This window comes from Cynocephalus volans, chromosome 1, assembly GCF_027409185.1.
Source record: "Cynocephalus volans isolate mCynVol1 chromosome 1, mCynVol1.pri, whole genome shotgun sequence".
Taxonomy (NCBI): Eukaryota; Metazoa; Chordata; class Mammalia; order Dermoptera; family Cynocephalidae; genus Cynocephalus; species Cynocephalus volans.
This window is the reverse complement of record NC_084460.1, coordinates 52,395,951-52,466,679: the sequence shown is the minus strand read 5'-3', so window position 1 is coordinate 52,466,679 and position 70,729 is coordinate 52,395,951. Positions and strand designations below refer to the sequence as shown.

The following is a 70,729-nucleotide window of genomic DNA, read 5'->3' as shown; positions in this document are numbered from 1 at the left end:
GGAGGAGCCAGACCACCTCGGTGACCTCTGCCTCCTCTGGGTGTCTAAGAAGGAAGCTGGCGAGAGCTGGTGAGAGCTGCCCATCGCAACTCCATTAAGCAAGCTAATGACTCGTGAAGGCTCCTGGACCCTCCAGCGCAGCCGCGCCTCTCTCTGCTCAGAAGCCTGCTGTCTCCTGCTCGTTTGGCCACTGCCTACGATCACTGTTACTCCGTTGGGCAACAGTGTCTGACAGCACCAGGCCTTGGAGCTGGTTCCTGCCTTTTCAGGCACAGCTAGAGGTGTGTACACAGCAGGCAGTTAATAAACATTTGCTTGGGATCAAGTTCAAGTCCAGAAAGAGTCGCCTTGATTTCCAGGGCTGTGGAGGGACGCAGAGTCTGGGGACCTTGGAGTGAGGGTGTCAGTGGGCTCAGGGGCAGCCTGGGGACGAATGTCCTACAGCCCTGCAGCCGAGTTCTCGCTGCTCAGCGCCCAGCAGAAGAGGTGTGGGCAGCTGCCTCCTCGCCCTCATCTCTTCCTCTGGGCCCCAGGCAGCCGCACTGCGGTGGAAGACAAGAGTGTGGGTGGCGGGGACTTTGTCTCTGTGTGCCCTGCACTGCCACCCACACTTCTGGGAAGCTGACTCCCAGGTGCTGTGCGGCCTGCCTCATCTGCTTGACCTGAGGCCCAGGTGTGTGTGAGGGATCTCCCTGAATCCTGGCCAGGCTCCTGGGAAATCAGAATTGGTTTCTGGGTACTGCCTTTCATCACCTAGGATGGTGCCCAGGGGGCTTCAGTGCTGAGGAGACACACTTGATGGTGTACAAGATACGCCCTGGGATGTGCTGGGGGTCAGAACAGCCTTCCCTGCAGACTGCAAGATTGTAGGAGAGGCCAGGAAGCCCAGGAGTCTCCACCTGGAGTCTGTGCACCCTCAGAAAACTGCACTGGCAGGCTGTGCAGGCCTGGACTCAAGGGCCCCCATCTTTCTTCCCCAGGCCCCAGGGCCCTTGTCCACAAAGTGAGGTTAACCAGCAGGATCCTAAAGCAGGACCCGGTTTGTTTCTAAAACAGAGGAACGGGAGAAAGAACGAGACATCGCAAAATTGTGGTGTGGCTGTATTTAATTCAACCTCTGAGGGTTGGAGCATGACTCCTCTTGCTCAGTCAAATTGGGTCCCGTGGCTGGTCATCTCCATGTGTCAAAGCAGTGGGCAGGCTGGATGTGCTGGTGGCCCCACTGGAGCAAGAGCCTGGGCTCTCTGCAGCACAGGTGCCATCTGCAGGACCCGGGGCCAGAGAGTGGTGCGTAGGCACCTGCCACCGCACTGGTGGGGGCAGGAGGTCCCAGGGACAAGGTGGCGCCAGAGGTCAGGGGCAGCACGGTCTGCAGAAGCTGGCAAGCGAGGCCTGCAGGTAGCTCAGGCAGAAACAAACCCGACGTTCTGTGGCCCATTCCTGGTGGCCGCACCAATGCCTCAGCTGTCTTCCAAGGCATGGGAACGAGCTGTTTCCATCACCACCACAGTTACGAACAAAAAACAAACCCAAACTCACTTAAGGTATAATCTTTCAATTGTTTAAAATTAATCAGTGCAAAGTGAGGTATAAGAGCCTGCGTAGTGGGCTGAGGCAGGGGCCACGCCCTCACACGAGCCTGCGTCTCTTGGAGTCCCTTCCCACGTCGCCCTCCTGTGTGTCTGCCTCACAGCCCAGCGGGGACACCAGGTTCAGCAGAGGGTCCTCAGAGGCACGGCCAAAGAGCGCCAGCAGGAGCGCCACGCCGAAGCCCGTGGCTCGCTCACCCTGCGGGCAGAGGGCGGGCAGAGACCTGGGCTTGCGGAGGCCCTTCTACCCACCAGACCTCTGCAGCAAGGGGCTTCCTGCGTGTCCCCTGCCCTTCTCTGTACAGAGGTCCTGGGCCACAGCTGGAGTCTTGCGCCATCCTGCTGCAGTTCTGACACACTCAGGCCAGCAGATGGGGCAGGCAATGGGCACAGCCCTGTATGCTCGGGCCCAGCCCCCAGATCTCCTTGGGTGGGGAAGGGTGATCCCCAGGGCTCTGGGCCTCCTGCTGAGGGTGGGCTGGCTGGGGAAGGAATACACAGCACCCACTCCAATCCCAGGGAAGATGAGACCAGAGGTCGGGGGAACCACAGCTGGCCAGAGGCTGGGCCTCGGACAACGTGACCCACAACTCAGAACATTGCTAATAAGTTCCACTGACAGCTCCAGAGCCAGGCAGGGGCTTTGTATGGAGGGGAAGGTGGTACCAGCCCAGCCAGTGGTGGGGATGGTGGGAGGAACACTGCGTGGGAGAGGCAGCTGCATCGGGCAGCCTTGGCAGCCCTAACACTCACGGCATGCACAGGGGCAGCGATGTCCAGGTGGACCCAGACCCCGGGCCAGTCGAAGCCGATATGTGAGGCAATGAAGAGGCCAGCGCAGGAGCTGGGGCTGTTGTCTCGGTCCTGAGGGGAGCCGGGGGGACAGTGTCTGTCTCTGCCCAGGACGAGGGGAAAGCCCACAGAGGGCATGAGGGGGGTGACCGAGTCAGACCCAGGAGTGGGGAATAAAGGCCCCAGCTGTGTGGCAGGGGGATCAGGGGAGGGACAGCCCCCTCGGACACTCCTCCTGCATGCCCTCTTCCGGGACAGGATCTGAACCCTGACCTGCCCCTGTGGGCCTGGTTGACGCTGCTGCTGCTGCTTGGGGCACTCTGTCCCCTGGATGCCTAGCTCCCTGAGGGCAGGGCTCTGCTTATCCTGCCCCACCCGTGCAGGCTTCAAACCTACCGCCACTGAGTTCTTCATGTCAGCCACGGCCGAGGTGAACTCGCTGAAGTGCAGCTCAGGACAGTACACCAGCGGGTGCACCAGGTCCCCGCACTTCCTGCCGGCTGTCACGCAGGCCGCTTCCCACTGGGCGCTGTTGGTGAGCACTGCAGCATGGTGCTTCCCCGTGGCGATGCCCTGGGAGGGTGGGCATGCAGGAAGCACCCAGGACGGAGAAGGCAGGAAACACAAAAGACAAGAGAGGGACCGAGAGGCAGACAGAAAAATGGAGAAGCCAAAAGAGAGGCAGTGAAAAACCAGAAAGAAGGAAGAAAGCAAGAAAAAGTGAGACCCATCAACGTTAAGCACCTCGGTTCCAGGAGCTCACGTGGGCAGTGCCCTCGCTGACCCACCAAACAATCTCCTCCCACCTCCTCAGCCTGGTTATAAAAATCTAGTGACTGCAGACCCCACCCTGAGGTCGAGGCAGGGTTCAGGCCCCTGGGGCTGCAGTGCCACCCACCTGCGCCCCCGTCAGCGTGGCCATGTCCAGGATGATGTCAGCACTCAGGTCCTTGCAGGCATAGGACACACCGTCCGCCAGCACCAGTCTGCCCTCAGCATCCGTGTTGTTGATTTCCACAGTTCTGGGTGTAGCAGAGACACCAGCTCAGGTGTGGGACTCTCTGAGTCCCCTTGGAACTGGGAGAGGCCCACTTAGAGCTGCTTGTCCTTATAGAGAAGGCAGGGACACCCCATCCCCACAGCAATGCCCTATCCTGCTGCTCTTAGCTGTGAACCAGGGGCAAGCTGCTTAGCTCCCCTGTGCCTCAGTTTCCTTATCTGTCAGGCGGGTGGTATGAAGTGGGTTGGGCCAGCATTTGGCATACTGTGCCTGGTACTGGGTAAATGAGGGGGAGGACACAGGTGACAGCTGTGAGGTGCTACTCAACACCAGCATTTGGGGGTGGGGTGGGAGGACTCTCCTGCTCTGAATCCTGGGGCCACCTGCTCCCTGGCTCTGACTTTCAAGTATGTCCTTCTGTAGCTGAGAAGGAGCAGTCCAAGGGCTGATCTCGAGGGGCGATGCAGGGAGAGTCCTCATGCAGGGAATCTGGGGGGCAGGGCTTCAGACACCCAAAGAATGTCAAGGCTAAAGGTTGGAAAGGTTCATCCTACTCACACAGGGTGGACCCTAAGTTCCTGGGCCAGGCACCCTGAAGGAGCCCAGCCTCTCATCCAGGTGCCACAGGCCACTCACATGAGATCCCCCTGCTACCAAAGCTCCCAGGCATTTCTAGGGGCCAGCCACCTGCTGCCAAGGCACCCAACAGGCCTAGAGTGAGCAGGGCGCTGGAGGCAGGTCGCAGTGTGGGATCTATTCCCACCCTGGGCTTGGCTTGGGGCTGACCCAGCCTGGCCCTGGGTAGGAGGAGGCAATGAGTTTGAATAGGGACAGCCTGCCAAGGGGTTGGGAGGCACGGGCTGGTGATCTGGGTGAGGGAGGGGAGAGGACTTACTTCCCTGAGTACAGCAGGTGGATGTCATCAGGCCTTGTCGCATTGGGCCCCACCGAGTTCTCGGCCAAGCAGAACACGGCATGGAGGTTGTCTTTGAAGCCCTGGAGGGAAAAGGAGCAGAGGCTTCCGTTACAGGCTGGAGGCTGGGGTAGGGGACCTGCAGACAGCAGGGGACAGACAGACAGACACACAGACAGCCCCAAGGTGCAGAGAGCAGAGTTCAGCCCTCCCGGCCACCTCAGGTGCCATCCTGGCAACTTTTGGGGCTCATGCGCCCTCCCTAGGGGGTTTCTGAGCCTGGCCCAGCAACGCCCACGTGGTGCAGTGGGATGGGACCAAGTAGGGGACGGCGGGTTTGAGTCCTGACTCTGCCACTCACAAGCTGCTTGAGCTGGCCACCACCTCTGCCTCCTCATCCATAGATGTGGCCAGCGATCAGCATCCCTCAATGTACACACATACGCACGGGGGTCAGGGAGAGTGCAGCCTCACAGAGATTTAAGTGTGAAGTGACAGTTATCTGATGCTGAGAAATGGGATACAGGGACCATCAACAACCCTGTTCCTAGGGCCCTCCCAGCCAGTCCCAGGACAGCTTCTCAAAGCCCCATCTCCCAGCCACCATGGGTAACAGAAAAAGCCCAGGGCTCAGAAGAGCTGGAGAGGGGCCCAGGAGTTGTCACTGTCACACACTCCCAGGGCATGCCTGGGTACATGTGGGAGCCATCAGCTGAACAGAGAGGGGGGCCAAAGATGGAGTTGGATGGCCTTGGAGACAGCTGGGAGGTCTCTGCCACGCTGGGGTGTGGGCATGGTCCCACCAGCAGCCAGGGTGTTATCAAAATGAAGCAGTGTTCTTGGAGGGGCATTGATGCCCTGAACCCAGTGCCTCCCTGCTCCCGGTGTCTTTCACATCTTTGGATGGCATAGCCTGTCTTTTTAAGAACATCTTAAACATTTCACTGTGAAATAACATTAAATTTACCAAAACATTTGCCAAAAAAAAAAAAAAAAATAGCACAAACAATTTGGGGACTCCCTTCACCCAGACACCACCCACATCAGCATCTCCTGCGATCACAGTGCAGTGGGTGGCATCGGGTTGTCGAAGACGCGATCCTGTTATCTCTGGGCATTGCCCTGATTTCCTTTGCTGCACTGATGTCAACCCAATCCCACTACACCCTGGTCTCTTTCATCTGGACACTTGTGCCATCTGGCTTTGTCTTTTGTGACCTTGGCACTTTTGATGCTGGGTTTGTTGACTGTTCCCTTGTGACCACATTCGGGTTATGTAATTTTGGCAGTAGTTCCCAGAAGGGCTGTGCCATTCCTGTGCATTGCATCAGGAGGTTCATTGTGCGGTCCTGGGATGTGCCCTGGGACATGTGCCCTGGGACACATTCCACTGTAATAAACAGTTCTCCCCCACCGCATCTACTTATTCATTCAATAGTTTATTCCTACCTCAATGGATGCATGGATTCTTATTTTATTCACTACCATTATTTTTCTTTTTGTGGCTCAAATTGAGGCACATTCGTTTTTAAGAGACCAACAAAGAGACGTCAAGGCCAAGTGGAGCCTCCAATCTAGGGGTCCTGTGGGAGGGGGATCTTTGTCCTAAGCACCCCTCAAATCTCAGGCTGTAGCAGCCTTGGAGGTGGAGGAGTCCTGAGACCACTCAGGCTGCCAGCAGATAATCAGCGCTAATTGCTGAGTGGCCTCCCGTGAAAGGGAATGCAACCCCGAGTCTCCCTGCTGGGGCACTTCCCAGTCACCCTGTCCCAGATGAAGGATGGACCCTCTGCTCCAGCAGTAGCTGGGGCCGAATGGAGAGACAAGCCACAGAGCACCGCCACGTGACCCTCCAAAGCCATTGCCCACTGTGCTGCTGACGGCGGTGGCCGCTCCCTTCTGAGGGAGCCACCACGAGCGCCTGCAGCTGGGCCTGTCCCCAGCATCCTCTGATGAGCTCATCTGCCAGGCTGGCTGGAGGGAGTGGGGACCTGCGGTATGGTGCCAGCCAAGTGCCTCACTGGTATGGCCCTTGCTCGTCTCCAGCCAGCAAGGGCATGAGAGTGCAGGCAGCATGTGCTCCCTGTCCAACCTCCCCCTACGGGGCGCTGCAGGGGATGGGCCATGGCAGGTGCTCACGGAAGCCCACCTGGGCTCTGCCCAAGAAGCTCTAGCTGCGAACCCCAGTTAGACCCTTTCTACATGAGGTGCTGTGCGGGCACAAGCAAGAGCTGACCCAGCTGCTGGGCCTGGCTCTGGGATGTGCCAGCCCCCAGCTCTTGCCCAAGTTACCCCCTCACCCCTCCCATGTCCCAAGCCCACTGAACAGTCTGTGGTGGCCCAGGAACCAGGTTCCACAGATGGAGCCCCTCCCTCCTCCGAGATTTCTGCTCCCCCACACAGCAGGAAACAGGTGGACCCCTGACTGGCCTGAAAGAGAAACCACGGGCCAAGGCCTTTTGCTTTTGCTTTTCAATCTCAAGTTTGCCCAAGGACCCAGATTTCACGTGTTACGCCTCTGAGAAAGAACATCTTGCATTTAGTGGTACATGTGCCCCGCCTCTCTGAGGCTGGCTGGGAAAGCCCCGCCGAGGAGGCAGACGTTGGTGTGTCGTGGGCGGCGCACACTCTTCATCTGTCTCATAAGCACTTTTTATGGCACTGGGGACCTTGGGAATCCAAAGGATGTCACCCAAGCTCCAAGTGGTCAGGGATGCTTGGCAAAGATGAGCTCTGGGCATCTGCCAAGGCAAGGGAGGAAGGAGGCCGAGGGTGGGAGAACAGAGGTCTGGCCTGGGGGGCCACTTCCTAGAGGCAGCTGTGACATAAGGAAGGCTGAGGGCTGTGCTCAGATAACATGTGCGCTTCTGCCTGCCCCGTGTGCATGAGACCAGGCCAGGCTTCTTCACTGAATGAGCCAGGCCTCAATCGCTGGGAATGGAGGGACCTCGCCCTCAGGATGACACACTCAGGTGGACACACACGCCTGTGCAGAGCAGCCTGATAGAAGGCAGGAAGCTCTAGGGGCCTGGGAAGGGCCCAAGGGCAGAGGAGGGATAGGGCTTGGTGGGGCCGCACCCAGCTGGGAGGAGGAGAGCCCTCAGGAGAAGGCCTGGGAGAGCCACTGCAGAGGACGGGCCTCACTCACCTGCTTGATGGCGGCTCTGAAGGCCCCCAGGATGGCTGCGGCACCTCCGCAGTCTCGCTTCATCCCCGGCATGGTGGTCTGCAGGTGGCACAGAGGGACCAGGAGAAGGTGAGCCACGTGGATGTGGGGCCCGGCCAGCAGCAGCCCTGCCCCCACCCACCATGGGCTCCCCCAGGTCTGCACCGACCTCACACCAGGCCACCCGAGCACCCACAGAACTCATGAAACACCCACTGGTCAAATGGGGTGTTCCCCGGGAGCAACAGGAAGTCATGGCCAAAGACGGTGGGGACCTGGGGTCCGCCTGAGCCCAAGTCTGTGCCCTCTTCCCATTCTGCCCAGAGACTGCCCTTTGCCACTCTACCAATGGTGCTTCTTTCACATCACCTATCCGGCCCCCACTGACCACCACCACTGGTGAGGACCCGCTGTCACCCCCAAGCCACTGCCAGCTCTCCCACCAGAAGGGGCCGTCTCCACCCTCTACTCTCACATCACGTTGTGGGTTAAGACAGGTCTAAGAACGGGCGGCCAGAAATACCCTCCTGCCACAGATGTAAATGTTATTTTCTATAAACGAGTTGAGAGTGCTTACACGTTTCTACATTTTATAGGCTCCCGACTCCGATTGACAAGTTCCTATTTTAAATTAACAACAGGTCCTCAGATGTAACAATTTGGATTTGAAATTTACAAGTGACTTTTGAATCCTTATCATATTACACAAGTCTTGAATTTTAGTGGAAAGTATTTTTAGACATAAACAGAGCTGCTTTTATAATTAAGTCGAGTGAAAATGATCCATCCACTATTGAAAATAAGCCATTTCTTCTGACCTAATCTGGGAGAAAGCTCAGGATTATTTAAATGGAAAAACAGGGCCTCAGGTCTGGAATCAAACTATTTGCAAAATGGGCCACACAGAAAATGCCTGGAGATGGCTGTTCACTGAGCCCCGGGTCTCCGTGTCACAGGTGCCACCTGCTAACCACAGGTAGGACAAACATCAAACTTACAAACGTAGCTCAATTGACTGTATAAAGTCCTGCCAACCCCACACGTCATCTCCACTTTATAAAGAAAACGATGTTCCTGGTGCCACTAAGATGTTATTTGCCTTTTCCATCGGGTCGACCCTTGCACCAGGGGTGCAGAGGCCATGGTGGGCAAAGTGTGGGGGCCTCAGCACGACGGAGGCCAGCCACCAAGTGAGTCAGGAGTCACGAACTCACTGCCAGGCCCTCCAAGGAAATAAAGCAATGCCAAGTCCACTAAAGACTTCCTTGCCAAAGCAGTGAAATTAATTTTTAAAAATCTCACCCCTTAAGTACAAGACACTTTCAGGGCTCTGTGTGATGAAATGGAAGGGGGTCACAGAGCACCCTTGGGTCTCCGGCGGGCAACAGCTGGCCACAGCGGTACCTCAGGCGCAGCCCTTTGATTATGGGCTCAATGATCCACTTTGGTCATGGACACTACTGTTACTTGAAAGAACAAGTGACAGACAAATGAGGGCTACTCAGACTTAGGTATCTGGCAGATATTTCTAGAAATGAACAAAGTTAGCCTCTCACTTCCAGAAAACAGCTGACGTTATTTATTGCTAATGGTAACATTTGAGCTTTCAAGCAAAAAATCAGAATTTTGGAAAATGTGTATCCACGACCACCATGACAGCTTCCTCTACTCAAGAGCTTTTCTGATAAGACAGATAGTGATATTAACGAATGTGATTTTTTTTATGTTACATAATAAAATGTGTCAAAATTTGGAGGTTCTGCATAACTCTGTGAACCAATATATTCCAAATGGCTCGTGCATATAACAAAATTGTACATTCAAAGTTCAAGATAGACCAGTGTATTTTCCCATAACAGAGCAACAGAAGTTCACTGATACAGCTTCAGATTCCAAATTTTAACCAACCTTTAAGAAATCACCACTTGTCGAGTTTTGGTGTAATAGCAAAGAATGCCTACAGTTGTATGAAAAGGGTACTAAAATACTCCTCCCTTTTGCAACTACAAAATGCATGAGGCAGATTTTCTTGATATAGTCCTGCTAAAACAACGTATCACAGCAGACTAAATGCAGAGGCAGATGTAAGAGCTCAGCTGTCTCCTGTTAGGCCAGACACTAAAGAGACTTGCAAAAATTTACAACAGTGCTATTCTGTTCACTACTGTTTCTTCATTTTAGAAAATGTAGTTATTTTCATAGAATTATATTATTTATGTTAACATACAATGGATTTACATTGTTATTTTGAAATGTATTATAAATATCTCTTAAATTTCTCAGTTTTAATTTCTATAATAGTAAATATCAATAGATATCACCCTCATCAGCAGAAGCTCTTTGGGATCGGTGACTTGTTAAGAGTATAAAGGTGTCCCAGGAAATGCGTTTGGGATCCTCTAGCCCACACTGATCCAGATTTGCTTTTAAATCTTTGGAAACGAAGCTGTGATTGTTCTTGCAGAACCAAGAGCTTTGCAGGCACCATCTCGCTTGCTCTTTGAGAAGTGACAATTTCCACACCACCTTTTCTCAAGGCAGCCATTTGAGAGAATGCTTGCTGTGTTTCATGGCCCCTGGGGGAGACTGTGAGTGCCTCCAGGTCAGGACTGGGATCTGTCAATCACTGGAGCCTTAGTGCCCAGCCCAGTGCCAAGCACACAGTCACAGCTCAGGCAAAGCCTGGTTGTTCACTCCAAATTGATGTAGAACAGTTCCAAGGGTGGGGGGCAGGTGGGCTGGTTTAAATGGAAAGCTGTGTACTGTTTCCCTGGTGCCATTCTGTATATCGCAGAGTCTGCAAGACCCTAGGAGGAGGCCGTGGCTATTATCTCATTTTTGGAAGATGACCTGGAGCCATAGAAAATTCCTTGCACTCTGGCAGCGCGTCCAGCTGTCCCTAGACCACAGCCTCCCGGGAGGCCGTGCAGCTGTGGCTCCTGGGGAAGGTCTGTGTGGGCAGGTTCTTCCGATGTGGACTGACATGTCTGGCCAGGGGCTGATGTAGGCACACGTATCCCCAAGGCCAAATGAGGCAAGGTCAGGTACAACAGTTTTTCTTCTAAGTAACTGGAGTTAGTGCCACAGCAAGAGGACTGATTCCCAGGAAGCCCTGCTTCTCACGCTGGCCCTCCAACAAGCCAGCATCAAAGACAAGCATCTGATCCGAAGAGAAAAGAGCCCACAGTTCTACCAGCCAGAACTCAGCCGCCTCCAGGGCAACAGCACGGCTCAAGGTTGGGATGGTGGGGCAGCCAGTGCCAGGTGCAGGCAACAGGGGCACACTGCGGAGAAGTTAACAAAGATTAACCAACTAAAAGTTAGTTTGCTTGTTATTGTCTCCATGTGCTGGCATATCTCTACACAATGTCAGTCATAAAATATTCCTCCCCCCAAAAATCTGTTGTTGGTTGAGGTTTAAACAATTGCTGTGGCTACTGCTGCGTTTTAATCACATAAATAAAAGCGTCAAATTCACCTGTCCTTGTTCCTTACCCTTTAAGCAACATCATCTACACAGATATTAATAACAGCCAGTTACACAGTTGGTCCCAACACACACAGACCCAGCTACCATGTTCGTGCAAAGGATGGTTCTGAGAGCTGGGAATTGTGTGGGCCGGCTTTGGGCAGCAGTGCACCCGAAACACGACTGCATGGTGACAGTAAAAATGAAGACACAGAACTCGAGTCCCTCCAGTTCTCTTGTTCTGTGTGAACCTCTGGAGCTATTGTGTTTAAAATGTGTTTACTCTAGACATTTGAAAGCCTCTGGACTTGATCCCAAAGAACTGAGCACACCGTCAGTACTGCCATTTCTGGGATATATTGTGAAATGGGATTTCTTAGGACTCTCTGCCAAATGATCCCATGTTAAAGATGTTTCCTGAATATCTGTGTATCAGTTGTTGCATGTGATGAAATCTCTTCAAAATTAAAATTAATAGTGTTCTTGGCTCAACTCTGAGTAAAGACCAGCTGACAGATCTGGCTCTTCTGTGTACCGAACATAAACATGTGACGATCAGTTGATAAAGTCACTGTCAAATCTGTAGAAGCTGAGACCCCAAAACGGAAACTTTAATGCTACAATCCATTACCACAACAGATCAATATGGAGGCATGAGCTCTTTTCTATTAAAAAAAAATACATTAACGCTGCTTAAAAGTGTTAATCTATTATTGTTTTCTTTATTTGTACTATAATATCTATTTCCTTTAAATTTTTTTACTGGCATAAAACTATCTATAATAGTCAATAAAAGTGAATATTCACCAGTTTTTTTAAAAAAATCTTTATTAGTTTCATTTCCTTGTGAGTTCTGAAAATAATTTTGTTGTTTAGAGAAGAAGGGATGTTAAAAATGATGCCCACTCTGGTATTAAATACACTAGGTACACTGGAAGTGCAGAAAACAAGCAGCACGATCCCCGCCTTACATAGCAACTGACACTGGAGATCAATGTCAGGGAGGCAACAAGGGGTGGTGGGGGCTGTGGCAAGGTGGAGCATGTGGGCTACCCCCACAGGGAGCCGCCACTCAGCTCCATCAAAATGCAGCCAGGTGAGAATGTAGGGCCAGAGCTGTCAGATATTCTGAGTCTATAAAAGTCCAGAAATCCAGTCTTCTATGAGAATTCTTCTGGTTTTTAAATGTTGGTAACTAATTCACATTTTAAAAAAACCTTTTGGGCCAACAGGACACATCTGTGAGCTACACGGGCACCCAGTCTTCACTGTCTGCTCTGGACGGGCTTAGCTTGCCCCAGCCTTCCAAAGCTTTCTATCATTCTAGAGTCTCTTCTTCCAGATCTTCTGGGGCATACATTTCACAGTTGGCTCCTTCCCAGGATTCCTAGTTCTTCCCAGTCTTTGCCCCTGGGAGCCCAGCCGGACCTGTGCACCACAGCTGCTCAACACAGCACACGGGACGAATAGCAGTATGGAGGACAGCAGGCCGTGCAGGGTGACAGACATGATCACCACCAATGCCCCTCAAATGCTCGTCCTCTTGGGATAGCTGACTGAGAGCCACAGTCCAGGAGAGACTTCCAGGGCCACCTCTCAGCGACATTACTAGGTGACTTGCTTTCGTGCAGAGTCCAATTCCCCTTGCTCTCACAGGGTCGTCTGCTTCCTGAGGGGTCTTGTGCAGACTACTGCTAAGTGTCCTCTTCGTAGAAATCCCAGACACTTGACTTGGGGATGTGGGCACGAAAGACTTGGGGATGTGGCCTTGTGAGGCCAAGAAAGGCCTCACCCTTTTCTTCTTTAGACAAAACCACTCCAGTGCCTGCACCCTGCCTCCCTGGGCTCTGTTTTCCACCTGCTTAATCATGTTTGCGGTTTTTCTCTGACCCCTGTCCAGTTTTTGTTTCCAGACTCCTGTTTGAAATGTGGGCACGAAATCCAGGCATCCCACATGAAATCACCTCCCTCTCAGAATGGGAATTGGCCTCGTTGGTGCTGTCCCTGAACCCACCCCAGGGCAGAACTCCAAGCACCCTCACTGCTTCCAGACCCCACTGCAAAGGCTGGTGGCCCCACCTGGCCACACCCCACCCCATCCCCAGCCCCTATCCTCCACGCTGCCCCCACCTCACCTTCCCCTTGATGCTGAGGCCGCCGGTGTCATACACAATGCCCTTGCCCACCCAGGCGATGGTCTGTGTGGCTCCCTCTGGGGTGTGGCTGAGAACGGCCAGTGCTGGGGGGTGGATGGCAGCTTTGCCAACACCATAGATTCCTATGGAAAGCGCAGGGAAAGCTTGGTTAGTCTCAGGCTAAGCTGAGCAGAGAACTCCCAGAGGACCCTAGAAACACCAGCCCTCAGTGCTGGGCAGCCAATACTTCTCCTGAAGCTCCCTGTCCCCCTCCCACCCCCTGGCCAGCAGGGGATCAGGGAATGAAAATTAGTTCCAATGTCTGGGACTGAAAATGAATTCTATTTCTATGCAAAGTATTGTTAGGCAAGAAAACCCACTGAGAAAAAAAAATATTGTATCATTTCCAGAAAGAAAAGAACAGCACTGCAAAATGAGATGATTTTTGGACCGCGCTTCAAGGCTGCTCCAGCCCGCGTTCATCCCCCTCCCGAGCCCTGGCAGCACTCGGGATGGCACCGCCCTTTCCAGCTCACTCCCGTGTTCTTTGCACCACGGCCTCCCTCTTTGGTTACACACCGTCTTCTCAACAAAACTTGCTCTGCTTGTGGGCAGAGCCCATGACCTGAGGCCCACCCGATAACTGAGCTGCACAACCATAGCAACTGTGACGAGAGCTAATGACAGCCACCTGGCAAACTCCTACCCATCCTGCAGGGCCTGCTATGCATGTCGCTCCTCAGGGAAGCTTTCCCTGACATGGGGGCCTCTCCTTCCTCTTGCAATTGGTTTGCGTGTCTGCGGTAGGCACCGCTAACATGGCCTTCAGTGATCCCTGTTTCTGGACATTCATGTCCCTGTGCAGTCTCCTCCCCCTAAGTGTGGCAGGTGCTAGTGTCTCACCTCTAACCAAAATAATACAGCAGAAGCAATGACATGACCCTGCTGAGATTAGGTCACAGGAAGATGGGAGTTCCCATGCTGCCTGCTCACTCCTGCTCACTCTCTGTCACCCAAAAATCTCGTTCTGAGGGTGGCCAGGTGCCATGCTGGGGGCAGCACTATGTGGGGGTCCACACAGCAAGGAACTGCAGTATACAGCCAACAGCCTGTGAGGTCTTGAGGCTGGCTCCTGGCTGTGGGTCGCCAGCCCCAGGCGAGCCTTCAGATGGCCACAGCCCCACCCAATAGCCTGAAGGCAGCTGGGAGAGACCCTGAGCCAGCAGAGGCCTCCCCACCCACCGAACTGAGGGATGATACACGTGTGCTGCCTGCAGCAACTGTCTTCTGGGTGATAGTTTTGCAGCCATAGAAAACTAAGACAGCGATCCTCCCCTAGCCAGTCTGAAAGACCTTGAAGCAGCCAAGTCATAGCCATCTGTACCTCTAGTTCCTGGGCACCTGGGGAAGATGGACCTGGGAATCAGGGAGGTCCTCTCAGAGGAGGTGGTGTCTCAGTTGAGACTTGCAGAACATGATGGCCCCCACCATGAGAATATCTTGGGGGAAGGCATTCCAGATAGACAGCCATCCCTACAAAGGCCCTGACATGGACATGAACTCATGTATTCGAGGAACAGAAAGGCCCTGCTGGGCTGGCCCTGGGAGTGAGAGCCTGCAGCACGTGAGGAGGCTGGAGGAGGCAGGCAGGGGAAGGACTTGGATCTGGCAGCTTCCAGAATCTGAGTCAGACTCTGGATTGCTATCCCCTTTCTCCTCCAGAGACAATCTGCTTCTCAGGGTCTGGCCTTGGGCTTGGACACGGGCTGATTCCTTGCAGGCACAAGCAAGAGAAGTTTGGGACAATGCTCCCTGTGGCCTGCTATACCTCTGCCATCCAAGTGCCCTGACCCCCCACCCCGAGGCCAGACCTGCAGAGCTGCAGCCCCCACCCACCTCCAAATCCTCTTGTCCTCAGCTCCTCATCCCGGATGATGGTTGGGGCGATCCCCAGCTCTTTTCCAACTTTGCTAATCTCCTGGACAAGTTTGTGGAAAAAACAACACAGAGACACGTGAAGATGGCTTAAATCAAGGCGAGGCTGCGTGGTGGGAGCGGAACCAGCCCTGGGAGCCAGCGGCTGCAACTCTCGCAGCTTCAGGCGTGATTAAACCCAGGAGAGAAGGCTCACCCTCCAAACTCTCCAATTTCCTGCAGCTCCTGGCTGCAGTCCTGCTCAGGGGCCCTGACGGGGAGGCTCTGTCCTCTCCACGCCCTGAGCTCAGGCCTGCTGGCCTCTTGGAGCTGGGTGGATGGCAGAACTCCATCGAAGTAGCCCGGGGGTTTCCCAGGCCAGGTCAGAGTGTGGACAGCCCCCAGGCTTCCTCTGCCTTTCATTGGGGTCTATGACACCCACCCCAGCCTGGCCCTGGCCCTGGCATGATAGGGCCCGAACCTCAAGGAAGGTGTCTGTGTTCATCTCACTGCAAGGTGTGTCCACGATGCGGGCTGCCAGCCGCACACCTTCTGTGGCATTCGTCAAGCACTAGGAAGAAACAGAAGAATGTCACTGGGACCCTGGGACCGAGTAGAGGGGGATGTCCCCTTCTCGTTCACTCCCCCAGGAACCCAAAGCCATCAGAGGCTTGTGACGTGGGGAGGAGGCTGCAGGACTGCTGACAGTGCAGTGAGGGGCAGTGAGAGGGCGAAGCAAGACTCATGCCGCCCATTCCCCCTCCCCAGAAGCCAGGATCCCCCCACCACCTGCAGAGTTAGCTGACACCCTGTGCCTCTAGAACCACCAGGAACCCTGCTTCTGGGAGCCCTGACCTCAGGGGCTTGGGGTCTTTTCCAAGCCTCATGTCCTGTTCCTTCCCTCATCCCGGCTCCATTTGAAATAGGTGGCCCTCGTGCCTGCCCCGAGTGCGCACTGGGCATTCCCACCTCTGGCCTCTGCAGATCCCGTACACTTTTCCTCCCACCAAGGTTCCAGCCAGCCTTCAATACACTTCTCAAAGGCCATCTCCTCCAGCAGCTCTTCCAGACCGTCCCAAGCGAGCAGAAGCAGCCCGCATCCTGAACCCTGTTACCGCCAGCCCTCCCGGACACCCTCCCTCTGCTTGTCTCATGAGCGTCCCATGTGTGTCTGTGGTAGACTCCACGAAGGCAGAGGGAGTCTGGCTGCCGCTGTTCTCCTTGTCATTGATGCCACACTGCTCTGAGCACAGAGGTAGGCACATGGAGATAGGTCCTGCCTCAGGAGCTTCCGTGTCCACCACCACCCAGGAGGGGCAGGAACCTGAAACCATGGCCCACGCCAGCCACACGGGGTTGCAGAGCCACCCCCTGCAAAGGTAGCCAGAGGGGGCACAGGTACAAATGGGTATGGCCCACCGTCCCTGAAGTGGCTGCCCACCAGGCGTGTGCCGGGAGTGGCAGCGCTCCCTGCTTCAACCCAGCCTGCAGCTCTCTGCCTTCTCCTCTTCCTCGCATCTGCCCGCGGTGCCTTGCTCAACCTGCCCCACCTCATCCCTACCGCCTGCCCCCAGCCTCCAAGCTCCAGACAGCCGGGGGCCTACGGGCCTTCCCAGCTCACTGGAAAGAGACGATGTTGAAAGAGAAAAGCAGCACTGGTTTGAGGGGCCGCAGGACAGCCTCGAGTTTCTCATCGCCTCCTCCAGCCTCATCATGTCAGGGAGGGCAGGCACCAGGACAATGCCGCTAGCCTGGCCACCTCCCTCGCCCTCTGCCTGTCCCCAGGTAACGAAATCCCAAAGCTCAGATGGAGAGACCCGGGGCTTGACAGCTCATATATGAGATGTGCTGTGCAGTCCCTGCTGCCTGCCAGTGGGCCTCCTCCTGCCTACCAGCACCCTGGGGACCTGGTGAGAGCCATGGAGACCTGTGGCTGCCTGGGAATTGTATCACCGCTATTAAGGCTGATCTCGAAGGAATCCAGGAGTCACCACAAAGACCCCAGATCCTGGCAAGCTCTGAGCTCTGATGCAAAGCAAGAGGTGGGAGCACAAAGAGTGCAGGTGTGGGGGCAGGAGACGGCTCCGGGTGCCCCTCCCCACCACAGAGCCACCTGGCACTGGGTTAGAGGGGTCACCTCACCACACGTCAGATTCCTCAGCAGGAGAGGGGGATCGTTCATTTATTTGTTCCATGTTATGTGAGCACCACGGGGTGCCAGGCACATGCTAGACTCTGAGAATCCAGAGATGCTCAAGGGACTCAAGCCCAGCAGGGAATTAAAACACACCATTCCATTAAATGCACAGAAGAAGAGGTGAGAGGCCATGGGACCCGAGGGGACCAGGGCCCTGGGTGGGGGCTTGAGGAGAGTCCCCAGGCAAGGAAAATGGAGAGAGTCTGAATAAAGCGCACACGGGAGTCAGACCCCGGTGTGCTCAGTATACAAGACAACTGGGGGAAAAGGGCTGACAGACACAGCTGCGGTTTAAAGCCCAGCTCTACCCCTTGCTGGCGGAACCCAGGTGAGTCACTTAATGTCTCTGGGTCTCGCTTGACTGTAAGATGGGAATGGTAGGTCGCGTCTCATGGGGCGGTAGTGAAAACTAAGGAAGTCAACACACAGGTGCAGGCATGCTCGGCGCAGTGTCTGACACCTGATCACACTCAGAACTGCTGGCTTTCATGTGACTGCGCACACCTTTGTGAGGCGCTAGGAAGGAGCAACTGGAGGGAGGGCATCTGGGGGCAGGAAGACCAGTTAGGAGGTGGCTGCAAGGCCAGGAGAGCTGTGGGGATGGGGTAGGGGTGCCCCAAGGCATGATGGCACGGGCTGACCAAAGGCAAGAGACAAGACACACTGCAGAGTTGGGACCACTAGGATTGGGGACCACAGGGACTCACTGACCCACTGGTGCCATCACCAGATATGGGGTGGGGGCTGGGGTTATTATGCACAGGACCAGGTCCCTGCCCTCGGGGTTCCAGGCTGGCATCTGGTGGAAGGTGGGCCTGGAACTCAGCAGGAATTCCCTAGAGACAGAGGGGAGGAGTGGACACTGGGGTGCAATGTGGAACGGGGCCCAGAGGCGGCTGGAACCACCAGAGAGGAGCAGGTGAGGCTGCTGTGCCCGCCAGGCTACACAGGGAGTGCCAGGAGGTGGGCAGGTGGGGAGAAGCAGGAGAGAGGGTCGGCTCTGGAGGGTGCACTGCACTTCAAGGAAGGATGAGAAATAGCCAGCAGACAGGGGCCCGGAAAACGACGGCAGGAAGGGAGTGAAAACTAGGTTTCGGCATGCTGGGGGAAGCGGAATTAAGAACAGCAAAGTGATCAGACGCTGCTGTTTTCAAGCATGAAGATGAAGAACAAGGGGCTGTTTCAAGACTGTAGGGACAGAAGAATAGTCGCCCCTTCCAAGGCAGGGGCCAGGTGGGGGCAGAGGGCACAGGCCGTTGGGAGGAGACCACGGGTGAGCTGGGTGTGGGCCAAGCCCCCGCGTGGGGGCTGACGGTGACAGCCTTCCTGAGTCAGACGTGAAGGGTGGGCTTTGAAGCAGGAGAAAGGACACCCTGGCTCGGGCTGTGGGGACAGGGGCTGGAGGTGGGCAGGCGAGGCCACGAGTCGGCATCCGGCACTGCCGCTGTGGGCAAAGGGGCCCGGAGTCAGGCGCACGGCGACTTCGAGGCTGGGAATCACTCCCAGCCCTGCCTGACTCCAGAGGGTTGTTCTTAGATCAAGAGAAGGAGCATGTGAGGGTGCTGGCTAGAGGCTGGCGAGACATGCATGCCAATGGCATTGTTAGTACTAGAACATGGAGTCTCCTGGCCCTGGTCAGGTGCTCAACAAACAGTGGCTGAACAGAACAGACCCTGAAAACGAAGACCAGCCTGAGGAAGGGGGCCCACTGCTGGACTGCCCAGGAGCAGCCCTCCCCGCCTCCCCCGGGGAAGGGGAGAGAGAGCTCTCCAGACACCCCTTCTGGCTGCCCGAGCTGGTGGGGGCCCAGGGACACGGTCCGGACTTCCAGACACCCACTTGCAACGTGGACACTTCCACCGGTCCGTTGTCTTGTCCCACCAGGAAGAACTCCACGGTGACTGTCTTCTTCTCTGAGCGCCGGGACGCCCCTGAGCGGTGGGTGAAGAGCGGGAAGGCCCGGGCCAGGGCACAGGCGGAGGCGAAGACGTCAGGCTGCTCACAAACCATCTGCGGCACAGGGAGAGAGGCACAGTGCTGGCGGAGGATGACAGGGGGCTACGACCAGGAAGGGCCAGGTGGACACAGTCTAGACAGAGGTGCCCCACAGAGCCATCATCCCATCCCTCGGGTACCTTCCCCAGAACCACGGAATGACCCAAAGCACTGTCTTGCTACGTGAGAAAGAGCACACTGTACACCAGACAGGAGAGCAGGGCACAGAGGGACGGACACTGGACTTGGTCTCAGAAAATCTAGGTTTGAGTCTTAGATTTGCCACAAAAACTGATGTAGGGTAAATCACTTTGTCTCTGTGGACCTGCTTTCCTGTCTGCAGAGCAGGGGTGACAGTGTCTGAGGTGTGCCGGATGAGGTCCTGTGGGCCAGAGCACTCTGCAGCAGGTGGCAGCCGTGCCTTCCCTGGGCACACACAGGCCAGCAGGGCCCTCTTCTCTTGGGAGCACTCACCAGGATGCACCGCTGGGCTCCGGGCGGCAGGCAGGTCCGCACAAGCCTGGTGATGAAGTGGGCGGCCGACGGGCTGTTGTGCCGGCTCACCCTGGAGGGCAGGGCCGCCACAGTGGCGTAGTTCAGGTAGAGGGGACAGCTGTCCGTGGGGTTGGGGTTGAGTGTGCTCAGAGCGGCCTGCCAGAGCTAGATCAGAAGGAAGAGACAACAGACAGACAGGAGACCTCAGCAGCCCGCCTGTGCTGCACCTGCCCTTCTAAAGGGCACCCACCCGATGGCTGATGCCAATGAGTGAGTGTGTCTCTGCTGCCCCTCATCCACCCTGTGGGGCTGAAAGGCCAGCTGGGGGGCCACTTTGCTTCAGACACTTGAGAACCCCCACTCGGACAGGACTTGGCCAGTCTCCACGGAAGAGAGGGACGGGGGCGCACGCCCCCGAGGACAGGCGGCTCGGAAACTGCCGCAGCAACTTCTGGAAGGCAGGGCCACAGTCTCCGGCGACAGGGCGCAGCCCCGCAGGTGTCGAGGCCCGGGCGCGGCTGTGAGGACGACTTTGCCGCCGGGCCTGGGCCGGACGGGGCCTGCCGGCTGCCCCCGCACGGAAGCGGCCGCCCGAGGGCCCAGGCTGCGAGGGGGAGGCCGGCGGGCGCGGCGGGCGGCGAGGCGGGGCCTGCGCTGCACGGGCCGCCCGGCCTGGGCCTCGCCCCGCCGCGCCGGGCCTGGCTTCCGTAGAGGCCCGCTCACCTCCTCGGTGACCCGGGGCTGCAGCTTCCCGCGGACGTGGCTCCAGGGCACGCGGTGCAGGTGGGGCAGCTGCCCCAGCAGCAGCAGGGGCCGGCTCTGCGGGTCCGCGTCCCCGGCGCTCGCCTGGAACTGCAGCCCCACATTCGCCATCTTCCGCCCGTCCGTGCCCCCTTGCCCGGCCCGGCCCGGCCCAGCCCCGCCGCTCGGCCCCGCTCGCCCCGCTCCGGCCTGGGCTCGGCGCCGCCCCGGCCCTGCCCGGCCGCCCGCGGGCCCCGCCTCCCCCGCCGCTGCGGGCCGCTCGCGAGACGTGCAGGGCCCGCCCGGGGCGCGAGGGGGCGCCGACCCGGCCGGGCGGGAGGGCGCGGGCGGCCCGAGCAGGCCCCGAACAGGCCCGGCCTCCGAGACGGGGAAGGAGGCTCGCCGGACGGCCCTTCCGGGGACGCCCTGACCTCCGAGCGATCTCGGGCAGACCGGGCCCAACCTCGAGCCAGACCCTAGGCCGGCCGGCCACGAGCAGGCCCCCAGGGGGTCCCCGGGTGCCCCACGCCTGGCCCCCATCAGTGAGGCTGGCATCAGCCTGGCGATTCTGGGATTGGGGCCAACCCCGAGTTCCATTAAGGCCCCGCTGCCTGGCGCAGCGGGCACAGTGTCAATAGCCACTTCCTCCACACTTGACAATAGGTTCCTCGACATTCATCAGACTCCCACTCTTCGCCAGGCACTGTCCTGGGGTATGAGAGAGTGACAGGGATGTGGGTTTCCATTCAGGTCTTTGCTTCTGGGATGGCTGATTACAAATGCAGCCAACACCTTGTCTCGTGGGGGACCTTCCCTGGAGTGGCCTATGGGCCTCCCCTCTGCAAGAAGGGTCATCTGGCAACAGTCTGAGCAGGCTGTCCCTACAGCCTCCCACCTCACTCAGGGAGAGGAGACGAGAGAGGTGATGACAGCAGGGTGCATGGGGTGGTTAACACCATAGCTCCAAGTCACCTCAGTCACCTTTCCCTGGGGATGGAAGGCCAGTTGGAGGGTGGTGGGGGCAAGTCCCAGGTGGTGGAGGAGCCATGGGAGAGGGCAGAGGCAGCACCTGCTGGATGGCGAGTGTGCCATGGAGGAGGGTCTTGGCTTCTGCTGAGGCTCAGATACAGAGTTCAGGGAATGATGACCCAGTTGGGGGCTCTTCCCAGGAGTCCTGAAAATAAAAATCTGTTACCCCATACTGCCCACATCCTGATTGCTCAAGGTTGGCACCCCTTTCTCAGTTACCTCCAGCTAGTTCCATAGGCCACTCCTCTTATTTTGAGTTTCTTCTTCATTAGCAACCTTAAAACAAGAAAATAGCAAAGCCATTCCCCTAGCGTGGCACCCCACACTTGCTTCCCCCATCCCCCATCTTGCTGCCCACCGTCAAGCTATGCGTCATCTTTCCCGTGTGGACTGCCCCCTCAGCTTTCAGCCGTGGTTCCTGGCACAGGGAAGACCCTCAAAGCCACCACATGGACTAGAGCTTCAGCATCCTGCAGGCAGGTCCTTTTGTCTGCTTTTTCTTCTTCAGCGCCTGGCATGCAGCATGTGCTCAAAAGATAGCTGTTGAATGAGCGAAGGGAATTCCTTTGAAACCCTCGGCTTTCCTGACATAAAATTCAATGCTAATTGGATCTATTTTCTTCAAAAGATTTTACAGCAGCTGAATGTTTTCACACATTTGTAAAGGGTACTAAGAGCGTGTATAAAGATCTATCACTCTTTTTTTCTGTTTGCAAATACATTGCAGACAGGCACACGGCTCTCTAGAGGAGGCTTCAGACAGCTGGGGGATCTTCCTAGAGGGTGAGAGACTTGGGCTGTGCCCTGATGGATGAGATAGGACTTCCACAGGGAAAGAGGTCTAGGGACGGCATCCTATATGGGGAGAAGTCCTGGGGGAAAACACAGACGCAGAGTATGTCCAAGGGGCTCTGAAGCCAGGGTGGTTAGAACAAGAGTTTCTGGAGAATAGAGAAGGAATAAGTAATGGAGGTAAAATGGGGAGTCTTCGGTTCACTCTATAGACTTTTGCAAACTGAAGAGGGATTCAAGAAGAATTTCAGAAAGTCGGATCTGGCAGATGTGTGTACAGCAAGTTAGAGATGGAAACTGTCAGTGGAGAGATCATTTTGTAGACTTGAATAACCCCAACGGCCCCCAAAAAGGATGAACAAGATGATTCAAGTGAACCAACATTTATCCAGCACTTGCAATAAACACAAAGCAAGAGAAAAAGTTAGATGCTTGTTAAGAGCAAATATTCGTAATTCTGGTTTTAAGCCACCCCTGAATCGAAGAAATCCAAACTAAACAGAGAGCTAAGGAATTATTCCACTCCCAGTGCCTGCCAATTTCCTCAAGATGCAGCTTGTGACAGATACAGATATATTCCAGGAAAGTACTTTCCCCTTTTCACTGAAGACTTTATAGGCTTTAACATAAATAAGACAGGAAGCACTTTGTTTAGGTCATTTTTTATGAAGGTATTAATCCATGTCTTAGTGTATACTTCATTGTTAATGAACAATTCACCTCTATTTAATTTTCTTTAAAAAATGAAAGTTTAAAACAAATTCCCAGATCTTTAATGCAACCCAAGAAGCAGCTTATGTTTTTGATGACTTGAGAGCCATTCTACACCCAGCTGGGAGTTCAGATTTAACATAGAAGTTCAAGAAAAGATTAAAAACTTCCGGGAAGAAATCAGAATACAGTTTCTAAGACTTATGAAGTTTTTTGGTACAGTTCACATTCCAGGACATTTTTGAACTTATATCATGTAGGATGGCTCTAGGTGTCTAAAATGTGCATTTATATGTTAAGTTCATGCTAGAGTTTACCTGTATAAAATCTCCTAATGCCTGCTTAGACCCAGCTGATCTCCATGAGTTTCCCAGATTCCATTATGTCTGATATGAGAAAGAAACATTCATGTCCTCAGTGCACTTGCTTCATGCTTTCTCGAGTTTTCTTTCATTCATTCATCATTCATTCACTTTATTGAACATCAGTTCTGAATAGCTCCAGGCTCTGTCAGGCTTTGGGGATACCATAGTGCGCGTGTGTGTGTATGTGTGTTTGTATACAAGAGTACTTCAAAATGTTTGTGGAAAAATAGAAGTGAAAGATAATACAAATCTTTCCATAAACATTTTGAAGTACCCTTGTATGCACGTGTTTGTGGCGGAGGAGGGAGCAAATCTAGCAGTAAAATTCAGAAATCCAGTCATTGGGAACAGGCTGCATTAGAAAAGGCCCCTTGGACTAGGATGAGATCTTTCAGTTGGGTCTTGAGGGACGGGCTGAAGTATTCCAGACAGTTTGATCCCTAACCAAAGAATCATTCTTGTAAGGGCCTGAAGAACTAAAGGGCATGGTCCATTCCAGTACTAAGAGCTTGTGTGGCGGGGCAAAAAGTGTGCATAAGGTATAGATGGAGCCACAGAGTGTGGACTTGACCTTGAGGGTAACTAACAGCCCGTGGAAGTGCCTCAGTCAGGACTGACATGAAATAAAGGCAGGGCTCACTCCTGGTTGAGAACGATCTGCTGCTTTGTGAACCCAGAGGAAACAGAGGCAGGCTCAGCTCCAATGATCTCCCTCCATGACGCCATACGGAAGCAGCCCCCCACCAACAGAGACTGAGACACTCGTGTGACCTCCCAAGTGTCACCCATCACCAGGTCCTAAGTGCCTGCTCATCAGGGAGTGCCTTGGTTACATTCTGTACCTGGTGACACCAGACATGCCACCTGGATTTGCACTAAATTTTCCTGATGGAATGAAAAAGAACTCATTTCCATGGAAAGCACATTACTCTAGAAACTTGTATGGAAAATTCATTAATCTACGGAAAAGTTGAAAAACTAGTATAATGAACATGTGTATACCCTTCACCTTGATTCATATATATTTATATATACACATATATTTTTGTATATATGCATATGTGTGTACATATATTTTGTTTCCTGCACCATTTAAAATAAGTTGTACACATTTACCCCTAAATGCCTTAGTGTCTGTCTCTTAGGAACAAGGTCACTAGTCCACACAATCACAATAATATCCAAATCATACCCATGGAAATCTAACATCGAAATATTGTTATCTAATATACAGTCCACATTGAAATTTCCTTAATTGTCCCCAAATGTCTTTCATGGCTTTTTCTTTTTAAATCCAGAATCTAAATAAGAATCAGGCATTCTGTTTGGTTGTCAAGCCTCTCTGGTCTCCTTTAATCTAGAACAATCCCTGCCTTTGTCTTACATGACATTGACATGTCTTGTAAAAGGTCTCACCATCTAGATTCATCAGTATCCTCATGATTAGAGTCGGGTTAAACGTTTTTGGTAAAAAATATGTTGTTTCCCACTGCACCTCACCAGAAGGCACATGACCTAAATGCCCCCCAGTATTGGCCCAGTTTGGTTACTTGGTTTAAGTGGAGTCTGCCAAATCTCATGGTAAAAGTACATTTCCCCTTTTATAATTAATAGACTTAAAACCAATTTCCTCTTTATATTCTGGGAGTGACACTTTGAGGCTATTACTGTCTGGGTCCCTACACCCTTTTCCTCAATGTCTTTAGTATCCGTTGATGATCTCTGCCTAAATCAAGCACTGTTCGTAATGTGGTGATCTTCCAGCTCTATCATCCCTTCTGTATTTATCACCTGGAATTCTTTGGCAAAGATGACCTTTCCCCCCACCTCCCCGGGTCTGGCTACATATTAGTGGAGTCCAGTACAAAATGAAAATGGAGAGACTCTTTTTCAAAAAAGAATTTCAAATGGCAACAGCAGAGCCTTACACCAGCACCAGGCGACTGCAAGGACCGCATGTTCACAGGGGCAGTCCTCCTGTACGTGTACATATTTGCCCGTTGTTCAATATCACTGCTCCAAGTGTCCCCATTTAGTCCAGGGAGACCCCACCAGCCTGGCTCCTCTGTCTTTTTGACATGTTCTTATCAGGTTGTAAGGACTTCTGTCCTCCCTGGAACAACAAGATAATCACCAGTCTCACTTGTTCCTTCCTTGTCCTACATCTAGAGTCAGACAGTTCTCCAAGAAACCCTGGCTCCTTCCGGTGGGGGAAAGGCTGGTTAGAAAACAAGAGCTTCGCACTTAGAAAGCCAGCTCTGCGCCCTGGGGGTGCTCACTGTGACTTGGGTGTCGTTGCTTGCATCCTCTTAGAGGACAGAGGTAGGATTTGTCTTTTTTTAATATTGTGAGCTCACACTGACTTCTCCCATTCAAATCCCACGTTCCAAGGCTCTCCCTCGCCTGCCCATCTTCCATATGTGACCTCCTCTCCCACAGGGGAACCCTGATTCCCAGTCGCCCTCATCTGGATGCTCATTTGCTCTTTCCCACACCTGCCAACAGCCCCCACTTGGGACAACAAACCTACAACATAAAGTTCAAGATTTCTTTGTTCTTTCTGTTCTTAAGAGTTTATCCCATGGATATTTTCAAAATTTACTTGGTTTTTGTGTGGTTTTTCAATACGATGTACACTTAGGTTCATGTATCTGTTTTGTATTTAATGTAAGGGGTTTGCTGTTTTCATTCTTTTACATCTTCTTTTCTGAACACATAAAACATTTATATCATCCAAAAGTCAAAACTGTAAAAAATGCTCACAGAAGTCTCCCCCATCCTTCCCTTTCCCCCTTTTTTTCACTCATCCCTCGTAGGTAACCATTTTTATTAGCGTTTGGTTTATCTTCCCTGTTGCTTTTTGGAAAAAAAAAAAAGAAAAAGATTGTATATATTCATGGATCTTCCGCAAAAGGTAGCATACTGCAGGTCATCTTTTGCACTTTGCTTGAAAAGCACATTTTGTAATCTCATCTGCAAGTGCTGTGTTTTTACCTTCCCATATCAGTGGGATGAGAGAATGTGTTAATAAAAATGTACTAGCAGAGCCATTTATTAACAACAAAAAGTGTTCCTCCTCACATCAGTTTTTAGGACTTCTCGATGAAGTGAGGGGGCTGAACTAGCTGCGGTGATCCCTTGCCGTTCCAGCAGCCTAAATTATTCTCCCAGGAAGGGCACAGTGTTACTACAGCAATAACGCTCGTGTCTCGGGAACTAAATTCCTATTTATTTCTGAACGCCAGCAAAATTATGTTTATAGCTGAAAAAGTTTTCAAGGGCATTCTGAAGACCTGGAGCCGTGGGACAGGGAGGCTGTGGGAAGGAAAAGAGAAATAATTAACAGACCAAACGTGGTTCCACATTCCTTTAAGCAAACTCAACGTATGGAAATAGAGACTTATAGAAAAGCAAAATTAGGGGGTAAATGTTTATTTTGATCAAGGAATCTTTGCTTTACAAAAACCTTCACTTATAGGATCCTTTTAAATGGTATGTTTCTCTAGTGCATTGAAAATGATTCAATCTTCAAAAACCTGAGTCACAGTTTTTCCAGAAACACCCTAGTGTTTATTGCACGTCTATCTGTAGTATCTGAATGTAGATCTTTGAAAAAGTAAAAAAGAATCATAAATCTGTTGCTGAGAATTTTGGCAGCTGAACAGCATGAGGAAAGGGTGGGGGAAGGAAAAACTAACCAGAAATTGTTAGTTTTTTTTTAAGAGCAGTGAGAAGGAAATTCAGTATTTTTTTCTCACTAAATCCAGAAGGTTCCATATTTTGGGCTGATTCATAGTTATGGATGGAAACTACTAAAATGCACCAACCTTACCTACATTATAATGTAGGTTAAAATGCTAGATTTGAAATAAGATCACTTATCCATTCTCAGTGATTTACAAAACTCGAGTGACATTATAACCCAGGGTAAAAAGCATTCCAGTCAGTTTCGTGGTTTTCCTAACATCTTCATAATTTCAATAATACTTAAACATTACCTATGAGAACCATAAATAGACATTTGAAGTCTTAACACATTCGGAACACATAGTAAACATGCTCTATAAAGTACTATTTTTAAAACAGGATTTCTCTGTTACATTATAAACTCAGCAGCATGTGAAAACAAGTAGTGTATACATCTCTCTTTCTTAAATGAGAGGCCGCTTTCCATTTCCTAATACTCTTGGGGCTACAGAAAAGAGGGGCTGGTATGTGGAGCAGGACACAGCTGTCTGTTGAGAACAGCATTCCGCAGGATGGACTTTGGGAATCGGGAGGGAGGGTGAGGGGGCCGCAGCCAGCTTGGGGGACTCATCAGGATGGGGTCCTGGGGGGCTTTGTCAGCTCAGTGTCGTGCAAAGTATGCCTCCACAAGACACGACTAAGTGCTGAAGTTCTGTGTAAATTTAATTATTAGCATGAACTGAAGGTACTGTCATTGTTTAACTCATCGACCTTTTAAATGGATAACCAACCTTGAGGCTTAATTGGATTTAAAAAAAATCAATTTCTAGCTATTGCGTAGTGTTGAAATGAAGTGCTGCATTCTCAGGCGATTGTAAAATCAGTTTTGCTCAAGACTCTTTTTTATTATTTACAACTTTAAAATGACATTATCCATCTTGGTAGGCGTTTTACGTACTCATATACCTTTTGTAAACAACCACAAATATATATGTACGTACACTGAGTCACATCACAGAAGCATCATTATTTTCTGTCGGGCAGCAGGCTGATTCATCAGCAGCAATCTCTTCACACCAATTACACAAAAAACTGAGCTGGAGATAATGACATACCACTGTTTGCAAATCTCCCTTGGCCTCAGCCAGTCTCATCTTTGTAATAAGAAAAAAATCCTTGAGGAAGCTTTTTACCAAATCACATCTTGACCATTAAATCCTTCTTGAAGAAGGTCATTTAATTTTAAGGAAATAAATGAACAATTAAAATGGCATAAGTAGAAATAGTACTGGTCTGGAAATTAGAAAGTAGATGATTCTAGTCCTGGCCTGCATTACACTAGTTGCGTGACCTTGGCAAGTCCTCTTGTAGGTCTCAGTTTCCCTATCTGGTAAAGGGGGAGGTTGGGGTGGAAGGAGATGCTCTCTTTGCCCTACGATTGATGAAGATGGAGGCCTATTATGCTGTCCTGGGTCAGAACACCAAGTTTTAAAAAAAAAAATCTGATTCCTTCAGCACTTCCTCTGAGAAAAAAATACACCAAATGATGCAAACCAGAACCCTCTGCCTCCATTACATCTATGAAACGAGAGAGACAGTGAGTACTAACGGCAGAATTTGGATGATTAGCTAAAAGCAATTATAAAATTATAGTTGACAAACAGAAAATGCTAAACCCAGTGGTTTATTTTAACTGAGCCGGATTTAAGTATGCATTGTGTTGAATGGAATCTCATTTAAATGGTCCATTTTAACCAGATTATGGAGCTGAAGTAGAGAACCACACAATTATCCTGAGCATTCAGGACAGTCCAGAGAGCTAATTGGGACAATTGGACAAATGATTATTTTCTTTTGTCTCAATTGACCAGATAATTGTGCACAAGTCTCTGCCATTTGACTCTGTGGAATGTCCCTTTGTGTAGTAAGAAAACCCAGCCATAAACTGGTACAATGACGTCTGTCCAAGGGTGGTGTGGAGTTGGGGACAGGATGCACACAGCTGACGCTTACTGAGTCCCAAATTGGAAACACTCTCATGCGCGCTGAAAGTCTCTGCATGTCTGCCAGGGCTCTCATTAGTTCATTCTAATACCCTTCAATTTGAAGGGAGTTGTTTTCTCTCAGTTTAAACACGAAATTTAAAAAAAAACATCAGGCAACAAGGTTACAGGTGGCATCTGGGTGGTCAAGAGAATCTGGAGAGAGAAAATCAGGAGTTTTTAAGGACTAATACACACAGATGTATATATAACTCGAGGAACACATCTGTATACACAGTGCTAAGTTTAAAATGTAGATAACACTAGATGAATGGGGTCTGCCCACCTAACTCAGAGGAAACAGAAACTTACCATAACTAATCAATGAATTAGCACCACCACCAAGCAGGAATTCTTAGTGCTGTCCTGTCTTCCCTATACCCAACTAATGAACTAATTTCCCTTCTGTGAAAAGGTCTCACCATATGGTTCCCACATGGTTTGACTAGAATAAGGGATCCCGATGACCAAAATCAAGGCAGCATGTAGAACATGCTATCCCAGGTAAGTTGTTTTGCTGTGTCTATACAAGTGCAGCTGACAGGCCAGGAAGACTTCTAGCTTGCTCAAACTTTGGGTTATGATTAGACTTCTTATAAGATGTTCACTAAATTTAGCAGGGTAAATCTACACCCAGACTGTTCTACAAATCAAGGTAAGCATTCAAATGCGACACCCCAATGGTCTACCACTTTCAGTTCCTGGCAGCTCACCCCCTGCACTGGGGCCTGAGTCTTCACAACCCTGTGCTCAACAGCGATGTTTCGACTTATACCTGCATACTCCTCTAGTGCCATTTCAAGAATGGCCATCAAAGAGTCAGGAACATAACACAAGAGATTACCATTCAAGACCTCACACGTGACAGAGCCGGCACATTCACAAGTTTTGCCATCTTTACACAGCCCCCATCAGGATGGAGGACTTCTTTAATGTTATCACTGCTGGTCAGAATGTCCTTGAAGCCTATGGCAAATGTCCACGCTTTGAGAGTGGATTTTGTTCGTGGACAGAGCCAGTGGCTGGTGAGCAAGTTGGGGGTGGGAGCGCCACAGGAGGTGGAGGCTGCTTTTGCATGGTTTGTGGACAGGTTCTGCAGGTAACTGCTGCAAGTGACAGCAGCATCTCAGGCCCTTGCCACAGAGACCACTCGCAGCAACAGGTTCTACTTTGGTGTCTAGACTCTGGTGTTTAACCAAAAAAATACATAAGCCCATCATGACTTTACGGCCACACCTCCCACCAGGAGTACAGATGCATGAGAGTCAAGCTTCATGACAAAGTACCATCTTTGAGGACCCCAGACACATTTCAGGGGCAGAGTCTTGGCTTTGAGCTCAGCTGGCAAACACCATCCCTGAAGTTTGTGCTGTAACAGGACAGAAAACACCCAGTCCTTTAGAAAGTCAGGTGTCCTGGAGCCTGTGTGTTATCTCTCAACAAGGCACATTACACTTTTATTCGAAGATTTCCAAATGCTTTTTGGTATGTATATAAAGCATATGTTTTCATATGAAAATCTGCCTCTTAGACAGTTTCCCTTTTTGTATATTGGATAGCAAACAGATTGGTCTCTCTGAAAGCATCCATTAGATAGACAGATCGACTTTCAGACACCAAGGCAAAGGCCTGAGGCACAAAACAAACAGTCATCAGCCCAAACGATCACAACACTGGCCAGGCCCTCCTCTAACACAAATGCATTTCAAGAAAACATGAACCCATCGTTAAAATTAATGCTAGGATTCCAGGATGTTCTTTAATCTGCATGACTGCTTTATTGTACAAAAAGTTTCCAGTAACAGTAAATTAGTTTTAAAAAAGGACAAAAAAAGTCATTTTGGATAGAAGCACTTCACTAATTGCTTTATTTAAGCATATGAGAAAAAAGTCTTATCTGACCAATTAGGTTGGAAGGGTTTTATTACCTTTAAGAAGCCATTAGCTAGGGTAAAACACTGAAAGCACTTGTGTCAAAACAAATAAATAATGCTCTCTCAATTAGCAGAGAAAGAGGCAAATTCGTTAAATTAGAGACATTGCACGCGGCATGGCCCAGCCAGCACCACCACCCCCAAAACGAACAAAACGAGACAGCAGTTTTCAGTTACAATCTCAGGAAAGATCAGAAGCTTTGGAGAACTGACTGTAAACATTTCCGTTTTTCCTCCCAGCTCCGCTTAACTGAAGCCACCCCAGGACACTTTAAAGGGGACAAGTGTCCAGAGGCCCATCTCGGGGTGCCTAGAGGGAGCCTTCCCTACTGGGCCTCTTCTCCAAGGGTGCACTGCACTGCAGGCCAGGGAAGAGACTGGACTGAGCACCTGTCGCCTCCACGGAAGGGTCTGACGTGCCCACGGACAACAGCTGTCATCAGGCAAAGGAGGCCATCTTGTTCAGAGGGAAAGAATTACCCTGAGGTACCAAGACATGATTATCAATTTTCTCTTACTTCCTCAAATGCTATTGATCTTTCCCCAAGTATAGGCTCAACAGAAAAATACAGTGGTTTGAGGACCCAAGCAGGTCGGTGAACAGGCTCTGGGGCCAGCTCCATGCTGGGTCTGTCCATTTCCTGCACTGGGCCACCAGTTATGGTAGCAGACAGCTGGGATTTTAGCCAGCACTGCACTGATTTCAGGCAGAATGGGACAATTCCCCCATGCCCACATGTAATCCTTAAAACAATTTCTAATCAGATCTATTATTTTACCCAATGGGCTAGGGGCACAATAATCAACACTAATCACCTTATTTGGTAAAAATAAATATAAATAAATGGTGATTCTTTCTTAAAGATCACTTTCCTTCAAGGATTAATAAGACTGAGCATTTTAAGAAGCTTCAACAATGATCTAGTATTGCCTCTGTAGAGCATTTTTGAGGCAAATCCCCTAATGTGAACAGCCCCACTCCTATGAGCAACTGGTCTACCTTTGAACATCTCAACCATTGGGTTAAAATGGGACTAAAGAACCTACAGTGAGTGACTCTCAAGATCTGTAGAAGCCCCACATTTCAGAGGTGATTGCGGAGGCGCCAGATCTGTATTCCATGATCCTCTTTCCTAATGTTTGTCAGGGAATACCATGCTATTTCCTGAAATGCCAGGGACACCTTAGGATCATTGTCATCCACGTCACATCAATAATTTAAAAACCAGTGGCTGCCTGGAGGCATAAACAACTTGGGAAAGGGAGGCTGGGGCAGAGGTTTGGGTGTTGAGCCCATGATCTGTTTGGACAACTTGAATCTCTGGAAGCAAGTTCAAAGTCAATTCTACAGAGACATCTTACGTGACTGATCCAAATAAAGCGTAACATATTTAATGAGGTCATGCTCTTCTTAAACTTTTTAAGAGAAGCAAAAACAATGGAAAAGCCATCAAAAATTACGCAAAGACCATTAAAACTATACTGGTGTCAATTAAAACAGGGCCAATAAACAGTTTTCAAAGTTATCATCACTTCCCACATTACTCTACAGTTCCAGGAATATATTCGAGCACCATATTGACAGTAGGTAAGTAAACGACAGAGTCCTGCTTTGGTGATCTGATCTATGCTCACACAACCGAAGGATTTCCTCCTAGTCAAATTTTCACAATCCTCGGAAATATGCCTACGTTCTGGGCATTGCTAAGTGGCAGTTGAAGAGCCGATAAATCAAATCACTGGTGGAATATTTTACTTTGAAATAGAGTGATGTTTGGTTAATAATTTGAGGTCCACTAACCCTAAATGGGGTGACCCATTTAAAAAGGCCTCTGTGTAAATTCACAGTTCATTAAATGGAGTCTGGTTTGAACAGGTCATTATGTAGTTAGTATGTAAGTAATGGACTGAGCAAGGGTGGCCGGGGACGGCCACAGGGACACATTGGCTGTATCTGGTGACTTTCATGACACTGTCAAGCTTCCTTATAACATGAGGTTCATTCAAATCACCAACTTTTACATTTAGATGGTTTTGTTTACTAACTCCTTTTGGTTTACAGTAGAAAATGCAGTGCAAAAATCTTAAATGAGGAATACTCTATTTACAATTAATTTAAACTTATATAGCTGTTTTAACTGGCCCATCTAAATGTGTTAATTAACATCAATGATGGTTTCTTATTTTTCACACTTTGTTACTCTGATCATTAACAGTGATGGAATAGCTAAATTAAGTTAATGGGGAATGGATTATAAATTCTTAAAGGACTTCTTAGTTTGTTTTCAACTGTAAAATATAGAGAGAAAGATGAAGAGGAATTTTTGCCTCTACTAATAAATTTTGGTACCAAATTTCTTAAAAACCAGATGGTTAAAAAAAATTTTTCCAAAAATTATTTTAACATGCTGCTCAAACATGACTGCTAGAAAAATAGCATATACACGTATAATACTGAACAGCTTCTGCAGTGCCTGTAAACTTTCAACTCATTTTCTCTTTCTCAAAAAAATATATATTATACCTGATCACAGAACTCAATCTCTATTCTGCAACAGTATCAAAGGTCCGTAAGTTCTTGACAGTGAAGGAAAAACAAAAGCCCATTCCCCTCGCTGAGCACGACTGGGAGGAGGAGTCCATGGAAAGGTTTGCTGCCCCAACTCTCGGATCCGGGGGCCGCACCTCCGCAGGCAGCCAGCCAAGCACGGGCTGAGCCCCTCACACCTGGGAAATCCACGCAGCCAGCACACCATGAGAACCCAACGTCACTTAGCGAGACTTCACGCCGACGAGGACAACAATGAGGACAATGATGATGACAAATAATATTAAAATCACAAGCATCTTCCGATTCTTCTTTTGATACTGCTCTGCCTGCAGAAAGAGGAGGGAAAAAAGGCAGTCATTTTCCCCCAAATCCCAGATCAAGTCTCAGTCAATTCCAGTTTGGGCTTCTGCTTCTATCTGCACATAACTGACATCTCTGCTACAGGCTATGTTACTGTAATCCCTTCAATAATTAAAGTGAATTCAATCAAAAGGAGTGGACAAGTCCCATGATCTGAGAGCTACTTATTTATCCTGGACTTATGAATGCACTTGTTTGAAATTACCGTTAAGCCAAAAGCTGACGGAGAAGTCAAAGATCATGCCTCTGGATCCAGATGGACTTGCTCCTGCCTGCCTTGACTCCCACTTACTGTCATGAACCGCTCTTCCAATAAGAGCTGTCTGTTTCTGGACACTGTTCTTTAAATGAATGCACACCTCATTCACTATGAAATGAAACAACTGGTTGAAGCCACCATAACCAGTAGATAAGGAACTGAGGGTTCCAAAGAGGCCAGTTTTCTACCTCCCCTGAATTTGGAAATAAGAAAAAAATTCTTCCTTTGAAATAAAAACAGGTATATATGCCCCATGGATGCCAAGTGCAGAGAAAACACACCTGAGGCAAGGTCTCCCTGCACGAATGACGACACAACAGAGGAGCTTCCGCAAGCTCAACCTAGGGACGGGGCCCGCCCTCAGCACCCCTTCACCACGTTGTGCAGGGAGCACCATGAGTCCACCATACCTAGGGGCGGAAGTGCTAAAGCACCCCATGTTGCTACTGATGGACACAGAACCCTGAGAAGGGGAAGCCGGGATAGAGGCAAGTGGAGAGGGGTCTCTAAGCACATCCTAGGAGCACACCCTGCCCTTCTACAGATGTTGCTACTGCAGCACACAGAGGACGAAGAGCAGACGGTAGGTGGCAAGACCTGATCAGAACAGCCAATCTCTTCTGCTCTCCCTCCCTGGCCCCATACCAACCTTCTGACTGGTGGTTTTGTTTCCTAAATAAGCCCATCTGACCCATCTGGAGGAGCCCCTCATCAACTGGGAGGAAACATCAGGACAGGTAAGACTTCTGGAGAGTCAGGTCAGCGTGAGCAACACCCATGACTCCACCACCTGCAGACAAGCCAACTGCCCGGAAAGAGTAGCCCTGCTGTGGCAACAGCATGACCTGGGAGGCAAGGGGGGCATGCTTCCTTTTCTAATAAGTACCCCAGAACACTAGGGAAGCCAATGCAAAATAATATACTTTAAAACCTCTCAAAATGATTTATACAGTAGAACCTAAAACGAAATTTTCAGTTCCCACTAGATTTGTTCACTCCTGTGGAGAAAGCTTTTCCCTTTATTTGTGTTATATTACAAAACATGTTTCACTAGATTTTATTTAAGAAACTTCAAAACCAATGCATAATTTAGCAGCATATCAAAACCTGGGTACTATAGAGTGAGAAACTAAAGCTAGTTTTCACTTTTAATATACAGGGCTTGGCAACTAAGTTAATCTAAATGCTTGAAAAGCCTCTGTGTACACTGGCAAGACTCCCTTCCCCATTCTCAGCAGATACCTCACTCCCACCCAGCCCTGGGCAACAGCATGCTGCGAAGACCATTCAGGGTTTCTGGTCAGACTTGTGCAGGGTTTGACTTTTTGTAAACCTGATACTACTATTAGATGAGCCCATCTCAGCTATAGAAGCAATTGGTTTCAGAAAAATGGTAGAGTAGGACATTAGTGAATTGAAAAACTGCTCATTATATGGCTAAAAATAACACTGGGTCTCAAAGATACAAGAAAACGGACAAAATTTATTTTATTTGGAAGTATTATTATTGTATTCTTTTTAAAGGAAATATGTACCCAATTATATATGAGAGCCACTCAGAAGTGTATGCATATGTTTCTCATAACTGATTATAAGATTTCTAAGATGCTTTTCATTTATTTTTAGAAAAGATAGAAATTAACAAATATCATGAAAAACACCCTGGAAATAGCTACCTTATCAGCAAAGAATAAGAGAGCTAATACTCTCACTTCAACAAACTTCTCTTTTCTCAAGGTAATACACAGATATGCTGTGGTAATTAATGGGAAAATTAGATTTTTATCTTCCCCTGAATGATTCTCCCACCAGCAATTCATCAGAAATGCGTCACAACAAGAGGGACTGAGTCAGCAGCTGCAAGCAGACAGATTTTTCAACACATATTGTAGCAAATGCCCATTCAATTCATTTCCTAAAACAAGAAGACTCAAAAAGGATGGAATATTTTCTAAAAGGAAGAAAACTCCAATCTCTTTAGAATTTACTGTCACAGAAGGGAGTTCTTGGCAGTTCAGAGCTTAGTGTGAGGCACACCTGGAATCACGAACTGCAGTAAAAAAGCAATGACCTACATGGTCGGCTCTGAATGAAATGATGCTGTCCATCTTTACACTGCTGTACGAGAGTTCACAATATACCCAAGAATGCTGAAGACAGTTCTGAAGGAAGAGATCCTCTTAGGAATTCTTGATATTTGATAACAGTTCCTAAAATTCTCACCTATTGAAAGATATGCTATTACCTTGTGAAGCTGTTTCAGGCCATCTTCGGTTTTGATACAGGACTGTTCAACATTATAGTCGATTCTATCAAGGACGGTACCCTGAGTAATAAATGATAGTTACAGATGATCAACAACCGCAACTGGGAAAATTGAACTTCAAAAATGAGATATGCAAATTACAGACATCATCATCCACAGGACGATCTGTTTTACTTAACTGTGTTGTAAAGGTACACACTGAGCTCTGGAATCCATCCTCAAGCAATATTAGGCACAGTGCTGTGTTAGTTGTGATAAAGTCTAGTTCATGAGAAAGAAATACTGACAAACTGAGGTTTCTTTTTTGGATTTAGTCATTATAGGTAATGCCATATTCAGACTTACTGGGGCTTTAAAATATATATGGTTCTTCCCAAATTGAAGGGCTAGCTTCTGTTCCCATTCGCTGCTTAAGTACTTGGATTCAAGTAAGCAAAGAACACCAGTTAAGCTCAACCTGGTTTTGGTTAGGCCTGCAAATTGACTATCATGTCTATCAATGTGAATACAGGTCTCCATGGATTAGAACAGAGAACGGTAAGCTCTGATCCACCATCAAAAATTAAGAATTTGGCCTCAAGAAGAATTTTTAAAATGGTTTAATTTCTTGGTTCAAATAGAAGAAGGGGACACTGGGTTATATGGAAAAAAAAGGGCTTTTATTGAAACATGCTGGATTAGAACAGATAGCAGTTCACTGGGAACTGCTGGAGTAATTAATGTAACTAGATCTTCCATAGCCTGAAACTCCACTTTGCAGTTGGTTTCAGGGGAATCAGGACCCAAATCCCTGCTGGCAAGATAATAAAATGCCTTAATCAGATTTTAACGATGAACAACAACTTAATTCTACTTGAAAGCTAGTGGTTCTAATTGCCATTACACAATAACCTGCCAAAATCAGAAGAGAAATCTTACATACATCTGAGCATGGTCAAAACCAACCAGGTCTCCAAAGTACGGGTGCTCACATGAATGCCCTCGGGGCATGGACCGAGAACATTAAAACATCTATTTTTTATCTAAAAAAAGGTTTATTGACTTTTTTTTTATAGGGAATAACAATAGTCTATCTGTATCATTTGCAAATACATAAACATATAGGTATATATTTGTATACACACATTGGAGGGATAGACTCAAGTTTTTTTCCTGACAGGAGGAAAGGATTAATACAATTTGGAGAAGGACCAGACATTGAGAAGGAAAACCCATTAATGAAGAAGATCAACTCACATACCTGTTCTACGATCATTGCTCCTAAGTCTCTAAATATTTCATTCAGGTCGGAAATAGACTGTATGATCTGGCGTATCTCTCGCTCCCTTTCTTCCACCATCAGTGTATTCTGCTCCACCAGCACTAACTGGTCATCTGTAAAACCCTAGCAAAACAATAGTGCGGAGTCTGTAGGTTAGATTGTTTTCCTCCACTCAGGAATGCTATGGTGTTCCACTTTAGATATGATTTAAAGAAAATTAATTTTGAAAACATTCCTATACAGCACATCAAGAGTAAATAAGCACTTTTTTCCCCCTAACAAGAAAGATCCAAATTCCCCAAACCAGCAGAATCTAGAGCACAGTGGCCAAAAAGTGGGGAGCAGGGAGAGAAGCCCAGGTCTGCAGCCACACAAGGGCTGGGGAGCAAAACCATCAGAGGAAGACCCTGTGCTTCTCTGGGTTCCTTCCAAGAAAGCAAGATGCAAGATTACAAGGTCTCCCTGTGGCTCTTGGGAAGGAAGAAACATTATGGCTATTCTTATGCCTGTTGCAAAAACTATTTGATGGAAATATAAGTCAACAACATTGCTCCATCTGCATTGAGCAGAAGTTAGAGGTCTAGAAAAGAAGGATCGCTTCTCGGCCTTTTGGCTAAGATCAAGTGTAGAGGTCTAGAAGAGAAGGAAACAAAACGGAGTGCAAATGTACAGTAGTCAATTTTTGCAGCCCCTTCACGTACCCGATCGTATAGAGTATTATCGTCTCCATCATCCATTAGTGGTACTGATGTATCAAAAAAATGCTGAGATCTTTCCTCTCGATTCTTCATGCCTATCATAGATAGGAATTCACTTTACTCGAATATGTAAACCATCCTGGCAACTTTTCCACCATTAAAAAAGGGAAATCTAGAGTAAAACTCAACAGTCACATGGAGATATTCTTAGCAGCTTTAAAGAAGCCTATCTCCAAGGGTGAGGGAGGAGAGAGTAAAGGATTATAGACACACAACAATATGCAAGCATCTGGGGTTAGTCAAGACAAAGTCACACAGTAAATGTACAATTCACTTGCTGCCAAGACAAAAATGACACAACCATCTGAGAATCTCTAAGTGAAGCAGAGATATTTGCTCTAACTGCTGTTACAAAACACTTAAATAAAAAACAACAACGATGTTTCTCTCTAGAAGCATCTCCAATAAGAATTCCAAATGGCCCTAATCAAATTTTAGATGTAATACAATTAAAATACAAATATACCAGTTGTCAGAGGGAGGGAAAACAAGTTTGTTTTTGTAGTATGAAGGGACTTTATTGATTACAATGGCAATAAAGAAAAACCCAGTTTACAGGGTAATTGGAATGAGGAAATAATTGAAATTCGGCTTTGCACTATTTCGGAAGAAAAGGTCTGCTGAGCGAATTGGTAGTGCCAGCAGAAGAAGTGTTCAACCTACTCCCAGGAAGGTTTTTCAGACACTCTCAAATACTTTAGTTGTTATGCAAATATGTGGCTTTACATAATAACTGTTTTTTACCTATTTATGAGCAGCTTCCCCCAAACCCCAACATCTAGAAAACAACAGATTTTTAACATGAGCTAGACAGATTTTCAAACTTTTCAAGCCTGACATGGGATAAATTTTGTTTGCTGAGATGTGAACTATTTTGGAGCCCAGCCTCGATCTGTGCCAGGGCTGTGCCTTCATGCTGGGCCACAGTCTCACATGGGGAGGAGACTGCCTTTTGGTGGACAAGGTGTGAATGTGCTCGAAAGCTAACAATGAAAGGTACAGGGCTAAATGGATATAAAGTCACAAAAAAGAAGCAAAGAAAACAAAAAGTTCTTTTCTTACTCAAAATCCCTGAAATAAATCCGGGTGACACTCACGTTTCAGGTAGCCTGACTGTGCATGCCGGAAGCTAGTGGACAGCTCCTGCAGAGCCTGTGCCAGCGAGGCCACCACATTCTGAAGCAGACGCTCCTCCTGTGTGGAGTAGGCCCCGCGGGCCCGGCTGGGCAGGGCCTGCACAGCGCGCTGGCATCTGTGGAAGAGCTGAGAGAACGAGCCCGAGGCTCAGAGCAAGCCGGAGAAGGAAGCCCCTTGGCTAAACCTGTCACCCCTCGCAAGTCACAAGTGAGAAGTGAAATGCTGTTCCTGCAGGCTGGTGTAGAAAAAGGCGAACAGATAAACGCGATCTGAGGCTTAATTTACACACACACAAAGATTTAACTGGATTTCGACTCCTGATATATAGTGCCTGCAGTGTGCCCAGCACTGTGCACTACCATCATGCTGTGTTATATCACTCTATCGTGGCTTTCTTCTTATTTACAGTATGCTATGAAGCAGGTACTACTACTATTATTACTTCTGTTTTACAGATGAGAATGCTAGAGTTATAGAAATTAAATGAGAATCATGCCACTGTCACACTGCCCAGAACAAGGGTTCAAACAGCACTCCAGGGCTTTTCCCATAGCACCAAACTCCTGCTCTGTTAATTAGCACCCAGGAGATTTAAACAAAAAACATAAATACTGAAGTTTAGACACTAGTTGTACTATTTAAAAATTAGTCAAATTTAGCATTTCACAAGAAAATTTTCTAGGATTCTAAATTTCTTTTCAGTTATGGGGACAATATTTTAGCATAACATTTTTTAAGCACTAGTGTACCATAGAAGTTATACATTTTAAAATCAGAGGATTGAACTCAGTGATGCTCTGACTTTAGCTCTATTTAGTCCATCCACAGTAGAATCTAGCAGGAAACAGTCCCTACACCTCTGAGACATCTTGCATGTATGCTGATACTCGGAGGAGCTTGGGCCTCTTGAAGTCCCTTTGCGAACTTCAGGTTGGGACGTGAAGCTCTAGGCCACTGACTCACTGACTAACTCAGAGTAACTCTTAATGGCTTTCAAGATGGCTGTGAGAAGGCTGGGGCTGGCCCTGTCTCCCCAGGATTCCTGGCATGCTCACCTGTGTGATCTCTTGGGTGGTTATTTCAATGGCATGCTCCTCCTCACTGCTGTCATCCAGAGTGGGTCTGTTTAAATGCTTGTCATGAAGGCTGGCTAATTCTTTCATCTTCTGTTTAATCCGGCCAACATCATACTGTATCTAAACAAATGAAGTCACCAGAACTCCACTGATGCCCAGCAGGTATCTGTCTGCCTCCAAGACATTAGCTACACTCAGAATACACAGTTTGGCTTTCAGAGAACATGTTGGCTTGCTGATGTGTGAGCAACTTTTAATTCAAGATACAAGAAAATCAAATACTACTCTTCCTTATTGTACAATTTTTCAATTTCTTTCTATAATTCAGGTAGTTACTGCTATTATTAATACTAAAGCCAAAACTTTAGTTAAAACTAAAATCAAAGGTAATACACACACACACACACACACACACACACACACACGCGCGCAAGCATGCACACATGCACGCACACCCCTTTTTCTTGTGGTCTATAGTATGAACAAACCTAAAGCTAAAGTATTTCTAGGGACATATATTCATGTGTAGCCAAATTAGTTTATATAGCAGATATTTTTAAATATGTTGTCATAATTACTCAAAAAAAATACACAGTGAGAAACTACCATTCAACTTACTTCGTCCACTCCGTCCACCCACTTAGGAGGTGACCGTTTTGTCACTCCAATTGCTGCCTCTGGATCTAAGCTGATGCCTGACACCAGTGCCATACGGTCATCAGCAAGCTGCAGGGAAATAAAGGACATTTAAAATAATTATTCAAATTCCATTTAGATATGCATACTCTTACTCCCTTTTAAATGTTGCTCCCTAAAAAGATATAGAAATGTAGGAGTAAATGCACTTGCCTGTATTATAAACTTGCTTTTGATACTGCTAGGATTTGGAATTGTTTTCCTATCTTTTCATGCACCAGTTCTTAATTTCCCTGGACACACTTGAGAACATGAATTTGACTTGATCTGGCTATAGAAATGTAATAAAAAAGTCAACAAAAGATCCTTAAAAGAAAGACCTCTTAGTACTAGTACTGTGATAGAATGGCATGAACCTCAACAATTAATGTGATCACACACAGTCAAAAAAAACCCCACTAAGCTGTAAATGGAACTAATACAAAATTTTCAATAGCAGCAAGGTTTATTTACATACACTTAGCTTATTTTGCAAATAGAGCTGATTCAGTTATCTTAGTCATGAAACCATTAACCATGTGTTAAAATGTGTGAAAGAATTGCCTAAAACAGTTAGCAAATTACCTACCATTTGGCAAAAGCAATCCTTAAAATCTCAATGCAATCTTACAGTCATTTCTTTTCTTCAGTTAAATGTCCACAGGCAACATTTTCCCTTATTTTGAAATGATATCGATAATTTCTATTTATTTTAACTATATAACATACTGCCTTAGAAAGCTTTTAAAAATGGGAGGAAAATCATGGCTTTGGCATGGTTAAGCTGTTTTCTCACCTGGAGGCAGTGAACTGGCTAAAAGGATCTTCAGGTGCCCTCGGAGCTCAGAATTTTTAAATGCCAGTTTCAAAAGATCCAAATGATGATCAAAACATAAAGGAAAATAGTCTATAAAAGTCCTTTACAGATAATACTTCGTAGGTTTTCTAAATCACACTGTAGAATTGGGAGAAGAATTTGTATTGCTTTTCTTCCCCCTTGCCTGCATTTATCTAAACTTACTTTTTCATTATTTGCTTTTCTAACAATAAAGGAACAATACAAAAATTAAAATTCAACAGATGAAGGGAGAAAAATATCACATAAAGAAAAACCTAGATTAAAAGAACTCTTGAAGTAACAAGCCCGAAATCCTGAACAGAGAGTTCATAGCAAAATTCCTAAAGCAAATTGGTGCCTTCACCATCAACCACCCCTGCGCCCCTGGTGTGGTTCTGCCTCCCTGTGCTTTAGGCACTCCATGTACTCTGGGGCACCGAGTCCACTCAGAGAATGCACCTTGCACAGCGACCACACTGAAGGGACCAGGCCCCCAGAGTGTCTGTGAGCCGTGATAAAATGCACCAGTGTTCACCTGCCACGTGGATGCTGCAGGCCCAGTGTCATTTTGGTTCTTAAACAAATAGTGTGTCATCCAAACCCACATGTCTGGGGATCTAAGTGTGTGATGTAAAATCCTCAACCACCACTACCTTTTGTTTATTTTTAAAGAGCTCACTAATAGGAATTTTACTTTCCTTTTATGACTTTAATCCTCACAAAAACTAGGTGAGCTAGGAACCACTATTCCAACTTATAAAAATGGAAATTAAAACTCAGAAAAGTTAAGGAGCTTGCCCAAGGTCACAGAGCTATTACGTGACAGATTAAAAGCTGGGTCAGCTGACTCCAGAAGACCCTTCCACTCTACAAGCTGCCAATCACTCTGGCAGGCCCATGAAATGTAACTGCAATTTGCTAAGAAAATGAGTCAGGACAACAAGCCATCAGATTAAAACAATGACAAAACACAGTACTGTGATTCATTCCCCACCAACTGCATCAGGGACTGTAGATCAGGCTTCAAGTGAGCACATAAGTGTCAGTAAAATCCACCTCTTGCTGGCCATCTGTGGGCATGGAGACAAGGCACAGACCTCATCCTAGAGGCAAAGCTGTTTATTCCTCATAACTCTGCTATACGGTCACCAAGAGGGCCACGATTTTGTAGAGGACACAGTGATTAAGGCAGAGGGACAAACCTCATACCCAGCTACGCAGCAGTGCTGGACACAGTTACTGCTGGACTGGATGGAGCAGGACTTGAACTTACAACTCCAGCTGTTTAAACAAATAAAAACCTAATTGCTAAGGTACCTCTTCATGGGTCATAGAATTTCTGCTATGCCAGTTTATTATCTAATCCACCATATGTATTATTGTACCTTATTTCAAGAGTAATAATAATAATTTGTTTTATTTATAGTGATTTTATAGTTTTTAAACTCATGATCTTATTTTGTTTTTTTTTTATTGTTTACAAACACATATTAAACTAAAAAGATACACAGAAAGATGGCATCACTCTCTCTAAATTTACCTGCATTTTGATTAGGTACCATTTTATCCAAAACAAATAAATTATAAACCATATACGAAAAGTCAGTTGAAGTGGATTCAAATCTTAGGAAAGTACTTGATTTTACACAATGGATGTGTTTCCCCAAAATTAGAGGTAAATCAAAGTTGGGGAGAATACACTCTTCCTTAAGGGTCCTAAGGAAGCTTGCTAATTAAGAGATCTCTACATGAAGGGGACAGATGCTAGCCCATCCATTTGGTATTAGCTTGCCCACATGGTGTCTATCAGGATTTTGCCAGTAAAATAGAACAGCTGATTCTTTGAGAATGCAAACTTTAAATAGCAAATAATTTGTCCCCTTTGATACAGTCTGTACACTATAGCTCATCATGATAAAGAAACGCTGCCCTACTGAGAAGAAATGTCATTTCCTTTCTCACTATGGATTTGTAATATGTCTCACAGTCTGTACCATCAAAAATCAGGCCAGTATGTTTTGGGAAGGGAAAACAACTGAAGATAAATGTCAACTGTTTGAAATGGGAACAAATACAAACATAAAAAAAATTAAGTGGAAAATAATCACCCTTTCAACTTCAGAAAATTCACTCCCCATTTAAAAATGTTTTCTTATTTCTGAATATCCAGCATATATATCAATTTTCAAAAACCTGCCAAATTTCTGATTCTCTACTTAGCTTATCCTTGCTGAATTTCAACTCAGTCCCCTCTACAAATAAATATATGATGTTGGTTACTGAAGCTTTTCTTAAATGGACTTGTGCTTCTGAAATTTAAAAAAAAAAAAAATTCTATATTTTTTAAATAAGAAAAAATTTTTTATGAAAATAGTACTTACGAGAATTGAGAATTTAAGATTTCCTATCTCTCTGACTTGTAGTTCTGTCTTCCAAGAACTACTGCGGTATGCTACCCTAACCCAGAGTCATTGTTCCTGAGGGAAATGCAAAAAAATTCCAATAGATGCTCAAAACAGCACACCCAAATGGCTTTCTTGCTAGTCTCTCTAAAGTTATCCTTTGCCCTTGGAAATCCACTTTAGATACTGACATCTGTCCCTTAAGAGAGTACCAGACACTATGGACAAGCTCTTGATGTATGAAAGAAACACATACTCTCTCATAAATTTTGCTGTTCCAAACATACAACCTTCCTACTCTGCAAAACCCTGTCTTTACGTGAAGGCTGATTTAGTATACTGTAAGATTAAGCAAACAGCAAATCCTCTGTAGAAACTGGAAAAGTCAGATACACCTCCTCCCCATCTAAAAAAAAATAAGCAAAGTTCAGCCATAATGCATTGGTAATGAGAACAATATTGTCAATTCTGGACTGTCTGTGGCAATGAACATTTAAAAAGTCCAAAAGGGACGTTGGAAATTACAGTCTGGCAACTCCTGCTCCCACGTGAGACTCTGGGAGCATGCATGATGAAGTCAGCCCAAGATGAGTTATGCTTATAACTCACCGGGCTCAGAGGGCTCAGAGACTTCTCTAACAGACAACTAGGCTGAAGACAACTCAGAGTTCTTGGAGGAGTGAATAGCATGTGGATGAAAGAGAATCACGGGATGTCAGCACTACATTTTTTTTAACCTGTGATAATTCAAACATAATGTTCAAAAAAGGCACTCTTTAAACTGTACAAAAATACTGAAATAATCTGAGAATCATATCACTTTGATACTAATTAATGTTGTTAGTTTCACTGACTTTTCTTTTTCTCAACTAATATATACACCGTTTTAAAAAACAAGGTAGGAGGAATAATTATTGGTCTTCTGTCAGCCCTGTACTAAGCACTTCTACTGACTTGACCTTTTTCAGTCCCAACAAAAATCCTTCAGAGGGGCACTTCTCCCTATTTTACAAATATGGACACTGAAGCCAAGCTGGGCTCAGGGACTTTCTCAAGCCTTCATCAGTAGGGTGACCAGTGGGCTGGAATCCCAGCACAGCCTGGGCTTTCCCAGATGCCCTCTACGTCACCCCGCCCTCCCCAGGCTGTGTGTTTAGAAGCTTGACATTTACAACTTGTAATTTTTTAATAGTTCCTATTTTGAATTTAAAAAAACAATTTGAGAGATTACTTTGTCATAGGAGGGGAAGTAGATTAGAGACAGAGAACAAAAGAGAGGCCAGACACTTCCTCGGATAAGAGAATGAACACTGGGTGGGCTTCATCCTCAGGGGACATCTTAGCATTTTCTGAGAAGAATGAAGAGTGGTAGCTCCAGGGTACTCAGATGTGAGTAGGACAATGACTAAAATGGACAGACCGCAGGAAGCCTCTGAGTGAGCAGAAGCCACAGATGCCTTTACTCTAAGAGGCCCAAGTGATGCGCCATTGGGTATGTTTGCTTGGGCCTCACCTATAAAGTAGCAGGTTTCCACTTAATCCACTCTGGGATCTGGGAGACACTTTTAGTATTCCCAGAAGACACCAATTTGAAGCCCTACTTTGGCTTCAGTGAAACAAGCCTCTTCCACCTTCCCAACTACATCCCCAGCTCCTAGTTTAGCACCTGGCACTTCTTAGTGAAGGAAACACAGTTACAACTAGCTGAATGAGTCAACATGAAAGAACGAAATGAATGAATGAGGTAAGTAAAATACATGTCATGTACAATTCTGGAAGCTATACTTCATGGAAAATAAGATGGTGCTGGACAAAGGAGAAAAAGGGGCACATGAAATACACAAGGGGGTAAGGTGGCCATGAGTAGCCAGAATGGACAGACTGGTTGGTGAGCTCCGGACACCAAACTCACGTTTCTAACAGCACATGGGGTTTGTGTGGAGAAATGGCTCTCTACTCAGGGTCTCTGACCACAGAATGTGAAGACCCGCTTTTGAACACCCAGAGGCTAAGAATAACAAAAGCAAAAGGGCCTGCAGGTTCATATAGCGGATAGACAGTTTCTGGAACTTGCTGCGTGAAGAGGAAGTAGGAAAGACTGGAGATTGGTTCCGATGGCAGACCCCGAGTAATGATAACCACTTACGTGCCATCCTCAGACGACTACCCAAATGCTTCTTCAACCACAGTCATTCTATTGTCTTACCCCATCCTACAGGGGGTCATGAGTTCCCTACTTTCAAACTTTTCTAAAAAGTAACATCTATTCTAAAACCACCCACTCTCTAAGCCCCCAAGCCTTTCCATCCTTGTCCACTGTACCGGAGGTCCTTTAACTTCACTGCCTGTGAGCTGAGTGACCTCTACTTCCCCAGAGCCCCAGATCTGGGAAAGGTGTTAGCAGCGAGAGGCCCTGCCTGGGGACAGCATTCCTCATGCAGACATGGCCATGGCACCTGGCTCAATGAGCTACAGCTACAGGCTTGTTTTTAAATACTAATTGTTTTTTAGTAATAAAAGTAACACATGCAAATGGTTTAAAAGTATATATCTACCCTAAGAAAAGGGTCTGTAATAGCAAGGAAGTTTCTTTTCCATCCCAGACTTTCCATGGGGGTATCCACCATTAATAGTTTCTTGTGTATCTTTTCAGAAATATTTTAAGCACACACAAGCATAAATGGTAGTTGTTTTTCTTAACAAAAAAGGAAAGAGAAAAGGAGTGGGAATCACATTTTCCACACTGTTTTGCAGCAAGCTTCCTTCCACTTAGTGATGTGTCTGGGAGCTCATTCTACTGCAGCCCTCATAGACGGGCCTCACTAACAGTTACAGAATACTTGAGATGCTATATAATTGATTTATCCAGCTCCCAATGAAGGACATTTAGGTTGTGCCCAGTCTGTTGATATTATCAACTAGTTACAGTTTTCAGAATTTATAGGTAAATCTTAATTTACTAGTAAGGTAAAGTGGTTTTGAAGATAGTGATCCTAATCCCACCTTACTGTTCATACTTCTAAATTAAAACGAACACAAACCCCTCCCCAACAATTACTCTTTTTAAAAGGTCTACCCTCAGGAAAAATATTTTTACCCCTTCATCGCTGAAACAGATAATAGACACACAAATATTAACAACAGTAACTCAATCTCATTTTTTCCCAACCCTTTTATTAGAGCTCCTAAAATAAAATGCTATGAATATAGATACTCTGTCCACCTTCTGGGGCAAGATGCTACCCGGGAATGAAAAGGCCATATGCATGCTCCTAGGAAGGGCCCTGCAATGATTAGTGCCACTCACTGCATCCCAAACACGAGTGACAGGAAGGCTCTTCAACAGCCCCAGTGGCTTCAGTCCTACTTAGGTAGGGCTTTCGCCAGACATCCTGACCTTCTAGACTCTACCTGAGCAACTACATACATTACACTACTCTCAGAAATCAGGAAGCTACAGACATAACCCTAAAAACAATCTGTCTTCAAGTTCAAGAAAATGTTCAACCTTTACTGCTTCCAAAGTTGAGACACTTTTCCAAGATTATTTCCTAAACCCTTTTCTAAATCATCACTTCACATGGTATGAAAATATATTAAATAAATTCTAGGTATTAAGTTGTTAATTATAAAGTAATCAAGACAAATACTAAAATAAGTATAAGCTCTGTTAGCATTTTATATGTAACCAAAGACTTCAGAAAAAACAGGTATTATATCAACTAAAATTACCTAACACACAAAAATATTCAAAATACAATACCTCATCCAGCTCCTGAAGATACAGGTTGTTTCCATCAGTCCCATCCAGTGAGGGATAGTAAAAAGAAAGAAGCATGTGGACAGACAGACAGACAAGGTATAGTCAGTCGAGAAAACACTTGAGATTTTAAACAACTCCAAGTTGACTAAAAATAAAAATCTACTAACCAAGCCATTTAAAATGTCCTCTTTCTGATTCTTCCTTTTTTAAGAAAAGCTACATCAATATATGTTTTTATTTTTATTTACTGTAGTTGTTGTTTTGGTAAATGATAGAAAACAAGCAATAAATAGTTGTAAAAATTGGAATACATTAGAAACAAATAAAATATACTTGCTTTAGTTTTCACTAAAATATACTGTTTAATCTGTTTCATGAATATCAAATATCATACACAATATGCCACATTCTAAATTTCCCTTTGGAAGATAGAATAAAAGAGCAAAACTAAAATGTAACTTTATAGGGTCAAATAAATGTTTATTTTAATGTAAATCAACCCTGCAAATGCAACAAAATTAAAAAATGAATGATCCCAAAATTGTCTATGGCTGTATTCAGATAATATTTGAGTGACCACATATGTACGGTTTCTACAAATTAAATCCTGCAGACACGGCTTTATCCGTGGTTATAAGAGAGCTGAGAAACCACTCTTTCCCGGAGAGAGACACAGGTGGTAAAATAAAAGAAAAACTCTTTATTTGCTTGGCATGTATTATTATTATTAGTCTAAAAAGCTCAGTTATTTATAAAGCTATTATAAAAGCAAACAAACAAAACAAAAGCTAAGGAGAGATTTCTGCATAGGGGAGTGGGAAGGGAGAAACTTGGCACCAGAGGGTTAAGATTCTTTTTCAGATCAACGGGGAACTCTATCTTCTGAACAGACATTTACTAATGACAGATAATCTGAACAACGAGGTCTTTTTTTTTTTTTTTACAGTATTGATCACTGAAATAATTAGTGGTGAATTTCAATAATCAACTGTGTTGATTTTTTATGTTTAGCAGTAAATTTAGAAAATAAAAAATATAACTTTCTTATTTAAAAATTAACAGTGCAAATAAAGCTGGTCTAGCAGAGCCAAAATATTATTAAACAATGACAGCAATAAAAATATAATCAAACAACATTCTTCCACGTAAAAATTCAATTAGATGACATAGAAAGCTGAAAATCCTCTTCATTCCTTCTACAGTTTGTTACGAGAGCAAAAGAGAGCTATATTTATACATACACCATGCCATAATAGTAGTATTAGAAGATATTAATAGAGAAGATAGTTTCAAATAAATGGAAATCTAATCTCATTACCTTTTATTTTAAAAGGAAAAAATGTTTTTATTTTTTAAAAGCTAAACATTTTCAGCAAGAAAGCACTGAAATATTTTATTAATAAAACAAGATGCTCCCCCCTAACTTCAGAATCTCAATCTTCTTCCCGTTACTGTGTTCTGCAGCGGCTCCTTGATATTTAATCTTTGAACAAAGTATTACTGCAAACCACAGCTAAAATCTCTGCTACACGTGAGCCTGTCCTCTTGGATTATTAACCCAGCACACACCCCCTGATCTTTTGAGTTCTATAATTATTAGCTGATAAGAGGTAAAACCAGAATTATGTGATTCTAGGGCTAGAAACAACCCTGTCCTTACAAATAAGAAAACTAAACTTCAAAATGTATAAATGCATTGCCTGAAATCTCAGAGCTTGTTAATAATGGTTAGGATGGGGAAAGACCCAGGTGTTCAGGCCTCTTTCCACCCCACCCTCCAGTCTCCCTAATTTTATTAACAATTTGGGGAATTACTTGTGATAGTATTTCCACACCACATCAGGAATTATATTCAGAACATTATCTTTTCAAAGAATCCCCCCATTTACTACTTAAAAACAGAAGGCTTTCAAAATTCCCCCTGCCACCAAATTACCAGGAAATTTAGTCAAGACCTGAATTAAAACCTTTAGAATTACCATCAGGAAAGACCAAAATACAGCCAAATGAAAACACGTTACTACACATCATCACCTTCTAAATCTTTAGAATGTCTAAATCTAGGTTTTTGACCTGCCAATGGCATGCAATCAAGCAAATACTGAAAACTCCAAGCAGCATGTGGAATTTACAGTCTAAAGAACTTTCTACATAAAACTGAAAAATAAGTGGAAACCCATCTGTGTTTACTCAGGAAGTCTGGAAAAGTTGAGCAAAATGAGTTGGAAGTACAGGTCTATGCTATAGTGATATTTACTTTATTTCCGTTACTGCCAAAATAAAAGTTTGCTTCACTTTTATCCAACAAAGTGCCCTTATTCTCAAGTAAGCCTCACTGCTCAAATGGAATCTTTAAAAGCAGAAAAGCAAATAGGTCTAAAGAGAAATATACAATGATTTCATACTTGGATTCTAAAGACAGAGAACTAATTTTCCAACAGACTCAGCCTGGAATAAAACTTAGAACCTTTACTATGCAAGTTAAAAATTGAGCATGCAAGGTTGTAAAGTGAGATAAAGAAAAGATGGTAGCCTATGGTAAGAAAAAAAAAAAGTTCTTCCATTTTCCAAGATCTACAGCACAAGTCCTAGAAAACAGAGCCAGTACCAGCATGGCACAGAAGCAGAGCACAGGGTCTGAAGCCAGGTTTGCCAGAGTTCCAATCACAGCACCACCCCCTCACCTCCCTGCACTGCCCCCCCCCCATTCATTAAGTTTATGATACTAAGCCAGTTTCCTAACTTCTCTAAATCTGTTTCCTTATCTGTATCATGAGAAAAACAATAGCATCTATTTCACAGGGCACTGTGAGGATGACATAAAGTTACACATGGAAAGGGCTTAGCCCAAAGCCAGGCACATAGTAAGCTCTGAGTAAATCTTATTGAATATTGTAGCCAAGGCTGAATAAGGGCCTTGGGTTTCCTACAACCATAGTTAATCCTTAATTTCTTTCTTTTTTTTCCTAAAGCACATGTTTTATTAAAAATAATGTGCTAGTTTCAAACTAATCTAAGACCAATTAACTTGAGCTTCCCTTTATAGATTATGCATCATTTTACAGCGAGTATGGATTAGGCAGTAAACACTAACAAAGTAGCTCCAACCCCCATATTAGATCTATTCCAGGAGATCAAAGGAAATCACACAAATCCATACAGCATCTCATCAGATCAGAAAGACAACTCAACATCTACTTTTCATTCATTGAAAACTACAAATTTTTTGAATGATTATTTAATTTCATAAATCCTTATCAGCTTCCTACAGCCAACCTGCCTGTAATTGCTTGAATGAGGCTCTGCTTTAAAACCCACCCTTGGCTGACAGAATGTCAAGGTTACTTTTGTGTAGTATTGGGTGTACTTCTAAGGATTCTCGTCGGTAACCTTGGGCTGACAGCCACAACACTGTTGTTAACTCTGGATTTCTCCTTTTGAAATTAAAGCTAAGGCTGTGTGCCTTGATCCAGAGAAACAATGTATTAAAACAAATTGAGAAAACACTGCTGAATTGAAATGGCAACTAGAAATCACCTAACTCAAACCCCTCAATTTACAAATGTGGCAAAAGATGTTCAAAAAGATTAAAACCTTGCCTAAAGACATACTCTGAGTAAGCAGCAGAGTGGGACTTAGCCCTAAATCACCAGACTTACAGTCCAATGCTCTTTCCTTTATTTCACGTTGCCCTATGGCATAAACGTGATGGGGCACCCAAAACTGAGGCCAAAAACAGAATGCATGAGAAATGCCAACAAGTGCATTTTGCTGAGAGTCCAAAATCAAACAAAACCCAGTATGTTTTTAACAATTAGTTTTACTAATATTAACACAACCAAGAACACAAACAAATAGAATTTTGTTCATTTCTGGATGCTGAACTTTAAAAAGGATAAAGAAAAACTAGACATCATTCATAAGAAAGAAACTTAACTATGCTGTCTGAGCCGAGAATGCTGAACCTAGAAAAAACTCCGGGGAACAAGAAGGCTGTAGAGTTATCATGCAGAAGAAGGAAGAGGTTTCCTGTGCTGGAGACCCTAGGGCACAGAACTAGAACTAGGACCACAGGGTGGGAGATGCAGACATAGTTGGGATTAACATGGGCAAAGACTTTTAAGATACGGAGTAACTAGCTGGTGGAATTTCCTATCACTGTCACAGAATGTGATCTAGCAAGACAGGCATGTACAAGACAGGCATGAGGGGTTATCACAAATGGGGATGTGGGGCCAAATGACTTTTAGGTCCCTGTGGCCCTCGGGACTTTGTTTTGCCACTACATATCCTCCTTACATTCCTTCTTATTTATGATATATTCCTGAATTCTGCACAAACCTGTAGGGTATACTCAATAACCCCTACCACCAACTACCAACAACTTCTAGTTTTTTCCTCAAACCAAGATGCAAAAAATATAAGTCTAAATTTTTTGAATGATATGGCTTTAGTTATGCTTTGTTATGAGGTACATGAGATACATAAACATATACACACATCACTTCATAATAAATTTCTGCAGCTTTTTCCTCAATAAGGATGTGAACATTCATGATCAGAATTTTTTTAAAAAAATCTATTATTTTAGGTGTGATTTATTTTTAATTGTGTATGAGATAACAAATACACACACCAAAATCAATTTCTACAGCTTTTTCTTCTAATTAGGAACTTAAAATGTCAGGTTATGATTTTTCAAATTAAGTCAAACTGTCAGGTTTAGTTACTTACTTTTTAATTACCTGAGTTTTAGATATATAGTTACAAGCTGTCCCTTTTTAGTTGTTTTACTTTACTATGACACATATATTTGTTTTTCTTTGTAATTTTTCAAGCATTCAAGCAAAGTATGTAAAATGTTATAGTATTCCCCCACTTATTCATCACTAGACCTAACAATTCATAACATTTTGCCTTATTTGTTCCTCTATTTTGGGGGAGGGTTAAGTATTTAAAATAAGTAAGAGACATCTTGATATTTCATTACTAAACATTTCGGTAGGCATCTCTAATAAAATTAACAAATTTGATTCTGATTAGTTTAACTAATTAATAACTTCTTAATATCACCTAACACCTAGTCCATATTCAGATGTAGTTTTGATTTGCTATGTGGTTTTGAAATTTACAAGTCAGAAGCAAAGTTTTACATTTTTTGAGCTAGATATGGAGTGAAAAATATTGCATGAGTTATTCAATACAGTTATTAAAAATCGTGTTAGATAGGGCTTTTTCTACAAAATGTTTATAACACTTTTCCAACTTCCAGGAAAGTTGAAAAAATGATAATCTCTACTTACTCATGCTAGCATCTTGCCAGATTTGATTGTGTGTGCGTGTGTGCACACAGAAATAGTTTCTGTAAAATCACTTGTAAGCAAACTGAACATGGAACACTTCACCCGAAACACTTCAGAAATTTATGATTTACCATGTGTTTTTAATGCACACAATTAAAATATATAAATGTGTTTTCTTTTTAAATTCTTACTTAGGCAATTTTTGTTAGATTGCAAAATCTATTTTTTAGGTAGTCTGAATTGACTACAAGAATATTTTAAATGATCTGATTGCTTTTAATGATCTGAGAAAGATTTTAAACGGTCAGACTAATACAAGTGCTTAACATTTTCAGTAGTATGACATATAGGAAATATTTTTAATGTGCTGACTTAGACACACATTTTTTGTTGGATTTAGAAATCTATTTTCAAGAAACTGTCTGAGTTAGCTAAATATATCTGTACATTTCCTGACATACCTATTTTTCCAAACTGTGTACTTTAGCTAGCCACTTTTAATTATTTTACTTAGCTAGTATCTTTTTTTAAAAAATTGCCTAACTTAGAAAACCATTTTAAAAAGCAGTTTGACTCAGAGATAGACTTTTAAAATCCTGCCTGTTTCTGACATCAGATTTTTAAACTGTCTGACTTGATGGTTAAAAAAAAAAAATCTCATGTTACCCAAAGATTCAGAGTGTGTTGAACTTCATATGATTAAAAATTTAAAAACAAACAATATGTTTTTCAATCAGTTAAAACTGGTGCCCTAGAAACATTAACATGAGTTTTAGTTCTGTTTGTTTTTTTTTCCCCCCACCAGGTAGCATAAAAATCAAGTTATTTAAGGAATGCGCAGTTCTTATTTAACATAACTAAGATCCATTGAGGGATTTTATTCATTCAATTTCTACTCTCTATTTCTTGGCTTATTTCAGGATATTCTTTAAAATCAGCGCTAGAATTAGCCCATTTCCGTGCTCACAGACATCTTTACACTTATTTCAGTGTAATAACATTTCTTTCAGTTTATAAATGTAAAAAACCTTCAAATGCTTAAGTAAATGAAAACCCAAACACACTCCATTCCTATTTTCTATGCTTTCTGACCCAAGTTTACATGCTTTTATTCTGAAACTGTTCACACGGCTTAAATTCGCTTTTCTTTGAGTAATATGGCCAAAGACATTTTCCACTTGTGACTTACAGAAAGGAAAAACTGTCTTTGTAGACATGTCGATAATCACAACATATGACATAATTTTCCAGAAGCATTTAGATAAAATTGTAAAGAAAAAAATTAAAAAGCAATACACTTCCTAAGAGATGAAATAAGTGTATGATTTCCAAAACTGTATATTTCAAGTATAATCCCCAAGAATTTGGTTTTGGGATGACTATTCCCTCATGCTCCAATGCTGCTTCTATTTAAACCCAGCCAGTCTACAGCATGTAGTACTACAGTAAACAGTAGTACTGTCTGCTACTAACAGTTTCACAAATTCGCTTTTTAATTTAAGATATTACATAGCTAATAATCTGTTTGCCACCCCCTATTTAACAGAGCAGTAAACTGAGGCTTAGGAAAGGAAAGTCAGCTGCTATCAAAAACAAACAAAAAACAGTAACCTTTCCAGGACCTCCCTAAAAAAAACTACTGCTAGGCTAAATAAAGGTTCTGGTTAATAAAATCAAAAAACGTGCTATTCTGAGGGGGTTAATTTTCACATGCACACCATGTTTTTTTAAAAAGTTCGAATGAAGGGGAAAGCTTAATTTCCTGTCTGGAAATGGAAAACGAAGAGCCTAGCACCTTACAGTCTCACAAACATGAGCCCCCAGGAAAAACAGTGAAGCAATTATTCACAGGGAACACGGCCACACAGAGGGCTGCGAGGCCATTAAAAGAAAACCGGAGGAAAAAAAATAATAAAAACACAATTCCTTCCTCTTTTGGAGGAGGGAGTTGTTCATTTGCAAGGATTTGAGTCAGTGATCCTGCAACCTGGCCATTAGGGCCAAAGTGAGGCTCACTGTTGGGGGGAGGGCTTAAAACAAAAGGAAACGAAAAGAAGGCTTCAGAAAGGCCCAACGCTTCCGAATCTTAGTGTTAAAACATATGTAAATTGGAGGCGGCCTGTCGTGCAGTGACGACGGGGGCGGGGGGGGGGCTGCGGAAGTGCGGAGAGAGGGCAAGGCAGAGATGGAGCGGGGGCCTAATACTGTTTTTCCCCATCCGGGGTTCTAGATGCCCCCTGACCCTACCCAAGAGACCTTGCATTTCGGTATTATTCTTAGTCTTATTATTCTTATCTTTTTTTTTTAAACAGAGAGACAGACAGAGACAGACAGACAGGCAGAGCCGCAGTGCACACGGTGCGTGTGTCGGAGAGGCCGCCGGGAGACTCACCGCAGCAATGCTACGTGAATGCAGAGGGCTGGAGGTGGTGTGACTACTCACTTGCTCGGCTAACAGCTGCCGGTTTTGGATGGAATTATTCCGCAACAACAAGAAAGCGTCGGTTAAACGCCTGGTGGCCATGTCTCACCCTTTGTGACCCCCCTCTCAGGGGACCCCCGCCCACTTATATTCCTGATTTATTCACTTTTCTTTCTCTTGGCCTCGTCTAGCTGGCCCACCCTTTCATAGAAGCCTCTCTTGACAAGACCTCAGGCCTCAAACCAAAAAAGCGCAGCTTTGCGCTTCGCCAAAGCGCAAAGACCCCTCCTCAAATAACCAAGCTTTCCAATTGTCTGACTCCCCCTACCCAAGCCCTGACTTTGATCTCTAAGCACTTGAATCCCCCCAATCCTTGCTTAGCGAGCCAACGTCCCAGAGACCCCACCCCAATCCAACCTTGGATCTACAAGCGTCTAACTCGCCAATCCGGCTCTGGACTGAGATGTCCTGAAGCCCCCTACCACCGTTAGTCCCTGAGAACCCCAAAGGTCTTTGCCCCTACCCCTAACTTGGCTCTTAGGCGTCGAAGCCTTGCCCTGGGGCCTTGCTCTGACTCAGTTCCCCCACCAGAGGCCTGCCCTAGGCCCTTTTTGGACAATCCGAGGCAGGCTTGGATCCTGGACTCAAAGGCGCCTGCAGCTCCCTTCCTGGGCCTTGTCTGAGTCTGCTCAGGCGCGGCCCGACCTCCTGACCCCTTCCTTTCCTGGGCGGCCTGATTCTCCACTGCCAGCAGATTGCTGGCCTGCAGGAGGACAGCAGGGCCTGCCTGCCCGGCCTTGTCACTCTTCTTCTCCGGCTCCCTCCATCCCCGGATCTGACTGCAGCTCAACCCCGGGCCGTTTCCGTGCTATGGTCCCGGGTTCTGGCGTCCCCCCTGGCCCTCTTCCTGTCCGTCCCTCGCGAGTGCCCCCCTGCGACGCTCGCAAGCCTTGCTCGCAACGTTCCGGGCACGGGAACTCCCTGCCCCCTTGCCCCGGGGCGCGGGAGCGCTCCGCCCTCTCCTTGGGTGCTCCCTGGGCGCCTCGTTTCGCCTTCCCCAACTGGGCCCCGGCACTGGGGGCAGGCGAGAGGGCAGGCCCGAGCCTGGGGAGCGTGGCCCCAAGCAGCACACCGCTGCCAGAGGCCTTGGCGCCTGCATTAGAGTGGAAGTTGCGCGGCAGGCAAATTTGGGCTCCGTGAGAGCCGAAGTTTGCGGCGCGCGGGGCCGCAGCGGGAGAGGAAAAGTTGGAGACGACTGCCTCTGCAGGCCGGGCACGCTCCACTGCAGGCGGCTCGCGCGCTCGCTTTTTTTTTTTTTTTTTTTTTTTTTTTTTTTTTTTTAACTCTGAGAAAAGATGTATCCGAAAAACAACCGGGAAAAAAAAAAAAAAAAAAAAGCGAGCGCTGCAGGCCGCTTGGGCCGTGCCGCCTCCTGAGCCGGGGGTCGTCGGGGGCGCCCGCCCTCCCCAGCCGCCGCTTTCTGTAGGGGGCACTGCAGGGTTGTGGAAACTCAAGTGAAAAAGTTCCCCGAAAACTTTGACACCCCCCTATCCCCCACCCAAAAGCTTTGTCCTCGCGACTGGGCCCGCGGCCCCCACGCCCTAGGCGTTCCGGGCCTGGTTGCCTGCGGTCGGGGGCGGCCAGCGCACCCCCACACGCCTCCCGGGTCCCGGTGGACGGGACTGGGGTAGGGGCTCCGCGGGGCCGCGACGGGCTCGAGCACCCCTCGAGGCCCGATCCCGAGCGCGGCGACCAGGGTCGTGCGGCCACCCCTGGAGAGAGCCCCGCGTCGGGCCCCGAGCCCCTCGCGAGGCCAGCGCCCGAAAGGCCTGGCCGGGCGTGCCAGGCCGAGAGGGTCGGGGTCACCGAGCAGGCTGGTCGCGCCTCCCAGGGGCCTGGGCAGGGCTGGCCTCCCGTTCTTGGACGAGTGGCAGCCCCGCGGGGCTGCGGGCCGAACTCGCGGGTGGGTTTCAACAAAGCACCTCGCCCCGCAGACTCGGGAGCGGCCCCGCACGCCCGCCTTTGTCTCTGCGTGGAGCAAACTTTGCACACACGCGTGTATTTTCCGAGCGTTTCCCGTGTGCGGAGCGCAGGGCTGGAGGAGCGGAGTCCGCCACACGGAGACCCGCAGCCGGTGCCCGCGGCTCCCGGGGAGCGCCCTCGCGGGGCCGCAGGGACCGGCCGAAGCGCCGCCGACCCCGCGCGCGTTTTTTTCTAGAGGAAACGTTTTCGGTGTAACTAAAAATGAATGTGAAAAATGTCTTTGAGGCAAATAATCAAATACATAAAATAAAAGAGAAAGAATCGAGACGACCAGCGAACGGGGCTGGGCAGTTCTCCGCCAGGCCGGGCTCGGCTTGGAGCCGGGGAGACGCCGAGCGAAGGGCCGACCGTGGAAGAGGCTCGGCGACACGAAAGCTCGCCGCGCGGGGACCGCACACGGCCGGCAGCTACCGGGGCCGAGCCGGAGGCTGCAGGGGCGTGAAAACCGGCACTGCAACGATAGGGACCCCGACTGATCGCGGGGAGGGAAATTCGGGAAGCCTGTGTGTGGACACCCGGGCTGAGCGCGGCACCCCGGGAAATATTTGCCGAACGAGGGAGAGTTCTGTCCCCACACCGCGGCCGATAATTCCCCCCAGAAAGATTTGACCCCAGTCACACGGCCCCCCCTCCCCCCTCCCCCCTCAGAGGACAGGTATTTGTAAACAACAACGGAGCTGGTCTTCCGTAAGAACATCAGATTAGAAACGTGGACCCCACGCTGTTCTCTTCCCTGGAGCGCTCATCGCCTTGCAAAGCGGGGACTTGTTTACGTCTCCGGGCTCTCTCCCCCAGGCTAGAACGTGCTCTTCCTCCTACGCAGGACCGTGTTTTATGCATCTTTGTACCCACTGCCATCTCATCTGGCTGGGAACAGGCTGCGGATAAATGTTTTTTTAAATATGTGCGTAAATGACTGAGAGACCCGAGATTTAGTCCCCAAACTCTCTGACCTCCCTCGAGTGACTTTAAGCCTTTAGAGCTCTTATCTGTTAAGAAAGAAAAAAATGTGGGCTTTTCATAATCCTTGTAATCCGTGCCCTGTCTACCTCTCCGGGGTTATTGTGATGATCAAATAAGATAAGTGAAAACGCATTGTAAACTATCAGGTGCTGAGCAAATATTATATAGGACGGTTATTCATTCTTAACAGAGTAATTCCTGGTCTTGTGTTTCAGCACATGGTGGTCGTCCTTCTTGGTCAGTCTTAAATATTTATTGTGGGACAATCTCTTTCTTACATTTAAGAAATCAATCAAGCTTCCATTTCTTCGAGTGAAATGAACAGTGCTTGCACATATAAATAATGGGAGAAAAATCCTCCTAGTCCCAAAACAGCCACCCCAAGCCCAACAGCAGGGAGATCATGAAAAATCCGAGATTGGCATAGCAACCCAAAGACAGCACCGTGCAGCTATATCCCGGCCACGTTCAGGCACGGGATCGTGTGTGTGAAATAGTGTTCAGAGAAAAGCAGGGAGCCCCAGAGAGAGCATGCAGACTGGCAGTCATGTGAATGCACGCCCTGACCCACATTGGGAGGGAATGGGGGAAGGATGTAAATCATTATATTTGAATGTTCCTTGGCTGTTTTATTTTCCTGTCAAGTGGCTTAAGCTTGATTTTTTTTTTTTTTTTTTAAAGCATTCCCTCATGGCCAAGTATGTGTTTCCTTGGAATTGAAATCTAGGTTGATGGTTTTATATTTTAAAAGCTTTCATTGTGACTCATTCTTGGCCTGGGATAGGATTCTGTAATACTCCCCAAGCTTATAGAGCCTCAGTGTCCTGTTTCTTGGGCTTCGTACCCACTTTCTAATATTTTGCCCACGGATCCAAGAAGTCACTTTTGGGAACAAGTGTTTCATTGTCTTCCTGTCATTTTAATCAGTGTGGAAGGGTACCACAAACATGGACTTTCCCCGATGAAGCCAGACAACAGCAGGAGCAGAGGAAGGTTTTCAAGTGCTGGTAGGTTAGTGATTAAACATGGGTTAGCAGTGTGAGACACCTACTCTTTGGTGAAGAAGTTTAAATGAGATAGGGCTCATGAAACCCTTATGCAGGTTTGGTACACAATAATGCTGCATAAATAGGCAATGTGATTTATTCCAGCAGCAGTCTTGCTGTCGGAAAGCTCACATGGGCTCACCTCTCTCTGGAAGGCATCACCAACTCCTAGGAGGAGGGCATGGTAGTGGGAACTGAACACTATCCAAGCACATTTTTGAGATTCTTGTTCTGTGGCTCGGGAATCCAGATGTGTCTGCAACATACTCTCATGTGGAAGAGGGGTTTAAATAGGCTCACATGGGAAACTTTTAACTTTGGCCTTGCTAGTGCCTATAGCAGGACAGATGGTTGGTTTTTGATCAGGACGAGCAGCACGAGCCCTCAAGATTAATAGAAGTCTCATTTGCACGGTCTGACATAACAGGTAGACTCAGACCAGATCAGGAAACAGAAGCTTTGCATTCGATCTCCCCACTAGTTCCTCAAAACCTTGAGGATTTCCAATCTCAGAAAACTCCCTAGCTCTGTCAGTCTTCAGCTATGATGCCTCTCCCAAGCAGAAAGACTCTGGAGAGAGGCAACAGCTTTGTTTTGTCTGGACTCCTTTAGTTTTTCATAGCAGACAATGCAATTCAGTAGGCATTTTAAAAAATCTACCAGTGGCTGTGCCTAGCTCTTATCAGGCAAGGTTAAAAAGGATGAAACAGAGCAAAACTCTCGCCCTCAAGGAATTTGCATCTCCCCTACCTCTGCCCAAATTCTGGTTCTCATCATGTGCATTTTTCCAAGAGCCTCCTAAAAACCACCTGTCTCTTCCTCTTCATTCATCCTTTACCCCGCAGCCACAGTGACCTTTCTAAAGCACAAATCTGATCATGTCACTACCTGATTGAGGCCCTGAAACAGCTCCCTCTGGCCCACACTAGCTGATCTCAAACGACGCTCAGCAGAAAACAGGTGCTCTCTAAGCTGAATCAAGGTGGGCCATCACTAATATTAACTACTCATGGTCCTTCTTGGTTAGCAGAAAAAAATAAGCTAATTGATGGAATAGTCTTCATGTTAAGTGTTTCCCTCCTCACTTTCTCTTAAACCTTTGGTCCCTGCTACAATTTACTTGTATTAGAATATAATATAAGATTATATCTGATTTATCCCAGAATCATGAATTTCATTACAATTTTTTTCCCCATGAATCAATATTTCCTGGTGTTCCGTGTGCAGATGTTCTCTGCTGTCAGCACAGTGGAGTCCCCCCTGGGATGGAGGGCTGGCATCCAAATCCCTTCCCGACAGCCCCCTCCCCAAGTGGTGAGCTTTCTTCTTTCCAAGTCTTAGCTCACATGTTTTTCTCTGCCCATGGTGGTGTCTTTCCCTTCTGGCTAGTGAACTCTTCCTTCAAGACTTAGTGCCACCCACTGCCTGGTATAGTAGTGTTTGTGAAATGGATGGATTGATACACAGAAAGATGAGGTTAAAGATGTTAAGTACCAGAGAAAACCAGACTGTCAAGACTGAAAATGGCTAGCAAAGATAGAGACTCTGGTGGTCCTCTTTCCCCCTCTCACTCACCGTTCTCCAGCCACCCTTGCCTTCTTACTATCCATCAAACCACCTTAGCATGTGCTGTCCCGTCTTTCCTGTGTTCTTCGTATAACTGGTTCTTTCTCATGACTCTGGTCTCAGACCACCCAATGTAGAGGGTCTCAGTCCCCCTACCTTGGCCGTGGTGTTGGGAGAGGGCTTTCCTGTCCCAATGTCCTAGCTTCATTGTACCATGTGCCCATGCTTGGTTAACTTCAAGACTCAAGCAGTGTCTAACATAGTGGCTTTGGTCTTGGAGGCCAAGAGGCCTCTTTGGTAACACACACGCCAGCAAAGCATATCTTCATTCCATTTTTTTTCCAGGATGGTGTTGACACATGTGTACTCAAATAAATCAGCCCTCGCATCTGAACCATCTTCCTTGGCAGGAACAATAAGCTGATGTGCCAAGTCAGAGCTGACCTGTATGACTCAAACCTTGAAAAATATAAAGGAAATCATTGTGTTTTCAGGCTGGCAGGTATTGAGACACCACCAGTTCATCCGTTTCTAGTTTTTTCCCCCATGGCTGTAACCACTGACCTGTGCGTGGTAATTTGCGTGATGTGCAAGTGCTGGGCTGGCCTTCTCCAGATGCTAGTCATGTAACTAGCAGCCTCTCATTAGCCACGTGGCCATGAAATCAGGACATTTTTAGTTGCAAGTGACAGAGCACAAATCAAATTGGCTTAAGCTTAAAAGCAAATGTGTTGGCCCAAATAACTAAAAAATCTAGGCATAGCTGGTTCCAGAAGGTAAACAATTATCAGTAAGACTCTCTGTCTCTCAGCTCTTCCTACCTCTGTGTTGGTTTCATTCTCAGGCCAGCTCTCCCAGGAGGTGACAAATTGATATCTGGAAGCTCTGCCCTAGTTTCTCACAGTATAGCAACCCTGGTAGGAAGAACGCTTCTTTTTCTCAAGGGTTTTGACAAAAGTCCTAGAATTGATTCTCATCGTCCTGTCTTAAGTCACATCCTGATCCTAAACCCTAAACTGTGGCCTGAAAGTAGTGACCATCAGACTGGTCAGGACTACGTAATATGACCCCTTCTGACCTCAGGGAGGTGACGGTGGCAGGGTCCGATCCACCTAAACTAAATGAACCGCGAGCCTGCCTTTTTTGAAGTCAGTGTGTTGGAGCCAAGAAAAGGGATGCTGGAGGCTCAGATGTAGCACATTTCTGCCTCAGGCCGGTGTTCAATCCACTCCATGCCCTGTGCACATTGCCATATACCTCTCCTTAAAACTCACTCTTGTGGCTTCTGGAACTTAAGTTGTGACTTGTGCTCCTCCTTTGCAATCCCTCCCGCCACCAAATGTTGGTTTTCCCCAGTGTTTTGTCCCTGCTTTCCATTCCCACTACCACTCCACTCCCCTTATCATCTCTTTTGCCCAGAAAATTGCAACAAGTGCCCACCCAACTGGTCTCCACACGTCCAATGCTGCTCCCTGGTGCGGGATATTCTCTAAATCATCATCTTCCTAAAAACATTAATCTGTTCATGTTCCTCTCCTGATTAGATCCCCACTTTGTCTTCCTGCTGCCTACTAGAAGAAACAAACTCTAACTTTGCCTCTAAAAGCCTGAAGTGCCCACGGTCTCTCCAGCCACACCCACCTCAAGTTCTATGCCCTGCAGTACATTCTCTACACTATCTGTGTTGACCATTTCTGTCCCTTTTTACATCTGACATCCTCTACCTTGAATACATTCCTCCACTCTCACTCCCTTCTCCTGGAAAATTCTTATTTGCCTTTCAAGCTCAAGCTCTGTTATCACTGGTGAAACCTTCCCCATTGCCCAGGCAATATTTTGCATCTGTGAACACAAAGCACCGTGCTCACCCACGTCTTGCAAGATATGCCACCCCGTCTTGTGATCTGTCTCCTCCATTCAATGGGGAGCGCGGGGAGGGCAGGCACTGTGTCACTGTGCCTGCAGTGCCTGCCACAGTGGGGTGCTTCTTCATTGTGTATGACAGATGACAGATGAATGAGTGAGCATCCCTGATGGGAGTAGGGAGTAGGTGTCTTCAGAGCCCGATACCTGTAATAGGGTGCCATCTCTAAGCTCAAATGCCTTGGGGATATTTGGGTTAAAGCAAAGGTTATATAAACCAAGGATAGAGAAAAAAAAAAATCACCTGCATTTTGCATCTCTAATTGGCACACCACCTCTTCCTTCTGAAAGCATGACTCATTCTTAGTTGGTGGTCTAAATCAATTTGTGCCCCAGGGTTGCATCGTCTGGGATAACAACATGTCTCTCGCTCCCTCTTTCTCTTCTTTTCCTTCCAAAGTTCAGTTCTCAGCCCAGCTCAGTGTTTCCTTTGGCTCTAGTACATGTGACTTTACTGTGCTACCCTGATGAGATCGACAACCTGCTTCATGTCTTTCTGATGGAAATAAAGCCAGATTGAGTTGATCTCATGTCACATTCTCTCTGAAGATATGACTGGACATGGGGTCTGGGAGAAGCTCCTTCTGCTCTCTCTGGAGGCTCTGTTTCTCCTGAGAGCTGGGCTGCAAGACACTTGTCCTGAGTGTCTTCCCAAGGAGATATGTTTTTTGGGTCCATGAGGACTTGAGAGTGATAAAGCATGATGTCAGTGGGTCACTCTTGCAGAAGTCCCAATCTAAGTAGGGTGGGGGGGAAGGGCAAGAGAGGAACCAAGCACCCACAGACCACTGTTTATGGGACATGTCTCCTACTGTGACAGTCATCAGGACTAGGATTTTCAGCACCTCCTTGGTGCCCCAGGGACAATTTCCAGCAATCAGTATTGGGATCTGACTCAATCAATGAAGGAACCAATTGACCCACCAATGCACAAGTATTGAACAACTACTACAAGTTCTGTGTTGTGGGAGATGCGAGAGTTATATAAGACACTCTGCTCTCAAAGAACTCACAGACTAGCTGGGGACACAAAACCAACAGACGGGAAACAATTAGTGAGCAATGGAGCTTGAAAAAATACACCAAAGTGACTATAAAGGCAGCAGCACTCAGGAAAAGGGAGAGGTGATATTTCAGCGAAAGCTTCCTTCGTGGAAGAGGTAGGGAAGGCCTGTGCTGGAAGGGGCAAGCGGTAGGAGTGCAGCAAAAAAGCAAGACTTGGAAAAAGGTGGGTGCGGGGCAACAGGGCAGTTCCCTGGGCTGTGTGGCACCGATGAGTCACATGCGGTGGGGAGGGATGCGTAAGTTAGAGTGGAACAAGACTCGGAGCCCCCAAAAGTCTGGAGCTTAAATTTCATGTTTATTCAGTTCATAAACATTTACTGAGTACCACCTGTGTGTCAGGTGCGGTGAATTTTGCCAGAGATTCAGAGATGAACAAGATACAAGTAAAATCAGGCACAGCAATACCTTATGGTGCCATGGTAGAGGTATGTACCAGGTGCTTAGAAGCCAAAGAGGGGCAGCCGACCTAACTTAATAAAGATTTAGGTGGGCTTCTTGGAGGAGGTGTTATTTATACTGCATTCTGTAGAGCATTAGAAGTCAGCCAGGTGTGGAAGGGAGAGAAGCACGATGTAGGCGTGTGTAAGGATGTTCACTGCAGTGTTGTTTATCCTAGTAGAAAATTGGAAGCCATCTAAATGTCCAGCAAAAAGCAACCAATTAAATAAATTTTGGTCCACCCACAGGAAGCACATGTAGCCATTACAAAGAATAAAGCAGAGGGCTGGCCATTTAGCTCAGTTGATTAGAGCGCAGGGTTGTAACACCAAAGGCAAGTGTTTGAATCCCCATCCCAGCCAGCTGCCCTCACTGCTCCCCACCCCAAAAGCAGTTCTGTATATTTTAATTGGAGAGATCTCTGAGATATAGAGTTAAGAAAAAAAAATGTAAAGTCCAGAAAAAAACATAGAGTATGCTATCTTTAATGTGAGAAAAAAAGAAATATATAGCATTGGTAAATGACTAGACCATCTCAATGTGGGATGATAGCTGTTTCCAGGGAGGGGAATCAAGATGGGATTCCAGATGAGGCTGTCGATCAACCTCGGTGTGGAATGACTCAGAAGGAGGTATTGCTTGAAGCTCGAATCTTTTAAAAGGTCACCTAGGAGATGGGTGTGAAACAATATTCTGGACATAGAGGATAGGTCGAGTGAGCCTGGGCTGTCTGAGACCCTTGAGGAGGGGGGACTTGGACAGGCAGATGCTGGACCACAGAGATTAATGTGCCAGATGAAGGAGATCACACTTTGGTCCAAAGCTGTTCCCTCACTCCAGCCATCATTACCGACGTGGACCTACAAAGACGGCTTTGGAATGTGTGAACTCAGCCAGACTCAACTGCATTTCCTAGAATTCTCCTTCTTGTGTGTTTATAGTTAGGACGGGCCACAAGGGAGCTTCTCACAAGCTTCGAAAGGCAAGGGAGGTGGCAGCCGTGCTTTGTAGCTGACACTCATTGTTGCGGATCTGCTGACTCCCTCACTGCTGTGAAGCAGCCACTCCTGCACCCTTCCCCTTGTCCCCTTTCTGCTTTCTGACACCTGGCCAAGTTTCTCTGTGATGCAGCTTCCTCAGGACACCCTCAGCCCCACGGTCAGAGGCAATGAGAACAGTCACGGGTTTTAGCACGTTGTCCTGGGCTCTCCCTCCAGCTTGTGCCTGCTCTCCTGACATTGTATCCACCTTCCCCTCCGACCACTTGTCCTGTGGACCTAGGCACCAGCAACGTCCTCGAGACACAAATGTGGAAGCCGATTGTCTGGAACAAACCCCCTATTACAATTATATGTATGTAGCTCCTATTTCTGCTTTTCCAGTTGAACTCTGGCAGGCACACCCGTCACGTCACGGGCCAGGCACTGTTTCAGACTCTGAGGACACAATAATGAACAAATCCAATGTAACACTTGCCTTCCCACTGTTCACTTTCTAGAAGGAGGAAACAAAAAAAATAAACAAATAAATAATGTGATCTGAGAGGATGAGAAGTGCCAGAAGAAAACAAAAAAGAGTGTCCTGATTAGACTGGGGGTAGCTTGGGGTGGCCTCTCAGGACCAGTGATGCTTGAACTGAGCCCAAGTAGAGGCAGGAGATGTCTGCGCCTGGGGCACCCCAGACAGAAGGCACTTGGAGGGCAGGCTCCAAGGTGGCGCGGGCCTGGCGTCCTCGAGGAACAGGAAGGAGCCAGGCAGGCTGGAGGGTCATGCAGGAGGGGGAGTGTGCAGGGTGAGATTGGAACCAAAGGCTGGCTCTGACCTTGTTGGGCGGAAGCCAAAGGAGGGAGTTTGGATTTTATTCTAAGAGTATCCTGGAGTTAAAACATCTTCTGAAGTTGGCCGAGTGAAAGCCCACACACAGTTTTTCCTTTGAAAAGTGGGGGTAAAATGTGGCCTTGCTCTGTGTGTGTGTGAGAGAGAGATAGAGGGAGGGAAAGAGGGGGGAAGGAGAGGGAGAGAGATGTTTCACATCTTGGTTTTTGCCTTGGCTTGACTTACAGACCTTTCCTTCCTGCATCTGTGCTAGGAGGTCCCAGCTCCCTGCCAGTCTCACCGGAATTCCATCTTTCCAAGGAAATCAGATTTTCTCTCACTAAGGAGTTCTTTTCAGGGCCTCTGATACAAGCATTATGTGAAGCTGAATAGCTCATGTGGTTTTACACTTCGTTTCCTTGGGATGCCATTAGCAACATCAAGCACTTCTGTTTTCATTCGACACAATTTCCTATCCCTTTCTTCCTGGAACAGAAGAAAAACAAAAGGGGAGAATTGGTGTTGGGGAGTTCGGTTGGAAGCAGTGGAGGTGGCCACCCCAGGGTGGGGCTTTTGGAGTCCTGCAGAGGCAGAGGCAGAGGCTTTCATGGGTCAGCCCCACACTCTCTGGCTCCTATGCCAAACCTTCTGGCATTTTTGTTGATTTAGAAATAGTGATTTTATTGGACTAGAGGTCATGTAGCACAGAGAAGGGAAGCTATTTGCCCAAGGTCACGTACCTGCCCAGTAGCAGGGTTTGGCCTGGAAGTCAAGTCTTCTGACTCCCAGAACAGCCCTGAGCACATCTCAGAGAAGAATTAGCATCTTTTCGAAGCCCCCTACAAAGACCAGTATCTCCCATGTTTGGTTCCCTGGGACAATTGGTGTCATTTCTCACTCTGGAGATGAACTCATTTATATCTTGGTCTAGTCCACAGTAGGGGTGTATGTGTGTGTGTGCAGTTGGAGGGAATCAAATCAGGGAACCACTCACATGCAGGTGGAAAGACCAGGGTCCACCTGGTACAGAGGACGTCTTGCACTAATGGCAGGCAGGTGGGTTGGTAGGAGGATGACGCTCACATGTGAGTACTGGTCGCAGGCCCTTCTCTTCCATCATTTTAAGACCTGAACTTTCACCTTCAGGAAACCTTCCTGCGTTGACACTTGCATTGGCAGCTCCCACTGTTTCTGGACTTATGGGTCATTCCAGTAAAGTCTCAATGGCCTGAATTGGGTCACGTGCCCACATCCCTGACCAGTCAGTGGCTATCACCACGGGAGTGGGTCTCTATCTGGCCCAGCCTGGTTCACCTGCTCATGAGAGAACCAGAGCTGGGCCAGGCCCCCCAACCACAGGGATGAGGCAGGCTGGGGGGCGGCGGGGGCTTTCTCGAGGAAAATCAGGGCATTATTACCAGAACACCCTGGCAGGCATAAAGAAGAGCAAGCTTCACAGACCGCAACAAGGATTTTTTCATCTCCCTTTCAGAACCACAGAGATCTGTGGAACCATGTGTACTTAATTCATTTCTGTGCAATCCTCACGCCGCATGAGGGCTTTGTAAATATTTGCTGAGTGAATGAAAGAATAAATGAGTAGTAAATGAATGAATGAGTCTCCTGAGAGATAAAAGCAGCTCTCACAGTGGGAATAAGGCAGGGACCCCAGTTCACATGGCAGGCGCATTCACCGTGGGCTCCACTCTCCGGGGGTGATTGGCCGGTGAGACAATCTTGGGAGCTCAGGCTGTTTGGATAGCGTGTACGGCCACCGCAGGCAGGACGGCGCCCTGCCAAAGGCACTTGGGCTTGACATTGGAAGTGGAGGCTGCGTGAGCTGGCTCGCTGGTGGGCTCAGGGTGCAGCTCGGTGTGAAATGAGAGGCCACACTTCTCAGACGTGTCTGCCTTGGCCAGCGGCCATGGACCTGGAGAAACTTTTGAGGCCACAGATGGATCTGGAGTGATAGGAGAGAGCCTCCGGGCATGATAATTTCCTTCACTCCTTGGAAGCTGAGCCGTTACCAGCCCGGAATAGAGACTTGATGGGCATTTCTGTTGAGTTGGGGGGTGGGGAGTACTGTCCCTTTGCCTGTCCTTCGTCCAGCTCTCGGGGCCCTGCCAGCAGTGCTGGGCATATGTCAGTGGTGACAGAACCTATGATTCATTTGTTTTCAACACAGGAAGCTCCAACAGACGATCTCAACATGGGGAAGGGCTGGTGGGAGGGGGCCAGGCATATCCGAAGGCTACCATGACTGCTCTGAGATGCTTTTGGTGCAAATCCCATGAGAGGGTTTCCCATGTGTAGCGAGCAGCTTTTTAACAGCTCCTTGGTCTTTAAGAACGAGGCACATGGAGGGTGGAACAATTTGGTGGCCCCCAGAAGACCTACTGGGAGAGAACCATCCCCAGGCTCTTGGCTCATGCTGAAACAGTGACCGGTTTTCAAGAAACTGCCTAACTGAGTGTGCTTCTCCTTGTGGGGAGGGACGGGCTATGGTCACAACCGTGCTTAGCACCCAAGACAACTCATTTCACTGAACTTTCTCCCCTTCCCCCATTTTACAGACAAAGATATGGTTTCATGTGACTGACCTGAGGTTACAGGAGGCAGAGCCAAGATGGAACTCAGGTCCAGCTGGCTCCATAGCCCACCTCCTAGTCCCTCAGTCATGTTTTTGATTTCGGAAGAACCTCCTAGCATCACCCAGGATGATCTCAGTTAAGCCCACTCCACTGAGAGCATCTTGTAAGCAAGTCCTTGGAGAACTAGCAGAGCCCCTAGGAACAGGAGCTCGACCCAATCACTGACAGGGATCGGCAGAGCAGCTACTAGGTGCCAGGCATGGAGCTGGCTCCTGGGAACAGCATGGGCAGCAGGATGAATGCTCCCTGCCTCATGGGATGAAGGTGGTCAGGGAGGGTCTCTGGGAGGAGGTGATATTGGAGCAGAGACCAGGAGTGAGCCATGAACCTGTCCAGGGGAAGAGTGTTGCAGGGAAAGGAAGCAACAGGGTGAGACTCCAGGGTAGGAGACGCCTGTAGTGTTCACGCAGCAGCAGGGAGGAGGAGCAGACGGAGCAGGGAATGAGGCTAGAGCCAGTGGGGGCCTGAGGATGCAGAACCTATAAGGACGTGAGGACACTGGACTTGTCTGAATCTAATCAGGCTATTGCTGATTTCTGGAGTATTTACATGCAGGTGTCTCAGGGGCTCCCTCTCTAGCTTTGAAACACTCAGCACCACAAAGGGCCAAGGAGCAGCAGCTCCTCTAGGCTGGAAGCATGAATTCAGGCCTTCCAAGCTGCAGCCAGGGACAAGGTTCAGGGTGGCCTTTCCTTTGCACATCAGGCTGGCCAGCTTCCACCAACCAGGTCGTCTCATTCCCACATCTCTATGGTCACCTGCCCTTGCCACCACTGAGAATGAATGGAAGGACTGCAAAGCCTGCTCCCGAAATTCCCACAGAACTTCTGCATTTGACCTAGGCACAGAGGGCCAGCCAGGGAGACTTACCAGGGAGAACACTTCCTTCCTTCCTGCCCTTCTTTTTGATTATTTTTTTCTTGTCTCTCAACAACAACAGGCCTACTTTCTTTCCTCTGATGGAGAAGGTTGCGGGAATGTTTTTGGCACTCTCCCCCACTCGTTTTTATCATTCAGGGTGTAATAGGCCACCCATCAAGGGATGGAATAGGAAAGAAAGACAGCGTGAGGAAGGCGGGCAGAGCAAGGCAGCGGCCATCAGGTGATTGTTCTCACCTTTGAGTAAGCCCTTTCCCCACTTGATTTCTTGGTTGGTTTGAACCTTAAGTGGGCACGTCCATC

The 70,729-nt window shown here is 47.0% G+C and overlaps 2 protein-coding genes across 5 annotated transcripts; both read right to left on the bottom strand.

Annotated features, from left to right (window-relative positions):
* Positions 1–1,088: 1,088 nt before the first annotated feature.
* NPEPL1 (aminopeptidase like 1) lies at positions 1,089–20,598 on the bottom strand. 2 transcript variants are annotated; one of them, XM_063111279.1, is made up of 12 exons: positions 20,389–20,598; positions 19,645–19,830; positions 19,015–19,185; positions 15,460–15,549; positions 14,961–15,042; positions 13,065–13,207; positions 7,443–7,520; positions 4,277–4,377; positions 3,280–3,403; positions 2,778–2,954; positions 2,343–2,453; positions 1,089–1,788 (listed from the first exon to the last, which is right to left on the bottom strand). In XM_063111279.1, exons 1-12 carry the CDS (start codon positions 20,536–20,538, stop codon positions 1,630–1,632), a joined length of 1,572 nt encoding a protein of 523 aa, XP_062967349.1. In that variant the 5' UTR covers positions 20,539–20,598; the 3' UTR covers positions 1,089–1,629. The 2 variants fall into 2 exon arrangements, with proteins under 2 accessions (XP_062967349.1, XP_062967358.1); XM_063111288.1 differs by having other exon boundaries at positions 1,699–1,788; positions 2,343–2,484.
* Positions 20,599–30,787: 10,189 nt separating this feature from the next.
* On the bottom strand, positions 30,788–56,954 carry STX16 (syntaxin 16). Of its 3 annotated transcripts, XR_010024032.1 has the most exons (9): positions 56,008–56,954; positions 41,253–41,360; positions 40,614–40,754; positions 39,519–39,684; positions 38,365–38,456; positions 37,643–37,786; positions 36,382–36,462; positions 33,491–33,843; positions 30,788–31,447 (listed from the first exon to the last, which is right to left on the bottom strand). XR_010024032.1 is itself a non-coding variant. In XM_063101673.1 (8 exons), the coding sequence occupies exons 1-8, from the start codon at positions 56,137–56,139 to the stop codon at positions 33,739–33,741; spliced, it is 969 nt and encodes a 322-aa protein (XP_062957743.1). In that variant the 5' UTR covers positions 56,140–56,954; the 3' UTR covers positions 30,788–33,738. The 3 variants fall into 3 exon arrangements, 2 of the variants coding, with proteins under 2 accessions (XP_062957743.1, XP_062957754.1); XM_063101673.1 differs by having other exon boundaries at positions 30,788–33,843; XM_063101684.1 differs by lacking the exon at positions 56,008–56,954 and adding an exon at positions 48,313–48,319 and having other exon boundaries at positions 30,788–33,843.
* Positions 56,955–70,729: the final 13,775 nt, after the last annotated feature.

What these genes read in the sequence shown, in the direction of transcription:
- NPEPL1 (XM_063111279.1), bottom strand. Translation starts at nt 20,538, where the DNA reads ATGGCGAATGTGGGGCTGCAGTTCCAGGCGAGCGCCGGGGACGCGGAC. An exon ending in CACCTGCTGTACTCAGGGAA is followed by an intron (nt 3,404 to 4,276) that starts GTAAGTCCTCTC and finishes TGCTACACCCAG; the next exon opens with AACTGTGGAAATCAACAACA. An exon ending in TCGCTGCCCCTGTGCATGCC is followed by an intron (nt 1,789 to 2,342) that starts GTGAGTGTTAGG and finishes CTCTGCCCGCAG; the next exon opens with GGTGAGCGAGCCACGGGCTT.
- STX16 (XM_063101673.1), bottom strand. Translation starts at nt 56,139, where the DNA reads ATGGCCACCAGGCGTTTAACCGACGCTTTCTTGTTGTTGCGGAATAAT. An exon ending in ATTCACGTAGCATTGCTGCG is followed by an intron (nt 41,361 to 56,007) that starts GTGAGTCTCCCG and finishes ATTTCCCTGCAG; the next exon opens with CTTGCTGATGACCGTATGGC. An exon ending in ATAATACTCTATACGATCGG is followed by an intron (nt 37,787 to 38,364) that starts GTACGTGAAGGG and finishes TTGTTTTGCTAG; the next exon opens with GGTTTTACAGATGACCAGTT.